At 39.6% G+C, this 67,929-nt stretch overlaps 2 protein-coding genes across 4 annotated transcripts; both read right to left on the reverse strand.

Annotated features, from left to right (window-relative positions):
• Positions 1 to 32,206: 32,206 nt before the first annotated feature.
• Positions 32,207 to 49,338, reverse strand: cyld (cylindromatosis (turban tumor syndrome)). 2 transcript variants are annotated; one of them, XM_004067493.5, is made up of 17 exons: positions 48,975 to 49,338; positions 47,404 to 47,947; positions 44,955 to 45,266; positions 43,809 to 43,914; positions 42,866 to 42,967; positions 42,008 to 42,124; positions 37,917 to 38,308; positions 37,166 to 37,331; positions 36,952 to 37,093; positions 36,752 to 36,874; positions 36,498 to 36,589; positions 36,358 to 36,424; positions 35,495 to 35,627; positions 35,232 to 35,340; positions 35,025 to 35,143; positions 34,516 to 34,732; positions 32,207 to 34,312 (listed from the first exon to the last, which is right to left on the reverse strand). In XM_004067493.5, exons 2-17 carry the CDS (start codon positions 47,893 to 47,895, stop codon positions 34,128 to 34,130), a joined length of 2,874 nt encoding a protein of 957 aa, XP_004067541.1. In that variant the 5' UTR covers positions 47,896 to 47,947; positions 48,975 to 49,338; the 3' UTR covers positions 32,207 to 34,127. The 2 variants fall into 2 exon arrangements, with proteins under 2 accessions (XP_004067541.1, XP_011491927.1); XM_011493625.3 differs by lacking the exon at positions 42,008 to 42,124.
• A 1,623-nt stretch (positions 49,339 to 50,961) lies between these two features.
• Positions 50,962 to 60,230, reverse strand: nod2 (nucleotide-binding oligomerization domain containing 2). 2 transcript variants are annotated; one of them, XM_004067440.5, is made up of 11 exons: positions 60,136 to 60,230; positions 59,381 to 59,935; positions 56,921 to 57,047; positions 53,739 to 55,494; positions 52,970 to 53,053; positions 52,810 to 52,893; positions 52,654 to 52,737; positions 52,486 to 52,569; positions 52,283 to 52,366; positions 52,103 to 52,186; positions 50,962 to 51,953 (listed from the first exon to the last, which is right to left on the reverse strand). In XM_004067440.5, exons 2-11 carry the CDS (start codon positions 59,855 to 59,857, stop codon positions 51,881 to 51,883), a joined length of 2,937 nt encoding a protein of 978 aa, XP_004067488.1. In that variant the 5' UTR covers positions 59,858 to 59,935; positions 60,136 to 60,230; the 3' UTR covers positions 50,962 to 51,880. The 2 variants fall into 2 exon arrangements, 1 of the variants encoding a protein (XP_004067488.1); XR_002288979.3 differs by lacking the exon at positions 50,962 to 51,953 and having other exon boundaries at positions 52,122 to 52,186; positions 52,497 to 52,569; positions 59,381 to 60,207.
• Positions 60,231 to 67,929: the final 7,699 nt, after the last annotated feature.

Genomic DNA, 67,929 nt, shown 5'->3' on the forward strand with positions numbered 1-67,929 from the left:
CGGACTACAAGCCGCTACTTTTTTCCTGCGTTTACAGCCTTGCGGCTTATTCAGTGACGCGGCTAATTTATGGATTTAATTAGCGGCCGCCATGTACGTACTTTCGAACTCAGTGAATAGTTTGAATTCTCTATCTGACACCAAGCACGAGGCATTTTTATTCAACACACCTCTTAGCAGCCAAACAGCATGGACTTGACTTCAGGTCTTAGACACTTCAGTCATGGTTCAACAAAACGAAACACGCATGCCCGGCCGCATCCCAGAATCCTTTGGGGCCATTAGACCCAACGTGCACGTGATCGCCGCTACATTATGATGAAGCTTTCAAGTTAAAAGCAATCGTTAAAAGCAGCGTAAAAAAGTCCACCGTCACCAACGGGTTTGGAAAAGCCGATTTGCTGCGTGACGGAGAGAACAGCGCATGGAGTGAATTTACACTCCATTTACGGTTTCTAAGGAAACCGTAAAAGCGGAATTTTGCTTTGAAAAACTCACAGCCTCCGTGTGAGCTGGAGACATCTTTTCCTGCTGATTGAGCTGTGGGGCCGATGGCAGTCTGATGGCTCCCACACGTAACAACGCACCCGCCCCTCATACACAAAACGTACAGTATTAAGTCCGATTGCTTTGCACAGAAACGATTTGCTCCATCCACCGGCGCAACGGGGACGAAGTGCTCCTCCTTGAAGCTGCCCTGGCCAGAGGTGTCGGAGTAGATAGGAAGGGGAGACAAGGAGCGCGCGGGGCGGGAGCGGAGCGCAGAGGCGTCCGCGGAGTGCAGAGGCTTCTGAATTCTGACGCACGCGCCGCACTGAGGCGCGCGTATCGCGCTGAGGCGCGCGCTTTTCAGTCGCCGCTGCTTTATTTTACCGTTGTGTTTTCTAACCAGTCCTGTTACTCCCATAACGCTGCTGCGACACAAGCGGAAGGAGAGCTTTTCCCGTTCACCCCTCCATGCACTGCTGCTACTTGCTAATTCTTAAACACGTACAACAGAATGGCGAGCCGGGCGTTGGCCCCGCCTTTAGCCCCTAAGACTCATGGGAAATGTGGAATCGCGGATGTAAATTTCCTCATTATAACTGAGGGATGTAATGTTGATTATATGGTTACTGTTTGTAATTTTATGTTAGATACCTACATTGTCAATAAGTAAAAAAAAAAATGAAATAAAAACACCATAACTGAGGGACTTGTGAACAGAATATAGGTCCATGCTGTTTGACAGATGACGATACACTCAAATACGTGACCCAGAGGCAAAACTGGCACCACCCACAATGTGCTAATGAATTGCACTTACTCTGGGAGGCTGGGCGTGATCTGTCAGGATGACAATACCGGCTAACACATGCGCGGCTTGTACTCTGACGCGGCTTGTGTATGTATAAAAGCAGTCAAACACGTGAATATGGGTGGGTACGGCTTGTAATCGGGTGCGCTTTGTAGTCCGGAATTTACGGTATATATATATATATATATATATATATATATATATATATATATATATATATATATATATATATATATATATATATATATATATATATATATATATATAAAGCGCAGTGCTAGGAACAGCTAAGATACTGCGCAGGACCCTCAAGCTCCCAGGCCTCTGGTAGAGGACCCGAGCTTGGAGGAGAAGTTTTTTTGTTTTTTTATATATATATATATATATATATATATATATATATATATATATGTAATACCTTTTTCAATATAGATGGCTTATATGAGATTGTCGGAATGTCAAGTGGCAAATGCAGTATACTTGTATAGTGCATAATTAATGGACATTATATCAGTGAATATACTGTAGGAGACTTCAGTACATATTAGACTGAATGGCATTATGTGAAATACAATATATGAAAACATAAATAATTGCAGTGTTTTAATCTACTGATAAATATAAATATATAGAGAAATATTTAATTTTTTGATAAGGTTACTCCCAGTAAAACAAAAATGTATGTACTAAACTTATCTGAACAACTCATGCAAAAAGTTCAAAACCGAGATGGTGTCTTATTTGAGTCTTGGCAAATCTCTATTGAGATTGGCAGTGCAATTTTTTCATTCCACATTTTTTTCATAGAAAAATATCCCCATATGCTCTGTGCTTGTAGCGCAACAACTGGACCAACACGGCCACCGTAGCCAGTGTTTACATGACATTAACAGAGTAGCAGAGTAACAATGAGGCACAACAACTTACCGAAATATGATCAGATGAATGCAGGTTCATTAAAACAACTTTAAGCCGATACAATTTGCTTCTCACACTGTTCTCACACAATGTCTCCTTAGCCTCAGCCCTACCAAAGTAACAATAAAAAGTGTTCTACCTGACGTTAATACAGATGTTCAAAATATAAATATAAAATATAAAGTTTAAACAGGTGAACTATCCCGACAAGGATAACTTGAGTAAGTTGCATTGCCCCACCCTTGTAATTCCTGGCCAATGACTAAACAGATCTTTAGTCACATAAATTTTGTTCATAGGCTTTGGTCTGGAACAGAAACCTCCAGTTGACGGCAGTCTGAATAGAGTTCAAATGCAAGGTTCGGGACTCAATCCGGTTCAAATTAAGCGGACTCAGTCTGGACCAGTGCATTTTGAATACACTCAGACATAGAAAAGAAATGCCTATTGACTTGGACTTAAGTATGTGATAACAGTAAACATTTTAACTGAAGTTTATACAATCTGAGATGTAACTCCCTGGATCAAAGTCAGCTTGTTGGGTAGTCCATCCCATAACAACTTGAAACAGTCACAATTCCGTTTAACTTTCACTGAAATAAAATCATAAAAAGTTCTGCTTTATTAGGAGAACTTTATAGCCATAAAGGAGTCGTAAGTCTGTTTTTGTAAATGTGGTTTTCTGTATGTGATGGGAGGTGTTTGATGGGAAGAGCAGGATGGTGAAAGATGATGTTAATGTCCTGCGCTCAGAGTGCCTTCCTTTCTTGTTGTGAGATAATCTGCCCATCGATTTGTAAAAATGCTTGAAAATTAAATGAGCGTCTTCCATCCCACTTAATCAGGAGGTCATATTGATCAGGCCTCTGACAGAATCATTTAGATCAGAAGGAGAAGAATAGGAAGCCATATCATACAATATCATGTCAGAAAGGAATAGGATGCCCTTATCTGTAGATTTCCGGACATTGGGAAAGCGAAGCCCTGCGTGGTAGAAAATTCCATTAGAATCTCATTATCTAAAGTTCCCTGCTCAGAGAGATATAACACATGCATGTTTTGGACAAAACCCATGAATTTGACTTTATTTTTTTCAATAAAGATGCAGAAAAAAACAGGTAAAGTTCTGTTTTTAAGTTTTACATTCAACTATAATATCAATATCAAATACTTTTTTTTTAATTGTTAGAAAAGCGAATATTTAAAAATGTAATTTTATTATTCATTCTCAGCTGAATTTGCACAACAGCTGATTTGTATATAACTTTACTCACTAACTGATGCATAGCTTAAATGTAGTGTTAACGCATATCCTTCTCTGCCTCTTTTTTATTCTCTTTTTAATTCTCTTTGAACCTTAAACGCATTCAGAGTGAACAGCAAAGTTAGATTTTCAGTGTACATGAAAACCTGCTTCCTTACTCTGCATATGACAATAAACCCCTTTGAATCTTGAATCTCAATGACTTATATATTTTTGTTACTTTTGGATAATCTTAGAATGAATTTTAATGCTTCAAACAGAAAACCAGAGGTTGCACGGTACAAAATGTATGTGAAAACACATTGACTGTAATCTCAAGGTTGGGATATATTTTCATAAATTATTTTTATTTTTATTGATTATCTGGCACAAACATGTTTTTGTTTAAACTGCTTAAGATGTTTGTTAATGTAAATCTGCTTTATTGTCTCTAGTTTTACTAAAAATGGCTTTATTTGCTTCATCTAAAACCCTCATTTTGCTTTCACTTTGTGTTAATTGCTCTCACCCGGTTTCAGCCTCAGCTGTGGATCATTGTTTGATTGTCCTCAGCTCATATAAAGCTCCTCAGTTCGGTTCTTTGGTCTTGTCACATTTTCATGGCTTATTGATGACTTTCATGCTGATTCTGAAATGAACCAGCTTGTTTTTTTTAGTTGATGCCATTTTATCAACTTGACTCTGATGTGTAGGTGTCTCATAAAGGCAAAACAAAAACTAAAGCAGAGCTGTATGAACATAATTTGCAATTTTAGGATTTGGAGTAAACTATTATAAACTATCAATTGCAAGAAAAATTATTTTTTTCCGTTGAGTTTCTCTGTTGGCTATTTGTGTCCCAAGTGCTTTCAAATTAACCAAAATTATTTTTTTATTTACTGAGCAGCTTGAGCATTTACAGTGTAAACCTGTGTTGTTGCTAGCTTGGGATGTCAGCTGCAGAATGGCTGTTTCACTGAGTAAAAAAGAAGTGACATCCCTCCAAAAGACAGCTATGGACTCACCCCCCCTTTCTGTTTGTGTCAACAGACCCCTCACATGTCCTTGCACCAGCAGAGTTTGCATACTTATGCAAAGTTTAAACCTGTAATGCATTTCCCATAAAGGCAGAAAGTGCCCAATCACACCTAATGGCAGCATGTTAAAACACAGAGTGTGCAGCCTCCGGGGATCCATATTCTACCCAGAGTGCATTGACCACTGTGACTGCATATACAAGTCGCTGTGTTGTGATCAAAAGACAGTGGAGGGGGGGGGGGGGCAGAATCAGCTCTCATTATGGCAGTGAGACATCCATTTGAGCATTTTTAATATGTGTATCCTATTAGGCGGTTTAAGTGCTTTTTGATAATTGTGCTTTGTACTTTTACAGCACTTCAGTCTATTCCCAGTTCAATTTCCTCTTTTATCGGACGTTTGAAATATTGATCTCTGACAGATAAAAGCAAACACCATAATCTCACTCGAGTGAGCTGGAGAGTGAAAGCGCGGTGTGAGGAGGAATCCACTGGGGAGTGGTCGCCGCGCCAACCACTCTTTGTTTTATTACCTTTTATTCGTCAACAGAATTTGCTTACTGCTTTGGGATATTTATGTAAAGCACCTGCACCCTGATAGCCGACTGATATGACCATCTCTCCCGGTGACCCCCCCCCCCTCTCTCCCTCCACGCCGCCCTCCTCTTACTCTCCACCAACCTGCCCCCTCCCCTTCCATCAACCCCTGTGACACTTTGCAAAATGCAACACAGGGGCTCCCGAGGTGCTTCCGATGATTGCTGCTGCTTAAACTGCTGTCAGCGCTGTCAGGATAACAGTGATTTATCTCCATAGCACTTTATGGAAGTTAGTGTTTTCTGTTAACCTGAGAACTCCAATGTTGCACGACGCTGGCTCGCCGTCGCATTAACCTGAATCAATCACGTCTTGATTTTTCCATAAAAGAAAAGCCCTCTGTAAATAACACTCGCCGCATATTGCTGCCGTGAATACACTGAGCTCTGCTGCACGGCTGCTGGGCTTTGGCTGTTTCTGCAGATATCATTTTCAAACATTCTCATGTCAAGACAGGGATTTGATGCCTTGACTTATGTGCGTTATTTCTCAAGATGGAGCAATAGTTGAAACCAGTGAGAACTGTGAAACAATAACACACATTGATTATGAAACCCCTGTGTTCTCTGGTTTGAATCCTCAGTTTTAGATGACAGGGCGCTCTCGAGATAATAGGACGGGTTGTTTTGATGTTTAAAGCATTGCTAATCTCCTAAAGCCTTTGCTTTCTCGTCCTGCTGCATATTTGCAGGCCTGTCAGTTTGAGAGAGGATGCAGGAAGAAGGTCCTCTGAGCAAATGAATTTTCTTTCTTTCTTTTCCCACCTGTTTTTCCTTTTTAGCTTTGCAGACACTATTTGAGATTTACTGCAAACATTTGACCACCGGCATGGTGTATTGACTCAGTTTGACAAGCGTAATCCTTTTCTTCTTTCCAGTCACTTCCATTCTGCAATCAATCAGAGCATCAATGCCCTGCAGACTGCTATGAAGTGCAGAGTGTTCGATCATGAGCCAGGCACCTTGTGGACCTTCACTATAATATAGTGATTGATTCATCTTCAAAGATATCTTAAGTGGTTAGCTGGGCGCGGTATGTAATGCGTTTTGTTGACTGCAGCCCTTTTTCTTTTCACCCGGCTTGCAATCTTTCAAAATGGCAACACAAGCTCATGCTTAAAAATTGAAGTCAGGACAAATACTCTGCAGCACTTTTGATGTGATTCACTCCCACTCAGCTCCTGAATTTCTCATTTGGGATAGGACATTGAGGGGGATAAAAATGTGGAACGTGTCAAGCAGTGTACAAACAGCGGACAATGTCTGAATTCATTGGAGCATGCTACAGGGACGTCTATGTTTCAAAATTGCATATTCGAACTCAGGCCACAGATGTATAAAAGGCTGGAGTAATCTGGCCGTAACCCCATACTTTAAAGGAAACTTGCAGCTGGCCTATACTTTGCTCAAACATAGAATAAGATCAAATAATAGCATTTAAAGTTTCTGCACAACTCAAAGTGACAGGTCTGCAATACCACACATGTCCACTTGTGCGTGGATTTGATACCCCCTTCTCCTACCCGCTCTTATTCTCAACATGGTCCTCATAGCAGAGACAAAGGACCGGTTTTTACCTCATATCTCATTCACCTATCGATATTCAACAGAGGAAGAAGATAAGAAACAGAATGTATCTTCTAACAGGGTCAAAAACCTTTGTGTTAACTAATAAAATAGGCGATCCCTGCATAAATGAAGACAGTGTTCCCCTCAAACAATAAGACGAAGATGAGGTTGGGTTGATGTGGAAGGAGACGGGGGCTGGAGTGGGGCAAGGAAGTGTAGTAATTACAGCAGAGGCAGTGTCAGTGACCTCTAGATTGCACTATCTTGTCTCCTTTGTGGCTGTCTTTGCAGCCCTCCTCATTGAGTGAAATTGTATCTTTTCACTTTAGCTCTCTTAAAAATGTGCATGGCATTGGGAGCCAGTGAGGCGTGAATTTTTCTTTTTCCTTTTTTTTTTTTCATGCCTTTTTCTCACCCCCTTCCTCCAGCCTCCCACAGCTGCCCCTCTCCACCATCCCCACTGTCTTACTGGGAGGTATTTCATGAACAGCTGGGTCCCGGGAGAGGAGAGGTTAGTGAAAGAGGCGCACTGTGTATAATTCAATGATTATCAGGTGTGTGTACTTGTGTGTGTGTGTTTATATGTATTTGTGTTTGTGTGTGTGCGTTCCTCCCCCTCCTATTGGCAGGTGTCAGGTGACGGGCAGGCCATGTCAGTGCCTGTCAGCTGGCTTTCTGTTGGAGCAGTCACACTGTTCACAACATTACCATAAGCTGATGAGTGCGGCTCAGGCCCGTCTTAACACACGCCCTCTGATCCCAAGCTCGGATGTCACACGACAGACTCAGACTCTGTCAACTCCAAAGCACCATCTTTTCTTCTGCTCTGTCACGCACTTTTGTTCAGCTCAAACCAGCTTTGTCCAACACGGGAAGAAGAATTCACACACAACGGAACATTTTGAAAGCACCGGCTACATGTCTGAGTCTCGGATGAAAAGCACCTTTAGTTCCGGAGCCAGGAGCTTTGTTTATGTATCTGTAAATAATCTTTTACATGAATTTGGTCACTTTTTTTATAGCAGTTGTTGGGTTACAAAAGTCTGCACTGGGAAAACCTGTTCAAATGTCTTCAATAGTAGAAATGAATCCATGATGTCTATGTGCAAACTGAAAAACACTTTCTTTACCATTGCATCCAAACACAGAGACCACACGTGTTTACACATTCAAATGATTTGGGTTCAGAAGTTTCTGCTGTGCTGAAACCCCCGTCTGCACATCACCAGCACAAGCACTGGGGGGGATTAGTTCAGGTTGTATTCAAAGATGGGCTTGCACCTGTGCTACCCTTAGCATGCTCATTTCCATTTTCCTCCTCAATGTGGTTTCTTTTAAAGGTGGAGGGCAGAAGTGAATTTGGTTTGATGGCTGCGACGGCTGCTTCTGCTCATGTCGTCAAAGATGCAGGACCATCTGTGGGACTCGAGAGGAGCAGCACCTCCTTAACCCTTAATTCTTCTATGCTTGCTTCTTCACAGTAATTTTTTTTATTTTGAAATGCAGAAATCCATTATGGATATGTTTTAAGTGAAATACAATAGCATCTAAAACTCTGGTAAATTGTGTTTTTTTATTTTTATTTTATTAAATATTATTTGTGGGTAAAGACATTTCTTTAATATTACGTCCCACATTTTTTCATCAGAATCTGCAGATGTTTTGAAGGTGTACATAGCTGCTGGCAGCTCTGATCGATGACATTAGCTGCGACAAAATACATAAAAAAGGGAATCAATGCTAATAAAGTGAGCTCAGCCTCACAGGAGAGCTCCTGCCACTCCCACTCACCTCTGGATCACTTGTCTGTCTTGTTTGGCTTTTTGTAAAACATGGCTGTCCAGCTGTGACACAAGGTTCAGGTGAGGGATCACGTCTATTAAAGATAACTAATCACTGGGTTTTAGCAAAACATAAGCCGCTCTTAACTCTTAGTTGAAGATTCAGTTAATTGTGATTTTAAAATATTGAATTCATGTTTTTTCTACTTGGTTTACACATAACATTTTTGACAGAAATTCAATTGCAAAATTAAAATGTGCTCTAAACAAGAGGCTTTCAGCTTCTACTGTTTGACCAGCTACTGGAAATGATAAATGAAAGAGGAAAAAAATATTTTTTTATGTTTTTTTTATAGCACAACAAATCTTTGATTTGACTCTAAATGTGTTTTTGTAAAATCAGGATTTGGCTAATGATTTCAATCATCAAGACTTGGCTCCACTCTGCATACCTGTGCTCACCTTCCCACTGTAACCACGTCTCCCTCACTTAAGTCTCAAGCACCTGTTAAACTGTGAAACACTTGACTGCCCCACTGTGCTCTCAGCGTAATCTTGACATACTTAGTCCAGTGAGAGTAGGAAAAATGAAATATGTCTTAAACATTTATTATCTTAAATACGTACCTTTTTTTTTTTTTTTTGCATTTGGTTGTTGTTTTTTCAGACTCTGAATTCTGCATAAAGGTCAAGTTGCATAAGGTTTGCTTGAATCAGTCTCTATTATTCATGGAATAAATGTTTCCAGGAAAAATGAATGAACCTTACTCTGCTTTGTCATTCTGAAACTTTTGACTTTGTTTATCCTGAGATCAGATTTGTGTCACAAGGCGCTTGCCTGAACTTGAGTCACCTTCACCTGCCATCATATGAATAAAGTAATCTGCTGTCATTTTATTTCTAACTGTGGATGAGATTGCAGGGATTTGACATAAAAACCAAAGCTTTTTGCACACTAATATTTGATTTCTGTTTGTACAATTGTTATGTTTCTATTATGTAAAGCACTTTGAGTTGTAACAGTAAAGGTGCTTTTTAAATAGTTATTTTGAAATTGTAAATAATTAATTATGACATAAAATTGAATGAAAATAAGACATTTTCAACATTTACATAAATATTGTCCAATCTTTTTTCACGTCTTGAATTTATATATTAAAGGCCCTTATTTTTTTTTTTATTTTTTTTTTTTTGTTTGATCTAATAAATGTTTTTTTTTTATTTTTTTTTATTGAACAATTGCAACATACAAAACAAGAAAATACAACAATTATGCACATATAATGTACAATAGAATTCTGAATACAGAACAAACATGTTGCATTCTTTAAAAAATACTAATTATTAATAATAAACACAAAAGGGAATAAGAAATAAAAAGAAACAAAAAAAAAAAAAGAGAAAAGAGAAAATGCGAGAGTAATATTGTCTATAAAAGGAAAACTCTGTTTTTAAGTAACTGGTTCAATAATGGTATAATTTTCCTCAATCAATTATTCAAAGAACCTGGATTATTATATAACTACTCAGAGTTCACTATGCAGTATAAAATACCAATAACTCCCAAAGAATTTGTAGTAGTGTTTGATGCCGTCCCGTCTGGGCTTTGCATGTTATTCAGGGGTTTCTACAGCGCTCATCCTCTGACTCTTCATCCTCCTGATGTGCTCAAATCTCCTCTGGGGAGTTTCTGCTTCACTTCCGCTAAACAGTTGAACCCAAAAATCAGAGCTTTGTTCCAAGATAATTTAGTTTCTGTTCCATCAGCTATCTTTTATTGGGCTAATTTCACTTCTAACATTGATTGGAAAAAAGTCTGGTCTTTACCACAAAAATACTTCTTAACAAATAAAGTCAAAGAAATCTCTTTTAAACTCCTACACAGATTTTATCCAGCAAAGCATTACTTAACTAAATTTAAGGCTGACATAAACACCAGTTGTACTTTCTGCCAGAAACAACCTGAAACCTGCTCTCATTTATTCTGGTCTTGTGAATTTACATACAGATTTTGGAAAAACATTCACAAATTTATCACCGATTGTATTTTTGCTGACATACAACTTTATTATAAAAACATACTTTTTGGTTTTCATAGCTTTGATGTCAAAGACCGTGATGCTTTCTTTTGTGTAAACATGGTATTATTTATCGCTAAATTTCATATACACAAAAGAAAATTTTCCAATAAAAAACCGCCCTTATTTCACACTCCTTTGATATGTTGGGTCCGCTGACAGATTGTGATCCGGAGAACAGCGCCTCACAGTGGTGGAACCTGGAAATGCACCCCCTTCCTCCTTTTTTTTAGACTGCACAGTACATTTACAAACAAGAGCAGCCACTATGCCCCTGAGATCATCAACGCTGTTTATCGTTTGATCAACTATGATTGATGCTCAGTTAATACAAATTAAAGTTTGAGTATTTTCCCTGCTTAGGGACCCGTGAAGAGGTTCAATTGCAGAGCAATCTCATTAATTTGAGAGCTTGTTTCATAGGGAGGATCAGGGCTTTTTTTTTTTTATTCTGGAATGCAGATGTGTGAGGGACATAATTAGTAGATAAGAGTCCTAATTGGATCCTGCTGTGTGGCTGCACTGGGTTGGGCCTTTGCTATGTTTTACAAGTTTCCCAGTGTGTAGGTGCACTTCTTTATAACTCGCACACACGCTCCATCCATCACAAAGAAGGAGAAAAGGTGCATGGCTTTGATAATTTGGTTACATTACTATCATAGCAGAAACTTCTAAACATTTTGTATGAGTTCACAAAGTGTTGTTGAAACACATGAGAGTGAATTTTGAAGTCAACAAAGTTCATTAGGATGATTGTAAAACGTCGAGCTCAGTCAAGATTTCCACTTTCTTTTGCTGACTGGAATGCAAGCTGAAAACATCAAACAGACCTGCATGCTGACTTCACAGCACTCCTGTAGTGTTTCTATGATCAGGGTGTTTCTTGCTAGACTTGCCTCCCATGAAACCTTTGGGAGCTGCAGGAGCCCAAAAGACCCCCCCCCCCCCCCCTGCTGCAGCAACCTTTTTCAATGGCTGATTAATTTACACAGCACTATCTTTTAGCTGGACCCACAAATGGGGGAGTCTATCGTTCATCGTGTTTCCTTTTTCCCAGAGCAGACGTGAGTCCGACAGCCCTCATCTAGGTGGTCTGATCTCCTCCTCCTCCACCTCTGTCAGGAGTGAGAGCTGTGTAGCAGACTAAAAGTGGAGATCCAGTGGCACAGCAGGGCTGAGAGGCGATGGGAGGAAACGAAGGGTGTGGGAATGGGGAGGAAAGGACTACAGCACTGGGTGGTGGATCTCCCCCAGCTGTGCCCATCTGAGGGGAAAAGCAGCCCAGAGGAAGCTCCATTAGTTCCAATGCAGACCCAGTGGCCAAATGCACCATCGGAGCAGAAACACGCCCTGACTCTCCTCAAGCAACCGCCACCCTCCACACTCCATTATTTTTAAGGAAAGATGTTCCAACAACTGGAATCAAGCCTCCTACTTTCAGTTGATTGTTTTCATTACGTTTTCTTTTTTCAAATAAAAGTTTCTGAAAACAAACTTTGTTTCACTTTTTATTTTTAATTATGTTTTGCATAATATAGCTAATTTATTATTTCATGTTTGTAGTACAATTCTGTTAAAGATCCACTCCCATGAAAATGTTATTTTTGGTGTTTTTAACATGTTTTCTTGGCATTTATCTGCTGATGGAGGACCTTTCAAAATAAAACAGCAATATTAACTTTTTATTTTAAAAACATGAGAACTCTTATTTTTATCCCCTCGTCGAAAAAAAAAACCTACAAATATTATCCAACCCTCAACTGATCCATATCTGTTAATTACCATTGTAGTTTACTTCTCCCACACTGGCCCGTCCACTTCCTCCATGAAAGCGGGCGGATTTGTCGGCTCTGTGGCCTCTCTGTGACACCAACAACTCGTGCCTCGACCTGTTAGCTCTCCCTCAAGATATTGTTTCAGTATTTTTTTGATGTTCCCTGTGTCTCCTTTATGCTCCTATTGATGATTTATCCTGTTTTCTTGGCAGCAAAAACACTTAATGAGCTACTTAAAAATGTATTCATGCAGTTGTGCTCTTATGATAAACATCTTGAGTTCGTTGGTCAGGTTTTTGACCCTTTGTGTTTCTTTGATGGCTGAACACTTTAGCCGTCTCCCTCATTAAGGTTGTTTATGTGTCTGCTGCCTCCTTTTTTGTAGCTGATACCACCTAGTTTGTCTTTTGTGCCTGTGTCTCCATGTGAACATGGTTTGCGCCTGTTTGTTTATGTGTCTCGTAAGTCTTGGCCAAGCAGTCTTGTCCTGGTTTCCTGCTGTGGTGTCCGTCATTCTTGCATCCATTGACATTCAGACTGAGCAGCTGTGCCTCTTCATGTTTTTCAATTAGACATCCCTTTAGGCCTGCCTCTTTGGAACTTTAGGGGCAAATGGGCTCTGTCCACACCTACTGGAAACAAATCTTTTGCATGAAGAGTTATATTTCTGTGAGAAAACCTAAGAATGCACAAAAGTGTGGTTTGAGAATTAACAAAACCCCCAAACAAACCTGAATTAGGAGAGGAAGTTTGATTCATCCCAACTTAATGTCTACCCTAGAGACGCCTGAAAAACATGCAAAACAACAAAAAAACACAACTAAACAAACCAAAAGACTTGCACAATTTAAATCACAACAGCTGTGCTATTCACTTCCCCACCACCAAGCATGACCTGGACCCAGACTGAGCCCTGAGGAGACACACTATTGATCTGCACAGCCAAGAAAGCCAGCTGCCATTAAAGCCATGACAGTAGAACTGTACAGCATTGATCGGCAGCGCCGGGGCCACACCATATTATTTATAGAGGAGAGCTCCATCCTTTACTCTCTTATGTCTGATAATTGATGGCAAGTGGGGCCTTGCTTCCTACCCTGACCCTGACAAGCTGAAAGTCAGATGGATTACATCTAACACAATTATGATTGATATTATCAGATTACGCCATGCACAACAAGGCATGCAGGCTGAGCAGAGCTGAGGTATTCACTCTCTCAGGATGTCTGGCTTAATTCCTCCAGTGGGAAAAAGGCTGGGTCTGCGGTGAAGGTGCATGTGTGAACGGGGAACCTTTGTGTGTTCATGAGAAAGTTGATCACGAGCCAGACGGAGCGTGTTTAAGGGATCCCAGCAGAGGCAGTGGAGTGGCTGAAAATTATACTAAAGTAATTTACCAATACTTCCCAATGTTATTACTCTAGTAGACATGGCAAGTTCCAGTAATAAAATGAGCAACAGTTAAAAAAAATAAAAAACAAACTGGTGAAAATCTCAAATACGGACTCACTTTTAAATGTAAAATTAAAACTCCTGTTCAACCTGTCCACTAACTAAAAGTGTTTTTAACTGTGGTGTCATAATCATTTCCAGGTTAGAAGTTTAGTTGAAAGCAGTTGACTAAACCCTTTGGAGTTCTTGGGTCCACAATAGTTAATAACTCACTTTTCACCGTTTCTTTATCGCTAAAGAGAAGCTTTTGAAATTGAAGACTGTCAGTCGGTGTTTGGACCCCTCCTTGTGTCGAGCCCTTCACTCATAAGAGACGCGGCTTGCAGAAAGGGGGGATCAAGGGCGGAGCTAGTCAGCTCAGCACCAACGGGTATGCCCATGTAGAGGAAATTTTGGAAATGGACGCTTCAGATAAACATGAAATATGGCTTTTTTTTATTTAGGTTGTGGGATTTTGGTTAAAAACCTCATAATCATAATTAAAATACTACTGGGGATATTTTTATAAAAGACAATTGTCACATAGACTTCAAAACAATAAAAAGCCATAAAACACAAAAGAATAAAATTAACAACAATCAAAAGACAGACAAAATGTAAGGAAACGCTTTGGCTAAAACTTTGTGAAGGCACTGTATAGACAGGGCAATAATTTACAACGATGAATCACAAAATACTCAATAAGATGATAAAATGAGTTTTGTAAATGGTAGGTTAAAATAATGTCTCTAACATTAAAAAATCTCTGCAGATTCATAAACACTCAGATCTTCAGGTAAGTTATTCCACAGATGAAGACCACAACACTTGTAATTTATAGTATTAATATTTTTTCAAGTACTGAGTAAGTGTTAACCATTTGGTTTGTTTTTTTTTTTAGTCTGATTAAAATTATAGAAAATTCTCTTACATTTTCTGAAAAAATGAAATAAATTTAAACTCTATGTTTAATCTTACAATTATGATTAGGCTGTTTATACCCTAAACCTCAAAAATGTGTTTTCCTGGATGTAGTTTCTGCTGAGCTACAGGAGTTTATTAAAAATTTGCCTCTGAGTTGTGGGGGGAACTGTTGGAGTGGAGTAAGCCTGCCCCCATTTCCTGTCATCCATCTGTTTACACTCTCTCTCCCTGGCTTACAGCCCCTCAAACCCCCAACCTAGCATTGCCCGTGCAAAAAAATGCCAAACAATATTGCAGGTGTAGAGTTTTGAATAAGAAAGCCAGCTCAGACGAGGAAAAGAAAGACTTATATGGATCTATTTTTCTGCAAGTGGATATATCAGAATGGAGCGGGAACAGTTTAAGAAGCACAGTGGCAAATTTTCAACGAAAGAAATACTATTTTCTTTTTCAAACGGCGTTTTTTCATCTGCTACTGATTCACAACAGTTTTAATAAAGAAATACTCTGAAATGTAATAGTGATCTTAACTTTTTTATCATGAGAAAAAGGCCAAAACTCATTAAAAACACCAAAAACACAAGTTTGATCGGTGTGGGTCTTAAAGGTAAAAGTACAAAGTATGGTGCAGTAAAGAATGTTTGAACTCTAGTTCAGGAAGTTAATTAAAAAATGTTGTTATCCTTTTAATAATCTTACTAAATTCAAGTTGTTTAAATCACTTATGTATTAGTGAGTAAAATCTTTTTCTAAATCTTGATTTATTACATCAGATTTGATGTAAAACTGTCGTGCTGTAAGTGCAGGTTCTCGTGTTTTCCCAGCAGGTTTAATGAAGGCACAACTGTAGCTCTACTCACAGTAATTTAAATTAATCAAACAGAAATCTTTGAATGTAAAGTCATTGCATTTTCCCATTGATTGATTTACTCCCCAAGTACAATGATCGGATTGAGAGCACAACATTTTCTTCAAACTCAGTAGTTTAACATTGTTCAATGCCTTTGTGGTTTCTCTGTGGAAAAAAAAAAAAAGAAAAATGAGCAGAAAAATCTCTGTCATGGGAGATCAATTTAAATAACTAGGTCAGAAAGTCTTTCATCTTTAATATGACTCTCTGAAACCTATTTCTCAACCTCAAAAGAATACAGATTCTGCTTTCGTAATAAAAGTTTTTAGGTAGTGCAAGATTTTTTTTTTTTTTAATTTACACACAAATGTTCAAAAGCTTGAGTGTGTGGATTTGCACAATTCCGAAGCTGCTCTTGTAGCCATGCAGGCCTGAATGTGGCACATTCACATCACAAACTCTTCCTGTCCCATCAATGACCAGCATACTGCTCTCAATCCATTTCTTTATACACTATTATTATGAGGTTTACTTGCATTTTTGCCTCTAATCCAATAACTCCGAATGACTGTAATGCGATTTAGACATTGTTTATTATTCAATTACAGGACATATCTACCCCTCACAAGCATGCAAAGCCTGCCCTTAAAGCCTCTTTTTATGGCTCAGAAGTTTCTGCATTCTGTGGAGATCATCGTGGTGGGGAATTGAATTAACATGACAGAAGGACCAGCTTCTTAAAGGGCTTAAACTGCAACGACAAGCCCGTTAAAATTCATTTTCCACTCTGATTGGATTTAGTGTATTCATCATTGCTTCACAGATATGTCTGTTCTTCATCCATATTTGAGGGCAGAAAAAAAAGATAAATCTCACAAATTGGTTCCTGTCTCTTCTCGTTAAAGCGATGGAGATTTATGGCTCAACTGGAGTACAAAGTCTCAGCTGCTTGTCCTGCCCCGTCAACGATAGCCTTCAAAATAAACCAGCAGGAATTGTGTGGGCCCAATGAAGTGACAGCAATTTCTCTAAATCAGATTAAAATAGTCTGTTTTCTATGAAATGATTATGCTTGTTTTATTTGAAAAGCAAACATTCTTATTTCATTTTGAGGATGGATGTCTTTGACACTGACATGTCTTTATGTAACTGTCACTGAGAAACACAGATTTTATAGAGCTCCATTTTCCTACAATAATTCCAGACAGTTCTTAGACACTTTCATGGCAAGAGGCCATTTTTGTTTCTCAACGTGGCACAGCTGGCTAAAAACTGTCCAAGGGTGGACTGATAGTTTGATGGTTCCTGTATGAAGTCCACTTTCTTCTGTTTTTATAAGGGTAGAAGTTTAATTTACTAATACATTTGTGAAATGAATCCCCAAAGACAAAGAAACTAATAAACTACACTAACATAGGTCCCACATCCCAAGTCAATTTTAGTGGTTTATAGAGACAAAGACCCCTAACTGTGTGTTGTGATGGTGTACCCAAAGTCTTGGTCACAACTGCCCTCAAGGCAAATCTGCACGGAGCACACAGGTGGGCTGCGCCAAATATAAACCTTCTCAGAGCTTTCTCTGGGTGACTGAGCTTAACACCCTACCTCCAAGGGAGCAACTAGCCACCTTATGGAAGAAGCTCCTTTTACCCGGAGCTCATAACCATAGGTGAGTATTTGGAATGAAGATCAACCGGTGAATGAGACCTATGCTTTCTGAGTCAGCTCTCGCTTTACCAAAATGCCTTATCTCGTAGAAAGATGCCTCAAACAAAACGTTCTATAACATTCTCATGGTGTGCAGCAGTGCAAATGTAGGTGGTCCATGTCAAAGTAACCTTTCTGGCAAAAACAAATCCACAAAAGCACTACTCAGACTAGCTTTTGTTGAACATGTTCAACAGCAATCCTTGGTAACCCTTGACCCTTTTGATGGGTCAGCACTGTTCCATCCCTAAATCCCCTTTGATATGAAGCCATGCTGACCAGTAATAAACCGCAGCAGCAGCTGCTTTGGATACACTGATCCATTTGTTTACCATATAAGTTTAAACTTTTTAAACATGTACCATTTTGTTTTTTTTCCAGTTTCTAAAACTGCTTCCTAAGAGGGTATTCTTCTGCTTTCCAAACATTACATTTTTCCATGCAAAAGGGATGATCGCATCTTTGGATAATGTAGTGTTAATGACTGTGCACTAGCAGTGTGTGTGGCAAGTAATGTGGTGGAGTGAAACAGATGGAGACCCAGACCGTGTCTTCATGAAAGTCCACTTTAAAGAGCTTCTACAAAGATCAAACAAAGGTGACTCACCTGCTGAGATAAAGAGATACGTTAACCTTCCTGTTAGCCGCAGTAATTTAATTGCCTTACCTCATTTACGATATTTCATTTCATTTTTCAGTCAGGCAAAGAATGGAGCGTTATATGTATGCACAACATATGGCTCATATTAGATTACTCATATATTGTGTTTTGTTTGCTGGTGTCATCTTTCCCATGCAGCAGCTTCATGCAGCATATGCTCGACCTCATTACTGATATCACCCAAGCTATTGAAGTATATCTGGTGTCTGACACATGCAGCATCCATATCTCCAGCATGGTTTGAGTCACTAAGAGGCTTTTGTGTTACTGGGGAGCATATTTCTTAGAATGCATCTTTCGAAAGCACAAGATGAACAGTCACTGTTGCTAGGAAGACGTTTTTACATCCAATTGACCAGTCATCTAATTATGTTTTTAGACTCAACATAGAAAAAAAAAAACAGCTGAACTCTGAATCATTTTATTTTGAGACTGTTTATCGCTGCTGCTAAGTTTTTATGCTGCATTTTAAGTTAAAATATGTGCAAATTATTCATTATTATGTCAATCAGGGAGCGCAAAACAAAAGACATATTACATGTTTTTGCATTAAGGCCTCTTAAAAGACAATCAAATGAAATAAAATTGAAAAAAATGCAGGTTTGCGGTTTTGATAAAGAAACTGTAGATTGGTTAAATGTAGTATATTATGCAATAACCTTTGATGAAATAAACATGACTATTCGATGTAAAAGGAAAATTTGGTGCCGGACCGGAATTTTCCTGATTATTATTATTGGCTCCTGAGGCTCTAGAGGTATTTTTCAGAAACCTAAATGAACTAGGCAGAAAAGTCCATTATTTACATCAAACTTGTATAAAATGTTCTATATTTTGCTGTAGGCTCTGAATTTTTTTTAACATTTTGTTAATTACAAAAAAGGAAGCTGAAGTCTGTACATTCATTGTAAACAGTCTTAATGTTGTCAAGAGAAATATCCACGATGAAAGTATTGTTTTTCATCTTTCTGGTCTCTTTAACATGTATGGTTAACTTTAATACTTTTAAATATCTGATTAATGTTCTTTCCAAAAAAAATGTTTGGTAGAAAACAGAAAAGTTTTTTGAGAGGGGCTTTTTCCAACCAACATCAATCTCTATAGCTGCATTTCCATCACACGCATGCGCAAAACTTGATCAAAAACCTAGAAATGTCGAAAAACACAATTTTGCAATTACAATGTTTCCATTAAATCAAAATTATGCAAATGAACACAAACCAACTCACTCAGTATAGCAACAGATGCGAACTATACTCTGATTTACAGCAGATGCAGTCACATTTCTGCCACGGCACTAGCGCTCATCATCATCAATCAAAGCAGAGGTTGGCGTCTTATTCAGACTATGGAGAGGCAAGCTCCTTATACTTGAGAGCAGCTATGGATAGTGCCATGTTTGTGGCATCCACTGTGCAGTTCTCAAGGCTGTCAGGGATGTCCAGATGTTGGTCACATGACTTATTTAATTTGAATGAAGTGTTTCCGTTGCAATTTTGCAAAATATATCAAGTTCGATACGCCTCAAAAAACCCTCCTTATTTCGATAAATGCGAGTATTTATCCAAATTGTTTGTGTTTCCATTAGCCAAATTTATTAACGCAAATCCAATTTGCACAATTTCATAGTCGTTGGAACAGCGGCTACTGTGAATAAAAATGGCTCCAGTTTTAAGTGCAAAATGTAAAAAAAAGTGTATTGATTATTTTATCGTTTTCTGCATAAATAAAGATGCATTTATTGCCACCATCAGTTACTGAACTGTTGAAGAGCAAATTTGAATAAAAACCTTTAATTTGACATTAGTATGATATATTTAATCATTTTGTCTTGGTCTACCGCAGACAATCGTGTTTTTTGGCAGCTCAGCTAAAGTTGATTTTCTCTTAATGCATGTGGCAGTCCTCCCTGAATAAATCAAACATCTCATGTCCCCGTCTTCACCTAATTTGTATTATAAAGTCAAAACGCTTTCCCATACATCTTCAGTGCTGCTATTGTGGCAAGTAATTGAACATATCAGTTCCCCAAAGCTAATAAGGCTTAGTTTTGAAATGTAAGAATGGTACATTGACAAACGGACTGCATTTATTTCCCTCTTCTCTGCTTATTATCAGTAACTTGTAACACGAATATGCAAATCTGCTGCTTGAACTTTACAGTCCTCCATTGAGGCTATTCATCTCCTTTAAAGTGTTCATTTACATGCGGAGCGCCCCCATGCATCAAGCCGTGTCATTTTGAAAGCAAATATTAATCAATTTTGCATCGCACCGCAGCAGAGTATAACACATGCTGCCTCTCTGCTGGGATTGATGCTCACAATCGCCTCTCCACTCAAACTTCTGATAACTGTGAAGAGGTTGCAGCAGTTTATGGGGTCGCCAAGTGAGGTGAACACATGCTCGGTCCACTTTGCTCCAGGTCTTTCTCTAATAGGATTGTCCACTGAGAAAAAACTGGTTTGATTTCTTGGAGAATTCTCTTCATCCCAACTTGTCTAAGGTTGAATTTTTTTTTTTTTTTTTTAATGTAACTTTGTATATCGAACATTTTACATTTTAACAGAGTGTATAATGGGATATCAGAGCAAGGACATTGATGTGTGGGGGGAAAAAAAGATGAATGACAGCCACACCCACCCCTTCAACAACCCCCAAAAGGCCAAGACAGACACAAATAAACAAAAACAAGAAAAATAACAAAAAAGGGGGATAAGTAAGACACTTAGTCATTTAGAAATAAGAAAATATATAATACAAAAATAATAATAATATAATAAGGGAGAAAGCGGGGCAACAGCCTTAACCATTCATTACACCAGCGCTCAGTCAGCTTCCAGATTGTGAGGAAATGTCAAGGAGGCCATGTGTTGTAAAAATAAGGGTCCCAGGTCTAAGGTTGAATTCTTTTGGTAACAGTTGGAATATTAGTGAGCTCTAGTTGTTTACCAAAGAGAAGAATGGTTAAGTCTTTTTAACATGTGGAGCGATCGAGTCCTATTTGTTTTCAATATTTCTCTTCTATCTGATAATCTTCCTCGCAATCTTCCTTTTGCGAGGAAGTCACGGTAAATAATATATTTTCTTTAGGTTTGTGGTAAAAAAAAATGAAAGTTTCAATGAACCAATGACAGGCGTTCAATAGGCGTTCCTCTGAGTCATGCAAGTGAGTCTGTTTCAGAGACCACAGTCTGCTACAGCTGAAACCAGAAAGAGCTCATTAACCTCATTCCACTGAGCTGCATCCCAACTGCTCAGTTTCACAGCGTGGTACTTCAATTTCACCAACGGATATTCGAACTGCCGCGTGATTTCCCTCACTCGGCCTTGTGGGCTGTGTGTTTGTGTCTCTGCAGCCTAATGTTGCACTAATGAGCTGCCAGTGTTGTCATGTTTTCACAGAGAACTGGCTGCTCATTTCATGGGAGAACATCTTTGGCTTTGCTGCAGAACGTTTTTTCAGCCAACACGGACTGAAGTCTCCTTCATCCATCTGTTTGTGAGGCGTGAGCATCTCTACAGCTAAAAATGCATAATTTGACATTAAAAGATAACCAGACTGAGTCTTAGCCTTATATTTGATGACACAATAATGGATCTAAACTTAGAGATTTAATATTTGTTTCTTTATTTTATGTAATTTAAATTTTATGAGAATTGATTTGTTTGTTTTTAGTAAATTAAAAAAGTAAAATTTAATTTTTCTGCAGCATTTTCAAGAATAAAACACACATAAAACAGAAACACTTATAAATATAAAATATGAACCAATGAATGAAACATCATTGGCACATGCAACCTCCAAGAACAAACATGACTTTTAGTTTTAGCAGAAAAAACTTTTTTTTTTCTGTTTTATAGGCCTCTTGAGAAACAAACAGTTTCTTTGCAACTTTTTAGCAGCTGCAGTGAAACTACTTGGAAACATTGCGGGAATGACAGTCAAAAAATATGTTTTGCAGAAAGAAAACTTTAGTTTGCATGAGGACATTGAGAAAATCAAGACACCATTTTTTGCTCTATAGAGCATCTCTGTTTTTAAAAGCTGAAGACAACTTGACATTTCGTCACACTTAGTATTGCCACATCAGACCAGTTTGCTGGTTTTAAACTTACAACAAACCTCACAAAGCAACGGTCTTGATAAAAGCGGTACAGCAACTAAGTAAAAAATGGAGAATACAGCAAATACAGCAGCCAGTCCCAATTTCCCTAAGGGTTCCCACCTACTCGATAGTGTCAGACACAGCAGACAAACGATGATAAAGTGATCCTCTCATGACTTTGACAGGCACGACAGACAGCAGCAGGACTGGCCCACGCAATAACGCCAGTCAGCCAGACTCAAAGAGCTGCAGCCAGAAATGCTTCTCATCTGGAGGGCCAGTCAAAGCGAACAGATCATTATTGCCAAAAGACTGGTAATTAAAAAAAAAAAAAGCACATTGCTCCCGTCAGATAGATTACATGGTTCTTGTATTTGGACAGAATTCTATAAATTGTATAGATATTTTCACATGATTTATCATAGTTAAAAAGAAAAGTCTATTAAAGCATATCACAGTATTTTAAAGTACTAGTTAACAATAGGAACCCTTTTTGAAAGACTTTATTTTTTAATGTGTTCATTTTTTTTTTAGACAAACCTGAAAAAAATATATTATTTACCCTGAAAGGCAGAAAATATTTATGGTCAACAACTAAAACGGTACTGTCCCCCTAATGTCTCTCTAATATAACATAGCAAAATGTAAAAAAGGACTGACATGGAAAATAAAAATGATTTAGAATAGAAATTAAATGTATACATAATTAACATAAAAATATTTTAATTAAAACTATTAGAACCATAGTACAAAAAACAAAGCCCAGAAGATATATTCCTAAATTAAATAATGTTTTCATTTTCCACCAACATTAATGTTTGCTTTAATGAAAAACAAACTTCTATTTTAAACTTATCCTTTTAGAACCTCTCGTATCTCCCTTTTGCCTATTCAAGCTGCAGGAGCTGCCCCACCTTCAGTGACACTAGAGTTTTTCACATTAAAAGCATTTCCTAGGCTTATCATAGTCAATGATCCATAAGGGTTGAAGTACTCCCCCCTAAAAAAAAACAAGTTTTAATAAAAAAAAAGTAGCTTACTGCAGAATGTTTGAATGATGGAGAAATCCTGTTAAACTGACGTCAAGATTGACACAGTCGTTGTCAGATGAATTGGTCTGCTTGGAAAAAAGAAATATTTCTTACTTTAGGATTTAAAGACAACGAATCCTTGTTGGAAAAAAAAATCCTGTCAGAAAGAAAGGTCAAAGGTCAGAAGAAAACAGACAGAAGGCTTTAAACAGACAGAAAAACATCAACATCAAGTCAGGGGGGTCAAAAGTATAAATACCATGATTTTTATCAATGGCTCAGTCAGGTGGTGGTGGTGTCATGGTATGGGAGATTTAGTTCTTTTGTAAATCTGAGATGAGTTTTTGTTTGTAAATTACTTCCATTTCTTTGGCTGTTACATACAAAATAGTGGATCATGAACGTGCCCCATAAACCCTGGTGTGGAGAAACTGGGTGGTGCATGACTTTGACATTACAGAAGAGAACATTACTTTAATAAAGGATGTCCAACTGCTACCTCTTTTTAGATTTAACAGCGAATTCTAAAGCACCTTGAAGACGCATTGTTGGTTTAAAAAAGAAGAAAAGCCCAGGTAGGAGGTATTGAGCCAGAAGGTTGAGCATGTCATATCAAGGAGACAGCACAATTGTCTCCATGGGCATTTGAACATAAGCAATCCATTTCTCTGTTAATTACAGTCATATTGCTGTATTGAAGTTGGCTGTTCTTTAACATATTCCGTGTTTTTGAGTCTTTTTTTGTGTCAGGTAATGGAATGTCAGCTCAGTGTGATTCCCCCGTGTCACAGAGTGTTGATCAAAGTGACCCCTGAAACCCTCGGCTCTTGCAAATCAATACACACACTCGACGGGAGCTGACAGAGGCAGACACAACATATAATAAATGACAATTCACCATCACAATGGCAAGAGCATATCTGACAACTGCTGCTCATGGCAGTCATTTTCATGTGATGCCAAGCTGTTATGTTCAAAGTGGGATTCATTTGCTAGGACTGTCGTGCACAGATGCTGATATTACAAGGCTGACTTGTAAGCACCTCATCCCCCAGTCATGCGTTCCTGCTGAAGCTGTCCCAGACAAGTGCTGACAGAGGCAGCGGTATTACAGTTGTATCTTTTTATTGTTGTTGTCTTTCAAAGGGAGCTTATATTGAAAGCAATTTTCCTCTTAAGGGAGCAAATTGTTCACAGAAAATTGTAACTGCCATTGCTTGAAGATGATTGGCTGCATATCTTTTGTTCTGTTGGGTCGGTAATGGAAGGATTTCATATGCAGGTGGAGGAAGGGGGGAGGGTGGGAGAAAGGGAGCAGCGCATATTATAAAGGATGTGTTGTGAAAAATGAGTGTGAAAATTCACAAGCTCCAGATGATGAAAAGACTGCTGTTTTTGGCAGTTGGGGAGGAAATAGAAATCTGATGTGTCTGTTTGTTGTGCAGAGATGTGTGCTGTGCTGTGGGGGTGCAGCTTCTCTTATAAATTACACAGTCTGTCTGAAAAACAGAAACTTCTTCTGCATGATGCAAGGCTCTTTGAGAGGGAATGGGTTATATTTCCCTCTTAAAAAGTCTTTGTGGACAAATGATTAAAAGTTAAAGTCCCACAATCTGTCACACGCCTAGTTGGGGGAGCAGTGAGCTGCAGACACAGCCGCGCTCGGGAACCATTTGGTGGCTCAACCCCCCCAATCCAACCCCTTCATGCTGAGTGTCAAGCAGGGAGGCATTGGGTCCCATTTTTAAAGTCTTTGGTATGACTCGGCCTGGGTTTGAACCCACGACCTCCCAGTTACAGGGTGGACACTCTATCCACTAGTGAATATCTACAAAATGAATCCTATTATTACCTTTAACACTCATTTGACTTTGTCAGTTTTCTGTGTACCACTGCTTTTACTTTACAAAGTGAAATAAATAACTGAAGTTGTAAAAAGTTGTAAAGAGGAGGTGAAACAAAACTATTGAAAAACATCAATCCTCTAAATAATTTTCTTTCTATTTTACCCAAGAATCAGGAGTTTAAACAGGGAAACATCATGATTTTAACTTTTAAGGGCATTCATTAAAGTCACACTACAGTGGAAAAAATGTGATTTTAGTGTTTTTACGTGTTCTGCATCATTTTATGTCAAGATATTTATTAAGAAACCTAAGCTCAAAAATGGCATTTCTTGATTCAAAGTGTTCTGAATTAGGAACAGAAGAAAAAAATTGCTGTTTGAAAAATGTGTATTAAAAAATAGGCTGGGGGGGGGGGGGGGGGGGGGGCACAAGCTCCCTGCTCCACTCACGCTTTGCAACATGAAGGGGAAGAGGCGGTGGGGTTGCTCTGCGCCAACGGTCCTTGCCAACAAATTTCTAATGAACTACTGCCGCAGAAACTGTCTGAGAATATGACAGATTTTTTACATTTTGGCAAAAACAGCAAAATCATGATTAAAAAAAACACTGGGGACGTTCTGACAATAGAGATGATTAGAGTTGGGACTTTAAAAAAACCCAAAATTTACATTTTCAGCCTCAAATCCATATTTTAGACAACATTTTCTCTGGGTTTTTTAGGTTTGTTGACTGATTCAGAGACTGAAGCTTTGGGTTAGATTGTTGTAAATTCCAAAATGTCTTATTCTCTTTGCTCTACTTAAACCCTCTGATTTCTTCCATCAACAAAACTCCTGACACACTTTTTGATCTGAACTTGAACATACAAACACTTCAGCCAGATTAAACAGCGTTTGATGTATGGTTTCACATCTGAAACCATCAAAGACGTCAGATTTAATTTTTTCCTCTCAACTTAAAACCCAGAAAACTTTGGAAATTGTCAGATTTACTGGTACTTTCATCATGTTTCTTTAGCTGTGGTGTAAGCAGTGTTGTAGTCGGGGAGTGTGTCTGCTCAGTGAAGGGTGGTAACGTAGATTCCATGAACAAAATGTGCATTTGATCTCGATTTACAGAACTGTAAAGCTTCCGAAATTCATTAAAAACAAACAAATTGGATTTTGATAACTAAAGGTTCTTCAGTCAGCCGTTCATCCTCGTCCTTCCTGCAACAGGTCCTCACAGCTGTGGCTAATGGCCCAGAATACTGACATCTCTGCAGCTATGGACTGAATGAATTATGAAAGGGACACACACAAACACACAGACACGCTACACCTTCCCACACCTTCCAATAATCCTGTTTGTTTTGTGCCAGCTTGCCTCATCCATTAGGGGTTATTGTTTTCTCTAACATGACATTGATTCAATTTACCACCAATCAATTTCAAAGGGTTCTGACATTCAGATATGACCTTAAAGCTGGGCAGACCAAGAACTATGATTAGGATTAAACTTTTGTTAATGAGGTGATTTCTCTTCACGCGTGTCTGTGTGACACCGCGGAACAGGAATGGTCAGTAAAAATTAGATCAATTATTGCGAACCAAACCGCTCTAACGTGATTACCCTTGCTCTCGCTAATTTGTGTAATTAATAACCTGCTCTCAGCTGCAGAGCAGTTTATTCATAACAATCTAGATGAAATGCTGGGAGCGATGGGGGCAGCAGCCCATCCGTTCTGCAGGTAATGTCATAATCAATGGAGCCCAAAACACATGTTAATTAGGCTAGTTATTAATTGTTACAGTTGGATTTGAATGCTACATGCTGTCAACTCCTTTGTCCTACTATGTATGGCAATCAGTGGATTGAAAATGGCAAATCTAATTAGCCATTCAGCGAGCAGGCTGGGAATCCAAATGAGACGGTATCAGCCCTGACAGCTGGCAGCCGAGGCGCCGTTCACACTGGGCCTCGAACAAAACCTGCATTATCCACTGCCCCGGGAACAACAGGAAAAGACATGTATCGCAAACTAATAAATACATTCACAGCAGCCGCCTGCCATATCACACAATGGTCTAATGAAATGCCTGCTTGATGCCTTTGTTTGGGTACAAGGAGTGTTTATGCATCTATCTTTACAGAGAGCACCTCGTCCATCCAGCAGGCAGCAAAAAGTCATTTGTAGGCAACGCACATTCTGTAACCAAAAAAAAAGAGACAAAATGTTCATTCTGAGGTTTTTTTTGTGAGTTTACCATATAAATGATAAAAATAACCCCCAAAAAATGGCACAAAAGTCACAAAAACTCCAACAAATATAAGCCAAATCATGAAATCCTTCGTAAAAATATGACTATTTTAAATAACTGAATGCCTTATGAACATTTTTACGTTATCTATGTTTAGTTAGTTAACGGAAACAAGAGCTTTCTTTTTTAAAAGGTCATTGATAAGGACAGGACCATGCAGTTTACTTTGTCTAGCAAGACTTTTATCGTTATTTTTAAATTAGATAAGAGTACATAGTTCACAAAAGACTCCAGTGTTTGACATCTGTGCAGGAACCAACCATTTAAATGTTTGCTGTGGTGGTTAAAAAAGAGAAAAAGAAAAAAAAAGATCCCAGGTAGAAGCTGAGAAAGTCCTGTTCTTCTTGCTTGAATGTGTTTTGCACAGTGGGAACTTATCCTAACAGATAGCATAGGAACACTTTAAATGTGCAAAGCACTTCACCTGTTCATTGCCTCTGATAAAGAGCAGATACGGTCACAGCATGTAGCTGTGGAAAGAATCCAGCTTTTTTTAACAAAAAAACCCAATTTAAAGTGAATTTCTCATGATTTACAAATGCAACAATATTCTCTGAAAGCACAAATGTGTGCACCAAAATCAAATATTTGCTTTCATTTAGCTGTCAAACACATTGTCCACTTTATTTTTGGCAAAGTTTGGGAAAGTGCTCACTTTGCAATTTCTGATCAATCCTGCTGCAAAGGAAAGGCTCAGGCTGACCAAACTTAACAAACCATCAGCCTTGTTGTGTTGTTCCTTTGCAACCTGCAAATGCTATAATGCGCAGTGAATACACACGCAGACAGCAGCTTGTGTCTTCATCCCGGGAGTCCCTGTAAATAATGCAGTGTTCAAGGTGGCAGAGGGGGAAAAAAAGGAAGGTGAACAGGTGGAAAACCCCACCCTTTCACCCATCCATGCACATGCCCCACCACACACCACCGCACAATGCCAAGTCTCACGATCTGTATTCTTAACACCACAGGTGCTGAGCTCCAGATTTGCAGGCCTGCGGGGGGCTGCCGGCCTCTCCTCCCACCACACTCAAAGCAGTGATGGGCAATAAAAACACTTCACACCTTAAGTGAAAGATACGACTTTAAATATTTTACACACATTCTGCATTTGCAATTTATCCACACCTGGCTTTAGGAGCAACAACATCTGGTAGCTGTTGCTTTAGGGGCAATTAATTCTTCATCCAGGTCTTGTCTGAAAATGTAGGAGAGTGACTTATGTCGCACTTGGATGGGCAGAAAAGGGAAAGTCCACAGTGGAGTGCTTGGTCTGAAGTGTTAAGTTTTGTTTTTTGCTTTTTTGCAAAAAGTGAACTCTAGTTATGGAGATAAAAAATGAAGTGTCACCACATTTTAAAATGTAAATTGAAACTATTTTTACAGTTAAGCCAAAGTTTGGGATAATTTTGTATAAAAGTGCACAAGTTTATTTTCTGAACTTTGAACTTGTGGACAAAAACAAAACCAAATGTGAAAAAATGGAAGAAATATTCAACACTTACATTTTTCTGATATAAGATATGGCTTTTTTTTTAAATTGTGTGTCTGCTGTAAAGATTTTGCATATTATTATGTAATTTTTGGCAAATATTTGAGATTAAAGTTTTTTTTTCCAAATAGAATTGTTTTGTTTTTTTTAAATGAAGAGATCAGATAAAACTGCCCACTTCAGGTAATTTTAAATTTTATAATTATTATTAGTATTACATGTGACTATATCTGTTACTAGTATGAGAATGACCTTAGTTTAAGGGGCTAGAAAGAGTGTAAATGTGTAGATGTTGTAGGAAAGAAACAAAATGCTCAATGAACTACATCAGGTTTCAAAATTCAGCTTTGTGAACTGTTGTCATGTCATGCAACTTTCATTCATTTTTTCCCTCCAGGATTTTCTGGATTAAGACAAATTTGTTTAGTTAATCTTTGCAGGATTACAATTTCCTGCAGTTACACACACACTCTGCCCGAGCGTGAATTGGTGAAGTCTAAACACTTGGGAGATGGATTTGTAAGTCCTTCCAGCTGAACGTCCAGCTGAAGTTCTTGGACTGCAGCACGGTCCACAAATATGCTTAGACCAGAATTAATCAAAATACTCTTAAGCAATTTCTAGACTGAATTCTGTTTTGTATTATCATTTTAAGAATTATGTGGATACCTAAGGAACGTTTTTCAAAAATGTATGGAGTATATTATACAGAGGAGGCTCTTGAGTCCATCTTCTGATGAATGAACTGAATAATATGTGTACGACTGAGGAGGAGCGTTTTTTCCTATTGAAAACAAAAACATCTAATTAATGGAAAAGAAAAAAAACGAAGCAATCACCTATGAGATGGCTGGAAGAGACTGAGTGACTGCAGAGTTAATACTTTTGGCAATAAACATTTAGGTTGATTACACTACTTTGACTTAATCAGAAGGTGACCTTTGAAGACACTAAATAAAACCGGTAACCATGATGGAGTTTAAACAACACTGAAGTAGTATATTGAGTTTGAGCTGACTGGTTTAGAGCCGTTCACGCGGCACTCTTTTTTCATTGTCAAAGCCGGAAATCACTGCTTTCCTGTTGTCTGAATGGCCTTAAACATTTACCTTCCTTGTGCACTGATAGAATTCCTTTGTTTATCGCTGTCTTTTCCCATGGGAATGAAAGCAGATCTGGAGTTCAATGCTAAGTGTGAACCGTCCCGCATTCCCATGTGCCATATAACAACAGGGGACAGCAGATTGCCGCAGGAGATGGTGTTTGCTGTGACCATACCGCCACCAAGGCCTGCGTCCGATGGCAGGGAAGTGAGAACCCCAGCCGTGAAATCTCAGCAAGGTTAAAAAAGAACAAAATAGTCCTCTGTGAGCGAGAAAGCAAAGCCAATACAGACATTTTTAACAGTTTCTGTTTTGAGAGAATTTTACAGCTTAAGGTCAAGACTGATTTGTTGTGGATAAAAGACATAACTGCATGGATTCGCAGAACGTACTTCCTTCCTCCATTTGTTTGGGTTTGCCTCTTGTTTGGGTGAAGCCCAGAACAGGTGAGGTCAAGCTGCAGTTAGGCGGGTGAGGTTAAGGTGTTGGATGGACACTGGTTGTACAGGCTGTTTATCATAAACACAGCCTAGCCCAGAGAGCTCCATCTGCTTTGATTTTATTTAGTGACTCCCTCCAGGGACCCTAAGCTGGAGTGAGAATAACAATACTCAAGACCATCTGTTCTCGCAGAAACCAGCTCCGGCTAAATTACCGCACACTACGAGCGGCTGGCATATGCTGTGGCATAAAGCTACAAGAGGGCATTGTGTGCCAGCTGTTCTGTTGACAAATACTTATCTGGCACTTCTAAAGTCAGCTTGCTGAGCTGGTTTGAAGTTTGACTACAAACTAAACAGGGAAAGGTGTGAAAGGGGGGTTCCTGTGGGGGGAGGGGTGTGTGCAATACTTCAGATTTGTCTGTGGCAGGGCGAAATCCTAAAACGGGTCGCAGGATCTAACTTTGATACGATACGACTAAAGCCGGCCAAACAGACCGGTCTGCCCTCCATTGTGGCTCTTCGGCTTTGAAGAAAAGTGCTAACAATCTGAACACATAATGGCATCATTAAGTATATATTTAAATATTTTTAAACTGATTTTACATTAGCTAAATATAACTGTCATTTTTTTTATTCTTTTTGGTGACATTGCACTAAATCCAGAGGCATTGAGCGCTTTACCATTCCTCCAAAATTACAACACGTCGTATAACTAAGTAAAATGATAGTAAAAGGTTTGAATTGTTGTCAACAATCGCTTTATTATCAAAATAAGTTTAAAGCACATCTCCTTGTTTTATGTCTAAATGCTGTTGTGGAAGATCTTATTTAACCCTTGTGCTATCTTAGATGACCCCACCCTTACATTGACCTGTTCTCCCTACCATGACAAAGGTGGATAAAGGTGGAAAGATTTCATGTAATCCATGGACTCCAGTGAAGATCACAAATCATTGAAGAAAAAAGGTTCAGAGCACTGACAAGTGGGTCTAGATGACCCAACTCCCAACGTTAAAGTCCCTTGGATAGCAGAAGGGTTAAAACAGAATGTATATTATTTTGAAAAGAACTTGTATGTCTTGCTGTCAAAAGCAATATTTTCGATAACTAAACGAATGTGACTGAATGTCCTAAATATAAATGTGTGTTTTTCCAAACGATGAGTTGGAACTTTATGGTTCTCTGGGTTTTGGTTGGTTAGAAACTGGACCAAATGGCTGTTTTAGCGTTGAAAGGTTGCAGACTTCTAAACAGACAAAGACTCCAGTCTTGCATATCATCCCATCGGTGCAGCAACCTGTAATCATGGTGTCTTATTTGAATCTGAGTGGACGATTCTCATCTGAAAGCCTAAATTGGGTTTACTGAGAAAAAAAAAGAAAATATTATAGGTAGAAATAGAAATAAATGATCAAAAATGATTTGTTGAGGATTGTAGCACCATGTTACAGACTGGCGACCTGTCCAGGGTTTTCCCCGCCTTCGCCAACAGAAGTAGTACAGGCTCTGGTGACCCCATGACCCTGACCAGGATATACAGTGGGTTAAGAAATGGATTGTAGCTTTAATCACCTGGAAGAGAATCCTATACCAATTCAGTTAATGCTACATTTTTCTTTTATGCAACAAACTTGATTTATTCTCGTGTTTGAAAGAGAATAGTTTCTTTCAGAAACACCAGCCTTTACAAATGAAGTCTGTAACTATCAGTACACTTTATAAACTCACTTTAGGAATGCATACTCAAAGAAAATACATTTTTGTTTTATTGCCAAAAATAAAAATCTGGAACTTAAAGGACATTTTATTCATCATGCTTATTGGCTCCAAAAATGTTTCTGCAGCACCACTCTCTTCAGAATCACTCGTTTGTCTTTCAATTATGTTGATCATTCTTTGCGTGTTTTTTAAGATAAGGCGTCAACATCTGACCCACAAACTCCCAAACAACAGCGGGATTTTCCTCACACACCCTTCAAGGTTTGATGGAAGGATTCATAAATGTCCAAGCCAAACGTAAAGTGCACCCTTCAAAACAAACTTTATTTTGTTAACATTTACAAGAACATCACTGACATTAATGTTCCATTCGTTACATATACATCTACACTGTACAGATGCAACAGAACAAAAACAGACACAAAGTCTCTTCTTCTCTGTGGTGTTGCAGGGAGCGGAGCTCCGGTCAGCGGCGAGCTTCAGCAGCACTAGAAAAGTTCAAATTCCTGTCAGAAGCTCTGCAGCTGTGGAGCAGAGCGCTCAGCCCAACCCTTCAGTCGTTTACAAATCGCCTTCACCGTTCTTCCTAAGTCAAGGTTCCTCAAGTGTTTGCGTAGATAAATAAAATTTGAAAGCTAACAAGCTTTTCCGATCAATTTCTTACTGTGGCAAACTGGAATAAAATGGAATCAAAATGTTCCGTTTTTATTTCATTTTCATTTTTTTTTATAAAACTTCTTTAAATATGTATTTGTAAATATATATGCCCAAAGGTCTCCCCCCCTTGTGCCTCTTCATTTGTCCTCAGTTGCTAACTGCTCATTGTGTCTCCATGAACATTCAGTAGTTGTTGTAGGACAACCTAAAGTTTAATACTCACTTAAATATACAGTGAAGGACAAGATATACCCAAGCCTAGCAGTATCACTGACCCTGTTTTTGTCACGTATTGAACTATTATTTCAGAGAAATCGGTGACATGACGAGAGCGCAATAAATAATATTTGAACGCAACTGTTTTGCTGTCAGACGCCAAGCTGTAAAAACTGTCACGCTGTGATAAAAGGCAGCGGAGGGTCGATACTTGCTTCTGTTGGGAATCAGTCCTGCCAGGACAGGCAGAGGAGGAAAAAAAAAAAGGCTTTGTAAACAAAAAAACATCATTTAGATTTTCTCATTAACAGAATGAGCACGACACTGCACTTCCTCACACTCTTACCTTTTAAAGAAACACGCTTTTTGCAGTTTTTCACCTCATTGACCCTACGAGCGCTCCGGAAACCAGCTTTACTACAGAAGCCGTTGTGCAAGTCTCTCGTCATGCTTTTTATCTGGTCTGCAGGAGCCGTGCAGGCCATTCATGACGGCTACAGCCGAGGGGCAGACATGACTGAGATGGACACTTACAGGTGGGGGGGGGGGGAACAAAAATGCTGATGTGAGACTTTTACAATGGCCAACACCCTATTCTGTAAAACACACACTGTAAGGACGTTTACACAGCGTGATGAAGGCGTAGAAGAACCGGTTCACAAAGAGCCCAGTGGTCTGGTTTAAATGCGACTGACTGCACAGCTAGTTGACGTCTATATTGTTGGTGTTACAGTCTGGAGCTATCTATGCTACTTAAAGAGATTTTACATAAATGTTCTATAACGGCACAAACACATGGAGGTTTGCACACAATGTCGCTTCCTTAATGTGCACCACGGAAACTCCCGTCCTGAAGAGTGATTAAGAATAACAGGTCTCCCTTTTTTCTTTAAGGTAAATGAGGTGAGCAAGGTCCTCCCACAAGCACATTTTATTTTGTTTTGTAGGCCGCTGCCGTGCAAAGTCTCCTCTGCTTGTGTCTCCTGCCTCCCCGTTCAGGGAGTGGATCCTCATAATGCCTACCCCTTTGTTTTGCTAACACCCAGCGATGCTCAGCTTCCAGACACAAGAAAGCTACATAGGACTACATAAAAGAAACAACACTTCAACTAATGCACAGTGCAAATAGGCATCTCCCGCTCCTTTCCATCTTCCCAGCCTTCAGAAACGAGAAGGCATGGAGGCGAGGTGAGGTTAGGAGGTTTTCGTGGACCGTGCCCCCGATAGCAGGCAGCTGTTCTATTAGTTTATCTTTCGCTTTTTGGTCTCTTTGAATCTGCTGGCCTGGGGGAGATGGAGGCTGAGTGGCAGGGGATGACAGGTAAAAAGGTTGAGGGAGCAGAGTTTTACTTGTACAGGCTCATGGTGGGGCTCTGGTACATGCACATGTAGGCGTCGCAGAGCAGGCGGCGCGCCTGGCCCTGGATACTCTTGGGGTCGAGAGTGTGCAGCTCTTCCGGAGACATTTTCAGGTAGGTCTCCACCTCGGGGCACGGAGACACCTGGGGGATGTTGAAACCGTTCTGGCCCCCTGCAAAGCCACAGGAAACGGTTAGAAGCAGCAAATTCAACATGGTATGAAATGATTATTTTTCATCCGACTCTAAATGCCTAAAGTGATTTTAAAAACAGCAAAACTACGACTGAGTATGGACAAATGTTTTCTCACAAATCCAGTTCTACTGGCTTATAATTGGAAGAAATTCTATACAAATAATTTTTTCTGAAACCCACCGTCGCGGTCAGCCATACTGTCGAAGAAGAGCCAGGCGGAATCTGCGGTGCCGTACTTGACGAAGGCCACGTAGTGACTGGTCTCGATGCATAGCACAGCGAACAGCTCCATCCTCTGGCGGGGAAAGCCGCCCTGACGCCCCGTACCTTCTTGCAGCTCCTTGGGGACGGACAGTTTGCCATGTCGATGGGCTTTCCTCTTTGGGTGGAGGTGAACCTAGACCAGCGGGATCAGATAAACTCCATTACACATAGAATGCGTTGCTGTGGTCGGGTAAGGGGAAATAAAAAGCATCTCAACGGGTTTTTATGGGGCATGCAGATGGGAATCGCAACTCTAATGCAATCACTGCTGTGAGATGTGTGTAATAGTGCAGTGAAAAAGCCATTTCCCTGAAACTCCTCATCACTGAGACTGCCATTTGTTTGGATTTGGCACCACCACATGGGGGAATACTGACACGAACATTCCCACTTCTGCTCTGGTGAGGGCGCCCTCTAGAGTTTACCTGTGTATTACACTTTTCACAGAACTGTTTAATCTTGCCGGCGGTGATGTCCCCGTCGTCATAACAGTCTCTGCACTCGTAGAACGCCAGGCCCCCGCAGATACGACATTCCCTCGGAGCTGTACGGCAAAAGCAAACCTTACCGGCTGAGAATTCCTGTCAAATGTCACGTCACAGCGACCGCTTTAAACTACAAGAGGAACTCACTGTCTTCAAGAAGATCCGTGATGTCCAACTCTAACGAAGGAAAAATCTTGTTGAACATTTTGAAGTCCTTGCCAAAGCGGGGCATCTGGATGATAAGGCAGGAGGGAGCCTTGGCGAGTTGGAAAAAGACAAAGCATCAGCTAATGAAGTCCTCACCACAACAGCACTGACATGTTCACACAGCTGCAAGCACAACCCAAAATCCGGATGCACTGCTTTTCTTCACGTGTTTCACCCATATGTAGTGTAAAAGAGATGAGCACCTCTGCAAACTTTAGGTCACTGTTGATGAAGGACCACTCTAAAAGCTGCTGGATGGTTGGAACTCCAACCTTGTCTTTCTTGTCCATGAAGATCTGGTAAAAGTAACAGTCCTGGACCTTCTGACCTGCTGATCTAGAAAGGTGATCAGATGAATCCGTTATTATCGTACTCCGTCTCCCACACTCCCACAATATTGACTCAAGATCAGAATTCTTCAAAACATTACACCGGAAAACGACAGTTAATCTTAATAATCAGAGAATTTTATTCAGCTGCTTCAGGTTTTTTCTTTTCTTTTTACCACAGAAGCTCCTCCCTCTTCTCACCTCAGTATTAAGCTTTTTTTATTACAGATTCTTTGAAAAATCTAAAGTATTTCTTAGTTGGTCTTGCTTCAGCTTAATTAAATTTGTAGTTACAATGTGATTGGTCCAAGTTCAACTGCTTTAACTTTCAACACGCATCCAATGACCAACTCTTTTCTTCGGACTTAAAAAAATTTTAAAAGCAGAAGCAGAAGCTCAAAACTCGCATTGACTTTTCATCGGAAGTGGTCGCTTGAACACGTGTTTCCGATGCTGATGGAAGGAGAATGCTTCATGCCAGAAAAAAGTTCAACTTATTTCTCCAACATTTCAATCATCTGACTTTACAAACAACTGTAGGTATCTGCTTAAATCTGCATAATTTAACTATAGACATGAATAAACTAAGCACATTTCCACAGTTTGGTAATGACAAACTACCAAGAAGGAAGTACAAAAAGTGAAATTTAAAAATACTTTAACTCAAGGTTTTTAGCACAAGCAGACTTCTTCTTCTTCTTCGGTATAAAAAGTATCTTCTTAACACTCATCTTTACCTGAGCTTAAGCAGTGGATCCACTCTCAATATGTGGTGAAAAAGAATGATGAGGAACTCCTCGGGATCTGTAAGACACACTAAGGTCAAACTACATTTCCATGAACATGCAATGCAGAAACTGGGGTTAGAAACAAGCACCTTTTTCTTCAGAGGTAAATCCAGAAGCTGCCTCCACTTTTTCAAGAATCCTCCTCAGCTTCATTACTTTTGTGGCACAAACATAACCATGTCTGGGATTAAGGAGAGAACAAGTTTAGAATTCCTACAAATGATTTTTAGAAAACTGTTAAAAAGCACATCACCAAGTTTGTCCTTATTGCAATACGAAAGTAGTGGTTTAGTGTTGAGGTGGAGTTATGGTACTTCAGAGAGCAGAATGTACCATGTCTTACATGCGTAGGGGGTTCACTATCTCAGTGCGTAGCAGCTCCTGGGTCTCTCTGTAATACTCCACATCAGTCTTTGATTGTGGCCTCAGCAGAACCGTGTCCAAAACAGAACTGAAGGAGAAGAGACTGCAGACACAAAGGTACCGCCATCAAAATCACCACACTGACAATGAGGATCTGTGCAGCAAAACAACAGCACCAACCAGAAGAGGGTTGAATCAAGGTAGCAGGAGTTGTAATGACCCTGAATGCCTTTCTTTTTTCCCACCATTACATCCAGGCCGTCGTTTTCTGTGCGCGGAGGCGTGTTTTCGTGAACGACCTCGCTCAGGTAACCTCCAAATGCTGTGAAGACGCACAGCAAAAATATAAACAGACGTGTCATTTTTCACGTTCGTAGAGATTTGTCCCACCCACCGATTGAGTTGCATCGCTCTATGGGGTTGGGGGAGTGGTGCAGGGACGGGAAGCGGGAGTCGGGCCGACAGCACTTGAGCTTGACGAACAAAGCTTTCTTAGGTGGGCAGGTGAAATACCGGGTACCTTTGAAGGTGCCGTCGGTGCAGCCGGGGCACTCTTCTTCCTGGAAGAAAGTTCCACGTCATGTGACGGCATCACTGCGGGGTTAAGCTTACAGCCAATGTTCTAGCTAAAACCACAAGCAGAAAAATGGGATCCGAGTGCAACAAAAAGAGGAAAAGTTGAGCTTTAAATGGAAATGTGTCTAAGAACTGACTTGTCTCGGTTATGCTATCTGCATAGAGTTGCCAGGCAACCAGCAGAGTATGAAGGAAGCCTCTGAACTGCAAACCACAGCTTCCATTTTTTTCCATTTGTGGAGACTAGAAAATATGACTTTGGGCTTTTTAGCCCAGAGCCTCTCAAACATTAACTTCCCTAAAAGCTCAAAAGCTACAAATATTCAGGTAACCAATTCATTAAAAGTTAACAGAATTCCTACAACAAAAATTGCATAAATGTATGTTTTTTTATACCTAATACAATAACGTTTATTATGGAAGCAAAAAAAGCGGCTGTGAATCAAGAACCAATACAAACAATGACTGAAACTGCCTAACGACAAAACAGTTCTCTGTTTTTATAACAATTTCATATTCTCTGGTAGTCAACTTTTCTCTTTGATCAAAGTATAATGTTCATGTTTTACCAGTTCCAGCCCCGCCAAAGGCTCCAGCAGGCCAGGAGGCAGACCCACCCAGCGGATCACACCACACAGAGGGGGGTTCTCCTTCACCTCCACCAGAGAGCCCACCTCCAGACCCGGCTGACCTCGAGGAGGCGTTGAAGGCCGTGGAGAAGGCGGGGCAGCCGGAGCTGCCGGGGGCTCGGGCTGCTCCCCCATCACTGACTGGACAGAGAGGGAGAGCGGACCGGGACTCATGCTGTCAGTGGGCCCCGGCTTGCGGTTCAGGCTGAAGGGCAGCGAGTGGAACTTGTTATCGGTGGATAGTGAGGAGGAGAGTGGGGCTCTAGGGGGCGGGGAGGACTGATTGAAGTCAGGGGGTGTCTCAGTAAGTGACTTGGCAGGGTCCTCTCCAACTGCAGGGGGGGAGAGAAACCAGAAACCAAAGAGTGTCATTAAGGAATACAAGTAGTCCGAGGCTGTCTATACCAACCTGGCCCTGCGACAGCCTGGAGACCTGTCCAGGGTGCACCCCACATTCACCCAACAGTAGCTGGGACAGGCTCCAGCAACCCCGTGACCCCAAAAAGGGCTTCAGAGTTCAGAAGAGCGACGGACAGATGGATGGACAGATGGATGTACCAACCTTAGTGTTTATGACATAAACTGAAAATGTTGAGATGGCAAATGCAATATGAGAACTTACATCCATGCCGTCAGCAAATGCTTTCTGATGCCGTATGCTGACTCGAGGGCAGAATTTCAGGTCTAAAGCCCTTTAGTCACCTCTCCTTATCAATGGGTCAACCTCAGGATCATGCAAGCAATCCTTGCCACCTCTCTCCCCATTTACTTCCTTTTTTGTAAGGGTAGGACTTTCTGAGACGTCTTCAGGATGTAGCAACAATTATTTTATAAATTTTCCATTTTTTACCAATAAAGATAAAAAGACATTGCAGCAAAGACTTTTTCATTTGCCACAATAGAGTGCAAAGCAGTAAAAGCCATGTGTTTTTGTGTTTTTAAGTGGCAAAACAAACTTCCTAACTGAAAGTGCCCAGACTTAAACAATGCAGCAGGACACTTCTGCTCCTTCTGAAATGGATTCTTTTTATTTATAGACCTCGGAGTCTTTTGGTTTCCTTCCTCAAATGTATAAACGTCTTTATTCAGACTAGATTAAAGTCTGAAAATCTGACATTAAGGTCAAACATGAAGAAAATAAGAGCACATCTGTCTGATCAGGCTGAGCTCCTTCCATTCTCTGGGAAATCTTGCTGAATTGTTTTTGTATTTGGCATATGTGAATATCAGTCAACAGAATTTAAAATCTTACCTTTGGTTTTTTCTTGTAGAAACAGTTTTATATTGATTAATTTCAGGATTACGATTTGATGAAGAGTTTAAATCTGTATTTAGATTTCACAGTATGATGATTGGGAAGCATGCAGATTCAGCTAAAGTATTGCATTTAGATTTCATGTCTCCATTTGAAATGGAGAATGGAAACACCTCTTTATTTTAAGCCATGCAGACTTTAATTCTTGGGTTGATTGTTGTGTCATTAGTCCCAGTTTCAACCATGCTTTCACTGCTAAAATCTTTTTTTTAGTCCTTCACTAGACCAGAAAAAACAATGACCCATCATTTTCAGCAGTATTCATAACAGAACCAGAACTAAAAATAGCCCCAAATGTGAAAAGAGACTGAAAATGATGAAAATGAGACCACATTAACAGAATGAGTAAGCAGTTGGTAAAAACCCATGTCAGCAATCATGGCTGGAATCCACAGAGAAAAAGAAACAAAGTGATGCGTTCAGTGGAAAAACGGGAGCCCAGCAGTCATTTGGTACACGTGTGTCTGCAGCGAATGCAGGTCAAATCTACTGTCTGTGAAGCAACATCATCACAAAAAGTGCAAACACTGACAGCAACATGAACAATGACGTTTTACAAATAAAAAAGAAGGACACATAAATCCCCCATGTGCTGCTCCCCCCATATTAACACAGAGTCAATGAAACTTAATTATGACCCCATAATCTGAAGCTTTTACCAATGCTCTGCTGCGTGAACAGTATCAGATTCAAACTGAAATCCTCATCTGAATCTCTCGCAAAAGGCAGTTTAAGACACACACAGCTGTTGTTTGAGGAGTGGAGCATTTTTAAAAGCTTGTACCCGTTACACCATGCCTTCAGACAAAAAGAAAAGAAAAAAATACCACGATGGGGATGAAGGGTGGAAAGTTGGCTTTTTTTAAGCAAGCTACTGTAACAAACTACTGCCTAGGAAGTCAGTAACCATGTCTAAAGCACACGGGACGATGCTACTAAAACCATTTAGTAACCAAGGGGATCAATACGCTAATGCCAACCACGGATTTGTTTCTAAGGTTTTTTTAAAATATTGCACTTTTCCCTGCTTTTTGTTTTCACAAACTTATTCCAGATTGACTGCAGCTCTTCTATAACTTCAAACACTTTTTGTTCAGGCCTGTGCTGCAGGTCGGTTTTAATCCTACAGTTTCCATTATGGTCTAAATGAACTAAATAAATAAATAAAATCACAACACTATATTGCCAAAAGTGATTATTCATCAATCCAAATAACTACGTTCAGGTGTTTCAATCACTTCCACGGTCACAGGTGTATAAAATCATCACCTCCACCTGCGGACTTCAGCTACATGCAGCTATAAGCCACCAAATGGTTCCTGAGCGCGGCTGCGTCTGCAGCTCACCCACCGCTCCCCCAGGGGATGGGTCAAATGCGGAGAACAAATTTCGCACACCCAGCTAGGTGTGTGACAGATAGTGGGACTATAACTTTAACTTAACTACATTTAAAATTCACTCCAGACTCCCGAACTACTAAAAAACGATATAGTGTGGAATTATCTAGTGCCCTGGATTTTAAAAGCTATTCAGACACAATGCTCACTACTTTTTTTTCTCTTAAACACCAAATATAATGTCATCGATTTCATCAACTAAAAACCTAATAAGTTGAACATTTTACAAAGACTATGTATGAATCCTCTGTGTTCTGATAATTAAAACTTCATTTATGAAAAATGATTCAAATGCAATGCATTGTGGTATATATTTGCCTGTCTTGTGATTCGCAGAGACTTCTGGGAACTTTTGAGGGCTCTGGATTTTGACATTGTAGATTCAGACAGCTTCCACTATGTAGGGCAAACGCCCCATATAGTGGACTAAGTTGTGGGTAGTGAAGGAATCTGGACACAACCTACTTCTATCTAATCTGTAAAAGAAGCTCAATGAATTCTAGTTTTTTACTGTGAAAGGAGGCCAACAGTGCAATAAGCTCATAACATTTCCACTCTGGTAAATTGTCCATAGTCAATAGCTGGTGGTAACATTACAAAATGGTAATAATTAGGATTCTCATCCAACTGCCTCCAGAAACAAACACTGCTGACCTCCAAACGTCCTGTGGCCTTCAGAAGAATGTGTTCTGGAGCAGTGGAGACACGCTCGCTGAAATGATGAAGCCCTCTTCTCCATCTAGGAATCTGAAGGATGATTGCCAAGAAGAAAAAAAGGCATTTGTCTAACAGGTCTGTGGGACGCCTGGTGGAGGGAGGATTGTGGTGTGGGACTGCTTTTCAGAAAGTGGGCTCAGCCCTTTATTTTCAAAGAAAGGAACTCTTTAAAAAAAATCTGACTATATAAAGATTTTGAACCGCTCCATGACCTAAAATAACCAGTGGACATGGATGAGCCAGTTTGGTGTGGAAAACTTGACTGGCTTCTACTGGAATGCTTATGCTTATCTGCAAATAAAGCCAGATAAGCATTACTTTTGACAATATAGTGCATTTTAGTCTTTTTAAAACCTTTTTACAGTTATCTTTTAAGTCACTTGCTGAATGGAAACATGACAAAATAAATCTAAATTACTTCAAAGATAAGAAGAAAGCCATTTTCTCAGTGATTAATAGCTACTGTGCTACATTGGGTTACATTATGTTTCCTTTTTTTAATGAAGGGGAAAGGGAACACACCTAAAACAGTGTGCCTTAATTGTAGCTTGTTGTGAACAGGAGCTTGCCTTTGAGATGGTTGACATCCCATGAGGTTTTACCTTCATCAATGTACCATGTGCTTTTGGATTTGGACTGGCAAGGCGGGTCAAGAGAGCTGCCATTTAAAGTATAGTAAAACTCAGACTTGCTTCTACTTCCAGTTTGATGACTTAACCCTGCAAGTAACAAAAGTAAACAAGAAACATACAACACAACATGATTGAAGTGTTTAGCGTAGGTGCACAGTTACTGGAAGTTTTAAATGTATGATTGTGTTTAAGTTCTTCCCCGTAAAAGATTTTGATCAGCATCACTAAATTCAACCACAAATTCTACATTTTTATGGATTTTTATGGGTAAAAAAACAGTAAACTTCACCTTGGACTGATTTTTTTTCCCTTTGTTGGTCCCATTTTAAATAAAATTAAAAAAAGCTTTAGAGTTTCAAAAAAAACAACGAAAATGCTCCAAGGGGCTGATAAAAGCAATAAAGACCCACTCCGATTAAAATCCTGTTGTGGTATTTTTCTGATGATGAAGGATGGGTAATGGGAAGGTCAAGCCAGGTTGCTCTGCGCCAATAGTCCACAACTTGGAGGCAAATTTTTAATGTAATACTGCCGCTCTGCAGAAACTATGTCTTAGACAAGGGCTTTAAAAGACCAATTTGAAGACGATCGGAGCGAGTCTTTAAGTATCGGATGGTTCATAACTACTACAGAAGTTTTCAGATTTCCTGTTTGTATAGTCTTTGTTAGCTGAAGAGCAGAGGGGACATGTTTGATAAATTGCATGAAGAGTTATGTTCACAATAAACCTGCATGCTTCCTCTAACGATGCAGTTCCATTATCATTAATGTGAATTACCCCACAGATGAGGCAATAAGCTTTAGATCCTTCAGACTGCAGTGCAGTACCTTTTTTATTTGGTTTGTTGGGGCCACAGGATGACTTGTCACTGTTGGTGCCTCTGGGGGCAAAACTGTGCCTCGGCAGCCTTTGGTCCTGCATGGAATATTCTGCACACAAACACAATGCACCAGGTTAGGCTTCAGCATGAAGTTCTACCTTGTCAAACATATATAAACATAAAACAAGGAGTGACATTTTGTTGTTTTCTTAGTTGCATTTATGTTCATTTCAATGTTTTGTTCAGAAAAGACTGAAATTTAAGTCCAAATAAGCAATTGCATCTTCTGTCACAGTTATATTTCTACAGGAGGATGGGAACAACACTGAAAGCTTTTATCATCAAAAACAGCACAAAACAAAACCCAAAGATATTTTTATGAGTTGTTGCACCAAGTTAGAAGCCACTTATTAAATAATAAAAGAGTAAGGCCAAAAGTCTTCTGGTTTGTAGGAAAAAGTTCTGTCTGTAAAATGTAATAGATGTAAATCAAATGCAGGACTGATAGCAATAATGTTAAATTTCTAAACATGTGTTTGTAGAGTTACACAAACAAATAGTGACACATTTATATCTCAGAGCGACTTTGCTATTGCATTTAGAAAGACTTGAAAAGAAGGGAGACTGTGTGAGAACAAAGTGTGTTCTTTTGGGAGCAGGTCCAGTGCAAATACTCTAACAAACAATATATTTACAAAATAATTGTATGCAGCAGAAGACAAACATACCAGTGTCACAGTGGGAAACAAAGGGCCAGAGTATCTCACTTGACTTTCAAAACAAGTGAGCCATCACTACAAAAGGCTCTCTGTTCCTGCTGCAAAACACAAACTCAGACAGCTCTGAAAGAGCTCGGAGCTGCTTCCAAACGGGACAGCGGAATGTGCGTAGATAGCAAATATTTCAAAGAACTAAATCCAAAAGAGAAGTAGAGATTTGCAGCGACTCACCTGGCATTACGTCACAGATGGGGACAAGTCGAGTGTGTTCCAAACTGGCAAAATTACACAACTGCTTCCCGTGAAACATACCATCCCAGTCCCCGATAGGATTGTCCTGGAAGAGTTGGGGACATAATCTTGAGTTATACTTACTGAAGTAGCGCCACAGGTGTCCCTTTCCCTTGTATTTTTCATTTGTTTACTCATATTAATACGATCCAGTGCAATGATAATCTCCAACCTAAAGAACTGATGTTCCTACTTGGATCCTTCCTCCAAAGCTCCACGTTTTCCTTAAGAACACTACTCTTCCTCCTCAGATTGGAATCCAGTACTTTTCTCCAGAAGAACCATTCAAGAGGAGCTTGAGACGAGCACCACAAGGGCGCGACTGGGAGCCGAGTGAGGAAGAGCAGTGGGCTCTCCTCAGCTGCTGCTGGCCTTTTGCCATGCAGTTGGGTCATACAGCACTAAGTCTTTACCTCACTCCCCGCGTGACTGACTTGCATTTGTGTGGGAGGCTCAGATGCACTGAGTGGGCTCCTGCAGCTGCTGCTGCTGCTGCTGCTAACAATCAGCAGTCAAATGCCTCAGTTCTGTGTTTCAATCTCACTATGACTAGAATGCCCACTGCCTCCTGACAACAGTAGCCATAGATACCAGCTACTGCAAAGCGATGCAGCGAGATGCTTTTCATCAACCTCCCAAAAGGCATCCTTAAAAAGAAAGACGACAAGGGCAGAAACTTTTATGGATCGATTATTGATTTATTTACCAATCTTGGATCGATTCAGATCGATTTTTATCAACGCAGCCCTAAATGAAGATACCATTTAGAAATCCCAGGCTGACTGGGAGACTTTCTAAAAAATGACCACAGGAGAAATGTGACGAGGCAAATACCAGTATCAGTTGGGGAAGCGCTTCAAAACTAAGGTTAGAAAGAAAAAAAGTTGTGAATTCAAGCGTAAATACATGAAAGTTTTATTAATATTTACAGTTAATTGTAAAAGCTACAAAGATTTTTGAAAAATGTCATTATGAAAGTTCAATGAAAATGATAAAGTATCATTTAACTTGTTTCCTACACCTGTGTAATTATGTAGTAGTGATTAAAATGTCATTTTAGAAAATATATTTGAAAAAAGTACTTACCATGTCAACTCCTACATAGTATCCTAAGCTCTCATTACTGGGTAGCAGGCCACAAAAAATGATGGTGCCCCTCTCTGGTCCCTCTCTGGTCTGCACCACAACCCTGGAGTTGATCTCCAGTGGAGGAAAGTCCTGATCGTCTTCCACCAGCCTGACGTGATCCACCTCCAGCTCCCCCACTGTGTCGTCATCGTCGTCCTCCCAGAGTTCAAGCTTGTCCAGAGCCACAAACACGCCGCACTCTTCCTCACAGCGAAAAAGCTGGCGACCCTGGTAGGTGCCCTCCGTGAAGCCCTGACCTCGACCCTCCTCCTAAGAAAGGCAGAGTCATGAAGACCGTGGGAGGGAAAGATGGGCAATCACTGTCATAGTAAGAGTGCAGGTAGGTTTGCAGCTGGCTCAGCGTCCTATAATGACAGGAAGTCAACATCCTGCAGCTGTATGATCGATCACGCCAGTAGGAACCTAACCTGGCAACTGACTTAATCAATCTATAATAATCGATGGATGGAAGGATAGATTTTACGTCATAATAAAATAAACCAAGTATCATCACAGCGGACGACACACATGTGATGGCACCGAAAAATGACCAAAGCATCGTTCCAGTCCAGTGTGTGGAAACACTGAATTTGGCAAAGACATGTGACCATACAGTGTGCTAGAATGTTCTATGAATGCCCCCTTTGTATTATTTTGATGTGGAAAACAGTGGGCTGAACCTTATAAAACTCTTGTTTACTTGTTTGTATGAATATTTAATTTACACTTTATTGTCAATAAACACAAGGAATGTGGAAAACTTCACCAGCACTGTTCAGTACCCAGGTATTTATCTCTGAGTCACACTGGTTGATTCCGGATCGTTTCTAGGTCAGTGAATCGAATCATTCGAAACCAATATCGACTATGAATCACGTTGAAAACCGCAAATTATGATAGCTTATATATACAGGATGAAGCTGAAAGCCTAACAGACACTTCAGATTTAGTATTGAGATTATCCTCATAAAATAGACATTTTCACTTCATCTTGTGTTCACAATTCCCTCTTTACTTGTAGTTAAGCTCATGAGATATTCAATTACAGCTTTTAAAAAACAGCTAAAGATTATGCTTCCGAACATCCATAATGGAAAGTTCACTTCGTTCTGGATGTAAGTCGTACATCATCAAGCTCAAAGTGACAAAGTCTTGAAAATCAATTGGAAAGCAGCACAAATCCAAACTTATTCACAGCTTCTTATTCACTAACAAATTTCTCTCTTTATATCTGGTTATTATTGGATGTATACATTTTGTGCTTTAAGTCGAAAATAAATGAAAGTGAAAACAATTTTAGACTTCTTAGAGAAAACATCCTAAAAGCTGGGAAACAATTAAGCCTTTACAGCCCGTTATTGTCCATTCATTTTTTGTTGTATTTGTTTCCCCGCTTCAGGGTACCTGATTTCAAATTACAATGGATGACAATGAGATGAACTGAATTGGAGGCATCAGAGCACAGAATCGTGGAAAGTATGTGGGGCAGAAAGTTCCTGAGGAAGAGGACGGAGAAAACCTAACCTTGAATGAAAAACTGCATCGAAGAAATGAAAACTTTGAAGAAAGACATGAAGGAAAGAGCAAGTCTTCTCCTTGATCGACGGCGAAGGTGATGCATATTATATTTCAAATTCTAATTCATTCAGGTACTTGTTTTTTTTCTTCAACCAATAACTTTTAATTACTTTTAAAGAAAGACCTTTTGTGACTTCGGAAAGTTGATTTCCTGCAAAACATTGTATTATAACCTGCTTTTTTTGTTTATCTTTTTTTCTTAAGATTTCAGTGCTTCCAGAATATGTTAGAAGTCTGAAACTGCATTATTTCTAAACAAATACAAAGAGAAGGCAAAGTAAACTAATAATCTCTTCGTGGCAATGTTTATGTATGAGGATTTGTAGCCAGTTGTTGGAGCAATTTCTCCAACCTGATCCCCGGTAAACGCACCCCTTCATGTGTTCAGCACTACTCTGCTCAGACACACCTGATCCAATCAGACTCCATCAACCTTTGTAGAAACTTTACAATGATTACAGTCATTAAAGCCAGATAGGATCGAAACCATGCAGGACAGTTGGCGTTCTGACAACCAGGCTTAGGAAACGCCGATTTAAAGCCCATGCAAATCCACCTTTAATGTTTTGGCATGTGAATACTGAATATCAATTTAGGTTTAAATCAGTTTGGTTGTAAATTAATGCTTTTTATGCAAACTCATCTCGATGTGCAAGACAGAAAAAAAATTGTTTTGTCCCCGTCAACAAAATGCTGTAACATTTTTAAAGCTCAGACTTTTAAAACCATTCCTCCAGAAGCAGCACAACAATCCTTAAAAAACAGAATGAAAATGCAAAGCTTGCAATTACAAATACAAAACGTATGACCGATAAAAGTTATTTCTCACCAGCAGCTCCACTCCAAACCAGATTCCCGACAGGGCTCTGTCAGGCAGCAGTGAGCCCTTGAAGCGAACCACACCTGGCAGAGGCTCATCCCCTGATCGCAGCTGGACACGCACCTTGGAACCACAATCGATGTCACGAACCCGCTGCAGACGTTGCTCGTCGCACAGCAGGGCATATCGCTCCTCACAGTTGGTAATGGGGAACAGCAGCTCAGCCAGCTTCTCCTCCAACTCCAACACATCCCGCTCATCCAGGCTCAGCACCACGTTGGTCTGGTCCAGGATGCGGAGGCTCTTCTTGCCCTTGCATGGAGGGAGAGTTCGTCCCAGGCTATTACGCTCCTGACAGGCCTGGCCCAGGCTACCACGGGGGATCCTTAGGGTCTTCTGTGCAGGCTTCTCCACAGTACATTCTTTTATGACCATGTAGAAGCGCCAGTCCTCCCTGAAGCCCCCACCAGACCTATCCTGGTTCCACAGGGCAGAGCTCATGGCTGCATGGTAAGCAGCAGGACCAGCGCCAAGGCGAGCTTGACCAGGGGGCCTAAAATAAAAAAAAAGACATGTTCAGCATTTGATGGACAAGTGATAGGAACGTGTTAAGACTAACAACTCTGATAGAGCTGGTAAGAAACTTACAGACACTCATCTATATCGTTTTGTCTGGGTTTTTTTAAAAGACACCAAACAAACGGGTACAATGCAGCTCTGTGCAGAATAACACTTGCTTCAGCAAAAACCATTAAGTCACACAATAGCCTGTGGCACATTTTTGTCTCGTTTCCCTTTCAGAAATCAGACTAAAGTATGAAAGCATGCATCTTGGTTTGAGTCGAGTTTTATATGCGGACAGAGAAACCAATACTTATCTCAAATATGTTACAAGTTATGATTAAATTAGCAAATTCTGAGTCTGCAGGTAGTCATGAGAAAAAAAACACACACTGACATGTTGTTATTCACTGCTTCACAAGTGCACAGATATGACATTCAGCTCAGGATGTATGAAGCTTCTTCAAAGCATCACCTGAGTGAAAAACCCATCTGTTTTTGGCTACATTTTTTGGAGCAGTTAGTCAGATCTACTGATTTGAATGAACTATAAATAGCATAAAACAGCGTGCAGAAGACAGACAGGTCTAACGCCGGTCTGACTGCTGGATTTCCCCGATCACACCTTATCTTTTGGTCACCAGATACGCTCAACAGAGATCACTCTGCTTTCACATCCGTCAATTGTTTTGAGCAGCGCATCACAGTTCACAACCCTGACGTTGATACCTTGTTGAGAACGAATTAAACACCTGCCTCAAAACAATCACACAATTAAAACCGAGCTAATCATTGCTAAGTAAATCTCTGCAAGGTGATAATACACAAACTAGTGCTGCCTTAATCTTTCTATTTGTTGGCTTTGGGTGAAATTGAATTTTTGAAAGCCTAAAGCTGTGATCTTCCTAGACTTAAATATTTTTTGAGTGTCTTTAACAGCTGTATTTAGAAATCTGCCAACAACGGCCCCAAAAGGGAAATACCAATATTCGTTTTCCTTATGCAAAAACAAATCTTACCTTTTGTGTGTGTCGAGTCACCTATAGGCCAAAAAAGGCTGTCATTTCATACATCCATCTTTGCTTGACGGGGGCGCCAATAGAATATGTATAATATTCCTGTAATAACCTCTGATTAGCTAAATAGCTAGGTAATGGTAGCGTCCGGACTAGCTAAATATCAGGCTAAAGTCGCCTCGCGAACAGTTTAGGAGCAAGCTAGCAGGCAGGCCGCTGCTCCTCGCTAAAGTGCACAACATAACATTTAAACGAAATACTTTTGGCGTTTCAAAAATACGTAAGAATAAGGCGGTGTACTGCTGCATATGTGAGATTTATTATTTACAGGAGCCGACCTCGCTACAGTTAACAGATGACGTACTTTGCACTCTCTTACAGACATTGGTCATGCGTTCCGTACTCGTGTGTTGATTGGCTAGTTTTCCTGTCAATCTTCAAGTTCCAACAGGAGGGGGTTTCCCACGGCTCGCAGAAAACCAAGTCTGGTTGAGATGTACAGTGGCTCTTTAGAGCTATAGCTCTAGATCGGATGTAGGAAATGTTCGATTTTGTCAGGGTCCGCCATATTAAAAGGGTAATGACTGTACCATTATCATATATGTAATGTTTTAATGACTTTTAGTGAATTTTTATATATTACAACTATTCTTGAGTTAAACTAAATTCTACTCTTTATGTGAAAACAAGCTCTTGTGTGCATAGTCTAAGTGTAAAAAAAAATAGAAGTGCTATTTTATAGGTCCTTTAAAAAGGTCTGAAGCGTTGTCTTGTAACTTGCTATTGAGTTATTTCTTTTTTTATGAAAATTTGTAGGCTGTATGAATCCCACTTTAGCCCTGTCAGGGTCACACGGCTGCCAGAGCCTAACCTGGCTACTGTTGTGCGAAGGTGGGGCACACCCTCTAAATGTCCCTAGGTGTGACTGTGTATGGGCGTGTGATTGTGTGGCCCTGCAACCAGCGGGCGACTTGTCCACGCTGTATGAATCATTAGTAAACTGGGATAGGCTCCAGCAGCCCCTTAATTACCAAAGGATTGATGGATGCTGTAACATACCATACTGACTTCACTCGTGGGTTATTTTCCAAGGCTTCAATGAGAGATTCCACCCCTGTCCTGGTTATGCAGTTGTCCGTCAGCCTTTTCATAGCAAACAAGAATTATGTTTTTGATTGTTATAGCATTGAAAACAAAACGGAAAACATTAGTAAACTGGGATAGGCTCCAGCAGCCCCTTAATTACCGATGGATGGATGGCATAGATGCTGGAACTGTATCTGATTTATACAAGCTACTGGGCATGTGCATCTCTAATTACTCCTAAACACATATTTATATTGCTTGATACTGACTTCCTAATGCGGTCATCAGAGAATCCACATATTCCTACCATAACCAGCTCTTTGTTTTGCTTTTTCTCCCATCAATAATACGGCTGGTCTCTTTTATTCTTTAAAGAAGGGCAGTTGTAGATTACAAAACTAAATTAAAATACCTCTGTTGGCCTGCACAATAAATGGCAAATGTATTGTTATCGCAATATCAAGCTGTGCAATATGCATATCGCTAAAGACGGTTAAAATGGCAATGCATGGTTACCTTAAATATGCTAAAACAATCTTATGGCAGTTTGTAGTATTTAATGAAAAAAACAAATCCCTTTATGTGTTTGACCAATCGAATAGACTCCTTTATATCATAGACCAATTGGATGGAGCCCTTTTATGTTAGATTTTTTATGTGGGTCATTTGGAATATATTTTTGTTCACTGTTGCAGTGAAATGGAAATTATGTATTTCCTTGTTTAAATATTTGTTCATATACTGCAAGTTATATCATCATCGCAATATTAATCACTAATATCGCATTTCGCACGTTTTCCTCATCATGCAGCCCTACCTCCATCCTTTAAACATGACTCAAGAAAATCGATTATTTCCCATGCTTGTTTGGCTCTAGTACTAATTTGCAAAGATCAGAGAGGCATTTTTTTAACTTTAACTTTTATTAAACCAGATAAGACATCCACATGAGAAACACCTCCCACAAAAGTCAACAGCTTATGCCATAAGGAAACAAAAAAGAGAACAACAAAATAGAATAAAAACTTTAACAAATGCAACAGCATTTTCATCGAGATTAGCTGTTATTCAACAAGAAATTATAATAAAACCAAGTGAAATAGCTTCTGAGAGTTGCATTTTTTGAGAACTAAATGACAGGGGGGCAGCAAAAAAGCTACAAATTCTGTCCAATTCAGTCCCACTTCAGACACATGTAACTTAAAAGTGTGAGGTACAGCAGCTGCTCAGTTTTTGAGGTACATGCTAAAATATTTGGAAGGTTTTGTTGTTGCATCTTTGCCTAAGAACCCATGCAGTTAGTTTGATCTACATTTAAAAACCAATTCAAAGTCAAGTAAACAGGACTGAGAAACAAAAACAGAAAAACTTTACTTTTTTTATCTCACAAGTCAAAGTGAGGCAAAAAGCTTTGCCTCTCTAATATTTGACTAGTATCGTTATTGGCAAAATTTAAAATCATCAATACAAGCTTTTTCATTAGTAATTGCACCTCAGCTAAAAGAACTGCTGTTTTTATTATTGATAATAACAAAAATAAAACTGTTTTAATTAACGGATACAATTACCCCCCACCCCTTATGAAATGTTCTAGCTCTGCTAGTAGTAAACTCATACAAAATTCCTTCAAACGTAAGGTTTTAGGTTGATTTATTTTGCCTGGGAGATCTGTTACTTTAAGCCAAAAAGGGAAGAAAGTGAAGATGTGCAAATGTCATTCATGGTTCTTAAGTGTGCTCATCCATACGGCAGTTGTACGTCAGTAAGGAGTAGCAGTTACATTGCAAAAAATATGTAGTTTTTTCAATAACAGGCACATTACATCAAAAAAGAAGCCTTGGTTCTCGCTGATTTAATTCTGCAACGTCCTCAGAGCTGAGCTCATTGCCTCTTAACCTGGAGGAGGAAGGACACACAAGTCTTCAAAACATATCAAACAAGTGTGTTTGAAAATTTAAAAGACAGTTTATTGGATAGAAGCACGCCAGAGAACCGACCACATTCAATTCAGCAGAACTCTGTGCAGTTCTGTTGCTGTAACATACCATACTGACTTCACTCGTGGGTTACTTTCCAAGGCTTCAATGAGAGATTCCACCCCTGTCCTGGTTATGCAGTTGTCCGTCAGCCTTTTGGTAGCAAACAAGAATCGTGTTTTTGATTGTTATAGCATTGACAACAAAACTGGAATTGTTGTTCACATTGCAGCTGTGTTTGATATTTACCAGAGCTCCTCCAGTGATGGGCTGTTCCTGATGACCTTGGAGAGAGCACACGCCCCTGTGCTTCCAACACCGTTACCCACGAGGCTGCCAATGCATCCATAGTTTTCATAAACCATGAAGCCAATGGGCATTTTTTTTTAAATGATGCACATATTGTACAGGTTCGTTATGTCATTTATACATATCTTAAATACAAGTATTACCTGAGCCATACCAGAGATGTGCTGCTTTCTAAGGCATTGGCAATGACCTCCGCTCCTTCATCACCAATCCGATTTCCCCAAAGCCTTTTGATGCAAACAAAAAAGCGTTGGTATAGAAAAAAAAATGTCAGCAAGACAGTAAATAGACATGTTTCCAGTAATGTTTACCCTAAATACATGAGAGAGCCGTTCTGTTTCAGTCCCTCTGCCAGCAGCTTTGCCCCATCGGCTGTTATATTATTGTTGCCCAGCCTGAAAAATACACGTTTGGATGCATCAGCTTTTATTCTGCTCCATTCACAGCCTATCCAAACAGCAACTCACCTTAAAGCAAGGAAATTCTGCTTGGTCTTCAGAAGGTGGGAGAAGTGCTGGGTGCAAGCATCAGTTAGTCTGTTGTTGAAGAGGCTGGAAAAACGCAAAGTCACAGTAAGAGAAGACTTGACAACACAGCAGACTTGGAGATCAGTTTGAAAGTACATACGCTATTTTCTGGAAGCTGTCACACTGCACACCTTTGTCAGTCAGTTTGCGAATACCTTCATCTGTAATGTTGTTATTTCTGAGGCTGACAACAGAAAAAAATATGCAGAGTTAAACTTTAAAATGCTCATTTTTATGTTGAATGACATCAAAAGGTAACCTTTGTTTTATTTACCAGCAATATCAGGGGTCTGCAACCTTTGACCTTGAAAGACCCTAACCAACAATAGCTGACAAGTCCCACCTCACCATTTAGAAAAACTCACTGTTTATGGTGGATGTTGTCATTTTTTAGAAATGAAACTTCAAATTATTTACAATAATAGAAATATGTATTTGTTAATTTTTTACATACAACAGTTTAAACTACTTTGCCTTTTCGACAGCCCAGTTCCTTTCAAAATAAGTCACATCCTGTGTAAAAACAAAATCCTCTTGCTGCAGAAAATATACTTCATTAAAAAAATGTAAGTCAGTCATTACACTTTATATTATTTTATATTTTTTTATGATTGTGCACCTTCATCTTTTTTCTCCTCTTACTATCAAATATAAATATGACAACATCTGTGTTGAATCCAATAAAAAGTAAATAAAATCTATACTTGTAATTGCAAAACTAACTGAAAAATAACCATTATTTATTCAGATACGTTTCGTATTTCTTCAAAGCCAAAATGCCCCGTGTGGCTCCACAGCCTCAGGTTGCAAACCTCTAAGCTCACAAATATGAAAATATGAAAAAAGGGGGATTTATACATTTTACTTACTACAAGGAGCTACAAATGTGCAAGCAGGGAAGAAGCTGCTCCACTCCAACGTCACCCACAGAGTTGTTGTCCAGATTAAGACCAACAGGGTTCTTTAAATGCTGGAGCACAAAGGCGAGGGCAGTGCATTCAACAGGGCCAATATTACAGTACGTCAGTTTTAGGTGGTCCACCTCCAGCTTACTCATAGCATCTTTAGCAATCTGGCTGTCCTGCATCTCGTAGATGCACTTGATAAGCCAGACAAAGTGAGGCAACGCATGCATGCTCTTTTTCTCTCCCGGAACGGGTTTGGGGATGGACCGGAAATGCCTCTGCATGCCTTTGGACAGGCTTTTTACCACCTGTCTGCCTTTCTGCTCCAGAGCAGCGCCGGGGCAGCAGTGGAGCCACAAGTGTTTGTGGCGCTGGGACAGCAGTCCAGACACAAAGGTGGCTATGATCTGCAGGTTAGGTGTTTCTACTGCATTCCTGTCATTCTTCGTAGCCCAGCTTTGTTTGTCCGGCAGGCAGAGGCCAAAGCATGTGCTACTTTTCTCTGTCATGTTCCACAGATCAAAGAGTTTGGTGACAGCTGAACGCTCAACGTTAGGCGACAAAACAATGTGAAGAGCAGCAAAGAAGCATTGTATTGTTAAATGCAGGAATTCGTAACATTTTCTGTCAATTTGGGAAACATTTCTGCTTTGTGTAAGAAAGCCAGTCAAGAGTTCCCCTTCACCTACATTACACAGCTCTAAATCTGTGCTGGAAAAGACGTAACATGAGGTAGATATTCCATCAAAAGCAAGCTTCCCAAGGTGCAACACCGTCTCCTTGTGCTCCTGCAGCCAGCCTGCTCCAATTGGGTTCTTCAGAAGATGCTTGTGTTGAAAAAAGTGCTGTAGGATCATCAGATAAACATCTGTGAGGGTTTGAGGTCTTCCCTCCCCACAGCCAAGCAGCTCTTTATGACACTGGGAGACTATCCAGCAGAGAACTGGACTATGACACAATCCCAGCAAAGCTGTGTTCGCCTGCAGAGATTCTAACACTTTAGCAGCTACAGTGGGATCTCTGTGATGTTGTCTCACGAAGGACTCAATGCCTGCTGGAGAAAAGCCTTTCAGGAGGACCTCTCTGCGAAGGTGCTGCTTCAAGCCGGGGCCCACTGCATCTGGACGACTGGTGACCACTTTCCACACCCCTTTCATCAGGGATCCTTGAATCAGGTTGAACAGAAGCACATGCACAGGTGCACGCTGTGTGGGACAGCACAGCCTCTGGTCATCGGAAAAGCTTTGCTTGAGCTCATCCAGACCATCGAAGGTGAAGAGGATGAGTTGCGGGTGATCCAGGATGAACTGGAAGATCTCCTCCTGCCCTCTGTCCGGCCAGCAGCAGTGCTGGAACAGCAGCTCCTGCAGGGATAGTTCTCTGAGCTCTGAGTTCAGCCTGCGGCAGCTGAACGGAAACACAAGGAGAAAGTCCCGAAGGGCGCTCCCTTGAGACCAGAGAAGGTGCAGCCTCTGCAGCAGGGTGCTCTTCCCACTTCCTGCCACCCCGGACACCAGCACCGTGTCCGCCTCCCCGTTCACTGCATCCTTAGGACTCACTATCTCCTCCAGGCTCACAGGTTTGTTGTCGGGTAACGCCAGCTGGACTTCAGTGAAGATAACCTCAAGAGGCATGTGGTTGGTCCTTCCGTACGTACTGAGAAAACAGGACTCTGCTGACACAGAGCTGCTCAGCTTCTCCTTGAATCTTTTCAAGACCTCTAAAGGATAAAAGAGGAAACAAAGTAAAGACAATCTACATTTGTGCAGGGGATAAAAATATCACAAAAATCTGACATTTGTCAGTCCAAAATCTGCATAGAAACTTTTGTCACTTCTCTTTTTTTATTTAGAAAGAGTGTAACCGTGTTTAAAATAGTTTAGGTCCAAACCACAAAGTAAAAGACAGAAATACCCCTGCTGGAAACCTAAAACTTTCACACCAACTCACCGTTTACAGCATGGCAGTCATTGGTCAAAGCAATTACGTGTAATCCACTTAGTGCAAATTGAATGAAAGTATATCTGTCTCATAATTCAAAATAAAAGTCAATACCCAAAATGCTTTTTCATTGTCACAATAAAGCTGCATTCGTTGACTCAATATTAAAAGGAAAAATCAATCCGCCAAACAGCTTTTTCTTTTTCGTCATTAACACCGCTCATTCTGTCACTTAATTAAAATGATAAAGAAAGAGGTATTTCACATTTCACTTTCAAAAAGTTTTCTAGTACATGTACCAAGATTCAATTAGATATATCTAATTTGCCAATTAATACGGATTAACAGAAATGCTTTTTCATTTTCACAATGTAACTGCATCAATTGACTCAAAAATAATATTAGAAATAAATCCTCCAAAATGCTTTTTCCTTTTTTTCTACTTCAACACCGCTCATTCTGTGGTAATCAAAGCGATAATGCAAAGAGGGGATTACATGATTGTTTTCACATCCACCGCTCAAAAACTGTCACATAATTCATTTCCAGTCAGCAGTTCCAGGGAGGAGAGATATGCTTTCATAAGTTTTGACCTGTTTTACAGAACACTCAACCCTTGTGCTATCTTAGATGACCCCACCCTTACATTCAGAATCATTGACGTGTTCTCCCTACCATGACAAAGGTGGATAAAGGTGACACCAGTGAAGATCACAAATCATTGAGGAAAAAAGGTTCAGAGCACTGTCTATTGGGTCTAGATGACCCAACTCCCGATGTTAAAGTGCCTAGGATAGCACAAGGGTTACAGAAATGTTGGTGTTTTATCATTTGAATTCATTTTTAAAGGTCTTTGTATGTAAATACGGACTTTTCTTGTACATACGTCTTTTTTTTATTCTTAAAGTCTGGAATTGTTTATTACTTTTGCACTGAAAAGTGTTTTATTTAAATTTTTACAACTAGTCATTTTTTCTTTTTTGCATTAAAATCTTATTGCTGATTTAACTTTATTAAGTCTTGCAAACTAACTCAGAATTAAACTACTCCTCACACGAATGGCAGAAAAAGAATAACAGGGTTACGCAGAAGAACAAATTAAATTTTATTTTATTTTTTTCACATTTGCACGTGAAAAATGGGATTAGTTCAGCAACATTTTAATAATTAATCATGAAGAAGATTCATCCCTGATGAGGAAATACCTGTGGTGTTGGTGAGCTTGTCCTGATTCGGGGAGGTTTGGGGTTCTTCACTTTGCTGACTGAACTGCAGCAGCATTTTTGATGCCGACTCGCCTTTGGACCCGACATGATCCAGAAGTCGCCTCGCCTGAACACAAGGAAGCACAATCAATGCACATATTTGTATGGAACATTGAACAAATCAAAGTTTTTAAGAACTTAAAAAGTAAAAAATGGAAAAAACGTAAATAAGTGGACATGCTTTTGTTACAAGATCAATCAACCAAAAAACATGAGAATTTACTCAATAAAGGAGAACTAGATTTCAGGTCTGATAAATGTGAATCACTTTAAGTGTTGAAATGGGTTGAACGGGGATGAATGAATGATTCCTGTTTGCAGACATGACAGCGCACACGAAAAAAATCCCTCACAGCTAAACAACAGCCTCTCACATTTACCTGCAGCCATCACCAAAACAATGTCAGTTGTCACCGTGTTGCTTATGTTTAGTGATTTTGCAGATGTTTGTATGCAAAGTGACTTAGAAATGAGGAACATGACGAGAGTAAAACTGACAGTCACTCATTTTAGGTTAAAAGTGCTTTAAAGAAAAATCTTAGGTACAAGAAATGTCGAGGAGTGGGTAGTTTTTTTTTTAATCTGTAAGAGGAGAACAGTCTTTGGCATGTACTTTAAAATTGTGCAACGGATAGAGAGTTGCATATCTCATTCGAGCTAAAGAATTAAGCTGCTGATCTTTTGTTGGGTGGTGCCAGGAACACCAGTTGTTGGGAAAGGTTGTGGGCGAGTGTCAGGGTTTAAAACACAAACAGGGCAGCCACAGTAAGCCAAAACAGAGTCAGAACATTGTCACTCACTCGGTGTACCCGAATTTGGTCAATTAAGTTTATAAATTCATGGCTCAGGTGCACCTAGAAGACATACAAACTAAGGTTTTTTACATCCCTGCTGACATCAAGAGGCCTTGTTCGCTCTACGCTTCCTTCAGAATACACAGATTTCAAGTATTAAGCAAAACTTTGGTAAAAAGTTTGACCTTCTTTAATTGCTCAGTTCAGTTCAAAGCACATATTGTCTCATGCTGCACAAAAATGGTTAGTATTTAAACAGAAGCGAGCTGCTAAAAAAACCCCACATATATTTATGTACTCTTTGTGAACTTTTTCTACTGGATCATAATGCAGTAAAGTCATGTTTATGTTCCTGTTAACAGCAGCAGGAAGAAAAAAAAGATGATATCTCACCACAGTCGACCTAAAAAATAAAAAGTGAAAACACTGTTTATGCCCTGAGTTGTTTGAAGAAGTACATTAGCTGCACAGAGCGTCTTTGTTTTAAAAGAAAGTCATTTGACCTCCTATATGAGCTTCTCTCAAAAGTAAAAAATATGTTCACATTTTGGGAAAATTCTAGTTTCTCTTTATATTCGTGTATATATCCATGACAAAAATGAAACAAAAATCATGTTATAAAAGTAGAAAGGACATGAAATTTCTCTTTTAATTAATTTTAATTTTTATGTCATGGAGTATTTATCCTATCAAACCTTTTCCAAGTCCTGGTAACTTTTATTACAGTTGTTTTTTTCTTCTACTTGGCACAGCAGAGAGCATCAAAAAACAGAGCATTAAAAAAACAAAAAGACACTGGAGCAGAAAAAAGATCAGAAAAATATAGCAAACAGTCAATTTGACTGCTATGGCCATTTGATCTTTATCTTTTGTGTGTTTTTTTTTAAATGACGTTAGAATAAAACATACACACAGTTTCAAAAAGTCAGGGTCTCATTAATCCATACGTTAGCAGGATTTGATGTAGCAAATTTTAAAAGCAGTTGAAACTCTCTTTAATGGTTGCTGGTTTACTATTTAAGTGGGCTGTTAGAGCTGCTACTGAGTGGAACTTCACCCCCATGACTATTAGAAATCAAATCACATATAAATCATTTAAGACACAGTTAAAGAAATGGCTCATTGACAATCAGAGCTGTCAACACTACGTACACTTCCTATCACTGATTACCCGCTACTATCTTGTCTTGTGTGTGTGTATATGTTTATGCATTTGTCCGATTTGGATTGTTTTATTGCCAATTTAATTTTAGGTTAACTACTAATTTTACTGAATGTATGGTTTAATATATGTATGTAATGTTATGTAAATATGTAATTTTATTTTGATCTTGTAAGGTGATTTTAACATCTACCCAGATAAAAAATTGAATGAATATTGACAGAAATAATTATTAATATGCGCTGTCCCTGTATCGAATAAATAAATAAAATCTAAAATTAAAAAAAACTCTTGAAAAATAAAGGAACTTTAAACCAAAGCAAAAAAATATATATTTAAACACTTTATTGTAATATTTTAATAAACAGTTGTAAAAATGCAAATACCTAAAGCCTGCCTACCCAATCAAGTCTTGTTCATTTGTGTTATCCTAAAAATGCTCACCTGCTGAGACGGGGTGTAAACAGGTAGCAGCACTTCATTAGCATCTGCAGAGGAGAAGTGTCCAGACTCCACAAGAGCTTCCACCGCATCATGAACGGAGCCCTGCAGTTTCCAGACCAGACTAGGTCTTCGTTTCAGGACCGTCTCCGTCCATGTCCTCTGAGTGACTTCTAGTTCATCCAAAGTGGATGAGTGTTCTAAGAAGCAAAGACCAGCCCCCTGCTCTTTTGGCAGAATCTGTTTGAGAGCAGCGAGGAAGAGCTCACAGGTGTCTGCACCCTTTGTGTAAACCAGGTCAAGCAGGTTTCTGGCATTGCTGTTCAGTGGTCTTCCTGTAACCTGTACGTTCTGGTAGTCCTCCCATGTGATCTCTTCCTGAGCCAGCAGTATATCCAAAATGCTTTCCAGATGTTCAGCTGACCCACCACTGCAGAGAGCACGCAGAATCTCTGTACGCTGCTTCAGCAAACGCTCCATGGCAGACGGGCTTTTTTCGCATCAGCTTCCATGCTCCAAGATTCCATCTTGGACTTGTGCTGCTCGCAACGCCCCAGCCTGCCAAACACAGATGTGATCATTCATGGCAAGAATCCACGAGTTTTACAATTCTCGCTTTACAAGTTTGCATTGGACGCCATAGGTAGACAAAACACAGCTCTTTAGTGATCTCTGTATGGCGTCCATCCACATGAGTCACATTCTGTCAAAACCTGAAGATATACTTGAAAACCTGCTATTAAAATATGATCTCTCACTACGAAATGTCAGCAATCGGGGCTCCTTCTCTCATTTGGGCGTCCTGAAACATTTGTTGGTGAGCCTCTGTCTGTCCTCTTCCTCATTCCACAACTGAAAGTGAAACTGGTTTTGCACAACTTTAATCAAAAGTAAATGTTGGTTAAAAAAAATAAAAACAGTTTGTCTGAAGTACTTCCCTGTTGGGGCGGATTTTGCAGCATAGATTTTCTGCTTAGTTCTATCACATGTAAACATATTTCTATAGCAGAAATGTGAAGGTTTCTTTATATTTTAAAAAAACTTTAAAGACAATGCTCATTTCTCCCTTTCTTTTATGTAAAAGCTGTGCTGTGTGGAACATGATCAAGTAGAGAGAAAGGTTTCAGAGACGAGGGTTGCAGTTTGATGCTGCGCCCACTTGATGGAACTGTTGCGTAATAAAAAAATCTAGCTGGTTTGTAGAGAAACCTGTGACTGGTTGACATTGGGGTTGACATATTTCTGAATTTCTGCAGCTATGTAGTTTTTTTTGTGCCTTTTTTATTTTAGAACCCAAACAAACTGTATGTGAAAAAAGGTGAATAGAAATGTAGTAAAATCAAAAGATGAGATACATAAATCATATTTTGCAATGCTTTTTCAATTTCTTTTTCAATTTCTTTCAAGTGGCTGGGATAGGCTCTGGCAGCCTTGTGACCCCGAAAGGGAACTAACGGAAGAAGATGAATGCTTTTTAAATTTTTTTTTTTTTTTGCTCCGTCCTGACCATGTGATTGTTTCGTTATCAGGCCTCTCTGTTCTGAAGGGAAACATAAATGAGCAGAAGAAATCAAAGATAGCTTCTTTTCAGCTCCTCACCAAGAAACAGGCAGCTCCCCCTTGGGGAGTGTAATGCAGAGTACTACCTGTAAGGCATCCTGTGTGAAACCTAAAGGGGGGATACTGTCATCTAAATAACAGACAGGAGTCCAGAGCAGCTTGAGAGACTTTAAAAATAAGGTATAAAGTCACTCGTGCGTCAATTTATTCAATTCAATTCAATTTTATTTGTATGGCCCAAATTCACAACAACAGTCGTCTCAATGGGCTTTGTATCGGGAATTGAAAAAGTGAAGCATGAACTCAAAAGGATCATGAATACATAGAGTTCATTAGGAAAAATACTAAAAGGAACTAACAAACTGACTAAGCTATACTGGCATCCCTGCCCTTAGACCCCCCTTCCTGGTAAGGAAAAACTCCTAAAAAACCGGATTCCGGAAAAAACGAAAACGATCATTTTAATGTTATATGCGTGCCGTATACATAATATAAAAGTTATACATCGGTGATACATGTGGGAAAAGTCTGTTGGACATACATGGAAAGCCACAAATCTGCGTGTGCATCGTGTAAAAATCATGCACAGATTTACTTATTGATTGCGTATAAACTACGTAAAATACACATAAACTGGGTATTTTACGTAGCGCAAAATGTACATAGGTGGCCCCTGTGCAGTTCAGTGAACCACCTCTGGGGTGTCCCTGCTGAAGAAAACAACAATGTAAGTGATTTTAGCTTTTGCACTTTATATAGACGCTGCTTTGAAAAAGAATATGAAAAACATTCAAAGAGCCCATTTTTCTGGGCCATTAATGGCACCTCCAGCTTCAAAAATTACCCTTTAAAAGAAAATGAGCTCTCCGTCTGTGCTGGCAAGTGCAAGAGCTGAAGGTCACCAAGAAAGAAGCTTGAAATGAAATAAGACGTGCCAAATTAAAAGATTAGCTGCCATTTATTCAATAAAGACATTAAAGGTGAGTTTAGAAAGGCAGGCATGAGAAAACTGACTCATAGGTTGGAGAGGTTTGTGTGTGATGGTAGAGAGAGGCATTAAGCTCTGGGAGTGGATGACATCTACTTTAGTGCAGACAGCTTCAGAGAAGCATGTGTGGGTGACTCAGTGTGTATCGGTGGGTGTGTCAATCAGGGGGCCTAATTGACATGAGGATTAAAGCTCACATCTAAGAGTCTGTGTTTTTTGCACAAGCAGCAAATGTGAACAAGTCTGGTCTCCAGTGTCTCCCCAAGGTTTGGGGTGCTGCGCTCAAGGTTAGCGCAGGCGCCCCGCTGAGCGCGCATCGTCTGAGATGGGTCCTACTTGTTGGACATTCATTATCAAACTCTGTTTGCTCCTTTCATCTGCAGCTCTCTGCAGCACTCAGCGTAAACTACTGAGGCACCTTGCAGCTTGACATCTCTCCATTCAGTCTGTACCTTAAACAGCATGCTGCCACATCAAAGAGCCACGGCTGCCTTTGATGTTGCAAAAAAGAAAGAGCTCCAATGATCTACTAAAAACCAATGCAACTTTCTGAAGCCTTGTTTTATTCATTTGCTATGTCTAGAAGTCTGAAGTCAGGCTCTAAAAGTCCAGACAGCAGATTTGGATTTTGCTTGCTGGATTGTCCTCTTTGCTGTGTGAAGCAAAGGCGAGACTCTTCATAATGCTGTGCTGAACGGGGAGTTTTTCTTCCGTGATCTTGTCCCGTGCTGCACCTTAAACTGTATGGGGAAATGTATTCCAACTTTAGGAAAAAGATGCAAATGCAGCGGCACAGTGAAGGCAGCTGCCCTGTAAACAGCTGTAGACATGCAGAGATGTAAACGTATACAGATTTCCAGGGGAATTTAAAGATGATGTGACATGGCAGCTCTTTTTAGGTCTGTCATATTCTACGTGCTCAGGTTTGTCCCTATAGAATGTAACTGTCACCATAAAAGAAAAGAAAAGCTCACAACTAGAAAAATAAATAATATTTCCGCTGTGAGTACTTTTAGTATACATAATCTCATGCATTACATCAATACTAAGTTCAGAAAACATCAGTTGGTTTATTAGGTCATTAGCTCTGTCATGGATGATTATTCTTTCAGTTTCACAAAAAGAACGTAATCAAGCAGGTGGATGGCTCAGTTGGCTGCCTGTAAGACTGTAAGCAGGGTTTGTTTCCCAGAGGCCTTGATGAGCTTCATCCAGTGTGGGTCTTTGGGCAACACCCTTCCCGCCACTACCTAACTGTGTAAGCTACAAGGGGGCCCAAGTTTGGGCCTCCCTGTGCCGGTCCCCAGCCTGGGTAAAATGCAGGGTTGTGCCAGGAAGCGTATCTAGCATAAAAACCTCTGGTAAACCACCTGTGTGAATCAATCAAAATTTAACTTTTGGCACTAGCAAGAAAAAAAAAAAATATGTGAATGAAGATTTGTGTTAATTATACTGCTACCACTTAAAAAAAATCCATCCTGCACACTTAGCTTCATTTTTGTTTAGTTTCTATTCTATCTTATTGTGTGTACATTGATGTGAATGTTGGTCCATCTGTTTGTTACTGTAAGCAATAGCTTAGTTTGTTTAGTATGATCTTTGTCTTGACTGCTTATATTTGTTTATGTATTTGGCAGTGGTGCTATTTCTTTATACTTCAAATCAAATCAAACTTTATTTATAAAATAGCGCTTCTCATGCACTTTGTGCAGCTCGAAGCGCTTTAACACTAAAAACAGTAAACACACAACATTACAATAAAAACCCCAACCCACCCTTCACCCTTCCCACTCCCCTCCATTAAACCACATGACCCATGGCTCCCACGTACAATGAAATATGACTATGTAACTGTAAAAGAATAAATAAATAAATAAATAAATAAACAAGTATGGCTTAGCTCTGCTGTGAGGAAACAGTATCTGGGAATCCTTTCATACCAGGAGCCAGCCCGGCCACCGGAACATCGCCACAGTGCCCACCCAGACCGGGACAACACCGGGGTCCCCCTCACAGCCAAAAGCTGTAAAATTAGACCCCAGCCGCCCCAGCAAGGGCAACAACTGCAGCAACAACCGCTGACCAAGCCGGCAATCCCTGGAGGAAAAGATCCCCTCAAGAAACACTGGGGCTAAAATCATAAGATGCTAAAATTAAAAACATAAAAAAAAAAAAAAAAAAAAAAAAAAAACCATAAAATTGAAAATAAGATGCATAAAATTAAAATAAATACATAAATAAAATAGCCTATACTAAAACTAATAGAATAAATTAGCAGTTAAAATCAACTAAAAGCTAAATTAAAAAGGTGGGTCTTGAGCCTCTTCTTAAAAACCTCTACTGTCTCTGCGGCCCTGAGGCTCTCCGGAAGGCCGTTCCACAGGCGAGGACCGTGATGGCAGAACGAAGCCTCACCATAAGTTTTGGTCCTCACCTTGGGAACAACTAAGAGGCCAGTACCGGAAGACCTCAAGGTCCGCGAGGGCTCATATTTTAAAAGAATATCATTTAAATAAGAAGGCCCAAGACCATAAAAACATTTATAAACCATTAAAAGAATTTTAAAATCAATCCTGAAACGCACAGGGAGCCAATGCAGCGATTTTAAAACCGGTGTAATGTGTTCCCGCCCTCTGGTTCTCGTCAGAACTCGTGCCGCTGAGTTCTGTAGAAGTTGTAAGTTTGAAAGAGACTTTTTGGGTAAACCAGAGAGCAGGGCATTACAGTAATCTAAACGACTGAAAATAAAAGCATGCATTAGCACTTCTGTGCTGGCAAGAGAGAGGAACGGGCGGACTCTGGCAATGTTTTTGAGATGATAAAATCCTGTCTTAACGACATTTTTAATGTGTGGGATAAAATTTAGCTCAGAGTCAAAAAGTACGCCCAGGTTTCTCACACATTGAGAAGGTTTAAAATTATGAAGATGTGGTAAAATCATCTCTCTCTTGTCTTCAGAACCGATGATTAAAACTTCAGTTTTGTCCTGGTTGAGCTTTAAGAAATTATCTGCCATCCACAACTTTATATCTAAAATGCAGTTTAAAAGAGTGTTGACAGGTTCCAGGTCATCAGGAGACACGGCGATGTAAAGCTGTGTATCATCAGCATAGCTGTGAAAGTCAACGCCATGTCTCCTGATGACCTCCCCAAGAGGCAACATATACAAATTAAAAAGTATTGGCCCTAAAATTGACCCTTGGGGAACCCCACAGCTTATTTCGTGGATTCCTGAAGAGCACATATCCATACTTACATAAAAGTGTCGATCTGTCAGGTAAGAGTAAAACCACTTAAGAACATTTCCAGAAAGGCCCACTAGACTACTAAGTCTGTCTAATAAAATCTGGTGATCTACTGTATCAAAAGCGGCACTAAGATCCAGTAGCACCAGAACAGAAAGTTTCTGTGAGTCGTAGTTTAATCTAAGATCATTAACGATCTTTAAAAGAGCCGTCTCTGTACTGTGGCTTTTCCTAAAACCAGACTGATATTTTTCTAAAATTTTTTGGGCATTTAAAAACTCATGCAGTTGAGTAGCGACACTTTTTTCTATTATTTTACTTAAAAATGGTAAGTTGGATACGGGTCTATAGTTATCCAGATTTTTTGGATCTAATTGACTCTTCTTCAGAAGGGGCCTCACCACCGCCGTCTTACAGGCAGAGGGGAAGACCCCCGTCTGAAGAGAGCAATTTACTATATTTAAAAGCTCTGACTCAAAGAATCCATAAAATGTTTTAAAAAGTGAAGTGGGAATGGGATCTAAAAGGCAGGTTGTAGTGTTTACTTGGGATACAACTCGACCAAGCATCTCTGCATCAACCAGGACAAAACTCCCCAGTGTTTCTTCTGGTAAAGACAATGCTGGAGGTCTGTTAAGATCAGTGTACTGCATGGATGAAATGTTTGATCTTATGGCATTGATTTTACCCATGAAGTGGTCTGCGAAGTCCTCACATGCAGCATTAGATGATGGCATGGAGGACTTGTTGAAGTCTTTGTTTATTAAAATATCAATGGTTACTTTCACTGTTTCAACAGCTTAAAATGATTAAGTGATTAATGCTTAATGATTCTGACAGGTTCACCTTAATACTCGTAAAAGTCAAGACTATTCAAACCAAAACATGCAAAAAAGCAAACTAATAAGTGAATATTGAAATAGGGAATTATTGAAAAGTGAATTAAAGCAGTGAAGTACTCACATCTTCATAGCAACAGACAGCTGCAGCTGAAGGAATTAACTGAATTTTTTGACATTTTCCTTTCCTTGATAATTTTGTGGCTATAAGTGAGAGCAAATTCTTATAACAACAAGAAATGTGTATGTTGATGGTAAGAAATGTTAGGAATCAAGATTTCATTTCACACAAAAGAAAAAATAGAACATCAGTCCAATCATATCTAGAGAATTGACACAATGCGAATCTGATTAAGCTTTAATGAGAATGTTTGCTCCTTCTGACTCTAATCATAATTAGCAAAATTACATATCATAACTATATCTTAAATCATAGTTAACATTACATCTGTGTATGTAATTTTTTTTAAATTGTTTTCAATGTCTCATGATCATCTTTTACAGAACATCTTTTTAAGAGCATTTTTCTAAACATATTCCTGTTTAAAATGACATACTAGAGTTTAGTTTTTGATGAAGTCACATATTATTTAAAGAAATGTATATTGTTAAAACATGAATGTCTTGGAGGGAGACTGGAAATTTTGAAAGTGTTTCTGTCTTTTGACTGCATCACAAATCCAAAGCATCATGAAAAGTGTTTGCTCTAATATGAAGAAAAAAAACAAAAATGTTGATTTAATATTACTATTATCAATATTTGCAGCCATTTGTTGCATGACAAGAGTATTTTTTTAAATCAAACCTAATATTAATAATAAAGTAAAGGCGATTTGAACGTCTGTTGATAAATGGCTCAAGTGTTTTCTTCAAATGGGAAAATGCTGAAGCAGAGGAAAATAAAAGTTCAGTGCGCAGCGGAGCTGAACAAAGTGACCTCTCTCTTCAGAGCCAGTTTGGTGATTATAGCTGGAACTTAATCCAACTAATTAGAATTTCATCAGATACAACCCAGGAATAATCAGCAGTTAAAAGTGACGTTCAATGCAAATGGCCACCGGATCAAACACTGAACTTTCGCACTTTGTCAGCTTGTTTCTTAATCGAATGAACTTGACAATAATTGAAGTGTTTTATTTTTGCCCTTCTTTCTACACATAAAAGACTGCTATGGCAATTAGCCTTATTTCTCCCTCATCCCCCTTTCTTTTTATGTTCTTGAGTAGGCAGGAACCAGCATATTCTGATCATTTGCATTATCCAAAGCAAATCTGCTTTGAAGTTCTGAGATTCTGTAAGAAAAAGGATCCATTTATCCCACATGAAAAAAAAATGTTCAAAGCTTATAAATTCACTGGAACAGATGTATATTATCATTGGATTTGCTTCTTTTTTCCAAACCGCTCTTCAGTCCCGTATTGGTAATAGGCAGGCTCGTGTCCCTCTCATCCTTTAGCGTTTAGCATCTTGCCTTTGCAGACTCGAGCACCCTGCTGCGCCAGCCTGCACTTCAAAGCGTTCTGCATATCTGTTGGAAACAAAGCGTACAGGACATTTTGTGGCCCCCTCTCATTGCTCCATATGCAAGTCAATATCACAGCTTTTTTTTTCAGCTGTTGCAAAGCACAGACAGGGTTCATTTCCATATGAAAAGCGTTTGTGACCCCTGTCTCCCATCCGCACAACATTGAATCCATACATCCAGTATAAATGCAGTGCATGGGGTTACTGGTATCTGAATATTGGGGCTTTTTGCAGCAATAAAATTCTAAAAAGTACTTCTTCTATGAAGTTGAGTAACTTCTTAAAGTGGAACAAAGCACAAATTTGCAATGTTATTTAGTGGTGATAAATTCAAAACAGATCAAAACTAAATTGTTATGAATGATCTTCAATCAGATTTGCTCCAAGCGTTTGATG

The sequence above is a fragment of the Oryzias latipes genome, chromosome 3 (assembly GCF_053564925.1).
Source record: "Oryzias latipes strain Hd-rR chromosome 3, Olatipes_Hd-rR_3.1".
In the NCBI taxonomy this organism is placed as follows: Eukaryota; Metazoa; Chordata; class Actinopteri; order Beloniformes; family Adrianichthyidae; genus Oryzias; species Oryzias latipes.

What these genes read in the sequence shown, in the direction of transcription:
- cyld (XM_004067493.5), bottom strand. Translation starts at nt 47,895, where the DNA reads ATGAGCTCTGCCCTGTGGAACCAGGATAGGTCTGGTGGGGGCTTCAGG. An exon ending in GGTTTGGAGTGGAGCTGCTG is followed by an intron (nt 45,267 to 47,403) that starts GTGAGAAATAAC and finishes TGCCTTTCTTAG; the next exon opens with GAGGAGGGTCGAGGTCAGGG. An exon ending in GTGACCTAAAGTTTGCAGAG is followed by an intron (nt 35,341 to 35,494) that starts GTGCTCATCTCT and finishes CAACTCGCCAAG; the next exon opens with GCTCCCTCCTGCCTTATCAT.
- nod2 (XM_004067440.5), bottom strand. Translation starts at nt 59,857, where the DNA reads ATGGAGCGTTTGCTGAAGCAGCGTACAGAGATTCTGCGTGCTCTCTGC. An exon ending in TTTACACCCCGTCTCAGCAG is followed by an intron (nt 57,048 to 59,380) that starts GTGAGCATTTTT and finishes CCTTGTGTTCAG; the next exon opens with GCGAGGCGACTTCTGGATCA. An exon ending in GGCTCTCTCATGTATTTAGG is followed by an intron (nt 52,570 to 52,653) that starts GTAAACATTACT and finishes TTGCATCAAAAG; the next exon opens with GCTTTGGGGAAATCGGATTG.